Source organism: Tympanuchus pallidicinctus, unplaced genomic scaffold (assembly GCF_026119805.1).
Source record: "Tympanuchus pallidicinctus isolate F22 unplaced genomic scaffold, pur_lepc_1.0 scaffold8, whole genome shotgun sequence".
NCBI lineage: Eukaryota > Metazoa > Chordata > Aves > Galliformes > Phasianidae > Tympanuchus > Tympanuchus pallidicinctus.
The window spans coordinates 21071780-21143868 of record NW_026294802.1 but is presented as its reverse complement, the minus strand read 5'-3'; the positions used below and the strand labels follow the sequence as shown (position 1 = coordinate 21143868).

Below are 72089 nucleotides of genomic sequence, written 5' to 3'. Positions count from 1 at the left end.
TGCTGATTCATAACTTCCTACATACGTGGGGGGGGGGGGGGGGGGGGGGGAGGGAATTGTGGATTCTGCCCTGAGCTATAATCTGTAGGAAACCCGCCCTCCCATCACAAAGTGAGACACAAGTTTCGGAGCTGTAGGTGGACTTAACTTTAACTTCAACTCACAGAATTATGTTCCCGGGAAAAAAATTTAGAATAATGACATGAAAACATTACCCCAGACTACCAATTTCTACTTTCTCTGTTTTCACAGAAAAGTCCAAGAACAGCTAGATCTCAAACTTCTCAGTTTACCACCAGGTAAAACAAACATACTAATCAAACAAATGACAAAATAGAGTTGAATAGGAAAGCTACAAAAAACTGAATGTTTTAAGTGGTAGAAAACTGCTTTCCTTTTTCCATGCAAGAGCTGGCTCTGTTCTTTCCCTTGTGCCCCAAGAAGTTAAATATGACAATATAGGAGGAAGATTAACAAAAACTAGAAGTACAAGAACATGATAGATAAATAAATAAGATGAAAACAATTTCTTTTCAAAGGAACTTGAACATCTACTCATATCCAACCAGTATTGGATCCATCACTTATATCTTCATAAGGTTGCATGGAACCCGAAGTAGGAAGATTTGGGAAGGGAAATGGAGAAAACTGAAAAAATTCCAGTTCTCTCAAAATTAATTGAGCTTTGCAGATCATGTAGAACATGAGTAGCTTTGGATCTCTTATTCCTTCTTATTCCCTTAAAGTGACTGCACAGAGGACATACCCTGCTTAAGGCACTGCCTCAGCTGTATGCAAGATATCCCTGAGCTGGGATTAAGAACAAGACTGCCAATTTCTAGTACCATAGCCAAAAATCAGATACTGTACTTAATGTGTTACAGGCATTGCCACTTAAGATGAAGTCCTTTGTTAAAATTGGTGGGTTTGTGAAAATTTGTTCAAGAAGAGGTGATAATTGGAGAGACTTTGATATTCTGAAATCAGTTTCAGTCCTGTAATATCTCGCTAGTAGGAGCAGGGAAATTTAAACTTAGACTGTTTTAAGTAAGTGCTGAGAAATTATGTTATCTTTTTTCATGACTGTTACATTCACAGGTATGAGGTTTCTTTTACTTCAGGTTTAGGTCAGAATGAAGATCAGAAAAGGCAAACAATGACAACAATGAGAGAAAGAGTTGTGTTGAAGAAGTTCAGATGCTGAAGAAACTGTGTGTGGCTTGTGCTGCCAAATCAAGCAATTATTACATAATAATAATTATGTACATAATCAAGCAGAATCATCCTTGACTAGGCTTAACTCCGTCACACAATAATGTGAACAGTGGAAAAAGTTGATGCTGGAGGAATTATTGAAACGAAAAAACAGAATTTGGTTTGAACTGTTTAAATATAGTGTTTCCACGGCAAGTGATTACACACAGGTAGAGTGCAGACAACAGTCAAATTCACAGTCTTCTCTCATATCTGTTTATTTTTCTCAGAAAATACTGTTGCTCCAACAGTCCTTCTTGACAAGCTTTGCTGGCATCTAGAGAGTAAACAAACCAAATCAAGTACAGAAGAGTCTTGGGTCAAATTCTGGTTTTAATTGCATCTGTGTAGAACTGTTACTCATGAGCTCTGCCTGCAAGCTAAGTGAATCAGAAGGTCATGTTTGGCTTCTGGGAACAGGAATTTTTAGAGTCATTTTCATCCCACTGGAAGATTACTGCAAAGCTTGCCACAAGTTCTGCTATCCCCAAAGAACTGCCTTTTTTTCTGAGATCCTGATAGAGACTTGGCCCCTATCCTGTCTTAAGGAGCAATCCCTTTCCTTATATAATGACTCTTGGAGCAGCTGAAATAGAGACTTTGTTAACTGGTGTGAATACCTTTGTGGCTGAACTTAGTGAGAGAGGTCTGTTGTGCTACTTATCCCAGGTTTCTCAGGACTGTGTTGTCCTTTTCAAAGGTGAAAGTTCTAAGGCAAAATGCAAGGTATGGGTCAGGTTTGCATCTTACCACAGTATTTGAGATTGTTCAAAGATGAGATTTGCTGTCAGGCTTCTCTAGATAAGGAATTATCTTGTTTATTTTCATCACACCAGATGCCACCAGAGTAATTTTGATGTTCAGTGGCTAACATAAAAGATTTATGGCGTAAAGCTGTGCTGGCAAAACATTTGAAGAGTACAAGGGCTGCTTTAAAAATAAATAAATAAACAAAACAGATCAATAGCAGCAGAATTCATTAAGATAGCAACTTATTTATTATGTTAGGAAAAGGCATGATAGTTTCATTAGTAATAAAGGAAAAACTCAGAGTTTAAAGCTTACTGTATTAAATTCTATACTGCTTGTAAAGACTTGATATTTAGGCCTCCTTCTTGGCCTTATCCGAGTTTCTAGGTAACAGAGATATCTGTGACATGCTAATCTTTAAGACTTGAGATGTAAGAAAATTGCACCCCACAAAGATATGTGTGAATGATTACTCTTTTTTCAACCCCACTCTAGGAAAAGAGATGCCAGGAGAATGCACTTTTAATAATTCCTAGAAAAATCTTGTCAAGGTTACAGAGACATATCAGCTTCCCTGCTATGAAGTCCTCACTTCACGTGGCCAGAAAAATAATTTTCTCATGTTCCCTGGATGAGACTGAAACCAGTACAGAGACGAATGACCATCCCATTTGCTCTCCTGTGGCAGGTGTTGGGCACCTGGTTCTCCCAGATACCTTTTGAACCCCAAGCACCCAGTTTCATCCACTCACAGCAGTGCCTGTGGGTTTGGTCCTGCCAACCCTTGACCATGGAGCAGAAGATGCTGTGACCAGGGAGGAAACTTCAGTTTCATTCCATGGTATGCAGTTCAGCACTGAGATTTACAGTGAGGCAGGCTGCTGTGGGTTTTCCCTTCTCCCACACTCCCTGGTTGGCTGTCAGTCACCTGTCAAAGCAGCCCAAACAGAAGCAGGTTTTAGCATCATCAAACACAAGTCATTAGCCTTAACTAGACAAGAGGAACAACCTTCAGGGATCTGTTCTTATCTCCAAAGGAGAAGGAGGAAATGAAAATGTGATGCATCTCTGTGGGGTCTATAGATCTGAGTTCATTTCGTTTTAGTGCATTAGCAATGGAAGACAGGCGAATTTCAGCTTTTAGTGCTTTACTACTAAGATTAATGTTTTATAGCATTCATAACAGTTATATTTTCCCTCTAACATTAAGAGTTATTACCTGTTGTTTTTTGCACTGTGCTTCCCTTTTGCTCAGAGCTTTTCTGCATGTCACACACCTCCTTGTCTGCAGCAAGGATAATGAATGGTTTACCTGACAAATTCCAACTTTCTGCTGGCAAAGAGGAAATGACTTTCTCAGATAAAGGAATTATCACAGCATTGTGAAGACTAGCTCTTCTTTTGTTAGTTGCTGGTTATGCTCTTTTTCATGTTGTTTACAAAGGTTCCCACCAGTAACACAGAAAAAAGTATATGGAATTGATTTCACCAGACAGCTTGCAAAGAGTCATCGGTAAAGGCAGCAGATTAAGGACATCTTCAAACAGTTTGTTGAAAATACTGAAATATTAACTCTATTGTCTCTTTGTAATTGGTTGCAGAATTCATGTGTATCATTTCTGTTCCACAGGCATGGCAGTGTAACTCTGATTTATACCACCATTGCAGAGGTTTTAGAATTTAGAAAAAATATATATACATATTGACTATTATTTTCTGAACGTGGGTCATGAACCTTTGGAACATCCTGTATATGAAGATTCATACCCATTTACAAGTAAACAAAGGAAATGGGGAAGGCAGGACTGAAGCCAGATCATTTATATGTTTATTTATAAAAATATTTTCTTGTTAGCAGTGAGCCCTAGCTAAATATTTACAGGATGTAACTCCAGCCCAGAAAGACAACTGTATCCTGGGCTGCATCAAAAGAAGTGTGGTCAGCAAATCAAGGAAGGTGAGGACTATATGAAGAAGGGGACAGACTCTTTAGCAGGGTCTGTTATGATAGGACAAGGGGAAATGGTTTCAAACTAAAAGAGGGAAGGTTTAGATTGGAGATTAGGAAAATGTGTTTTACAATGAGGGTGGTGAAGCACTGGAACAAGTTGCCCAGAGAAGTGGTGGAAGCCCTGTCCTTGAAGATATTCAAGGGTTGGATGGGGCTCTGAGCAACCTGATATAGCTGTAGGTGTACCTGTTCAATGCAGGGGAGTTGGACTAGACGACCTTTAAAGATCCCCTTCCAACTCAAACAATTCTATTATTTGGAGATTCTATGATAAAGTGTTGGGGTACATTAATCCAGATCCTTTTTCTCCTCCAATTCATCCCCAAAACTTCTTTTAAAACATGAGAACAGCTGCTCTGCTTGTGCTCTCTAGGGCTGTACCTCCCAGGCCTGGGTGGTCCAGCTGCATGAGACAAAAATCAGACACAGAGAGGCTCCTGCCAAGACCACCAGCGACAAGTCTGTGGGGACAAAGGGGTCCTCCAAGGCACAAAACCTGAGGGATTTGCCCTCAGTAACTTTAAGTTGTAACCCAGGTCATTTGATCTCCACCCAGTAAAATGGAGTTTTAATTAACATCCTCCTACACTCCAAACAAAAACAGCGTAATCTATGAGTCTGGCTCTTTGTTTTCATCTAAGAAGTACAACTGGAAGGTATGGGTGGATTAATTTGGGTTGCCATAAAAGCCAGGTAGTTCAAGGTATCTGGAATACATCTTTTCTGTTCTCCAGAGCAGGCTTAAAAACAGAAAATCATCTCAGTTTATAAAAAAAAATGTTGCTAATTTTTCATTTCTTCACAGCTCAATGTAAAAGGAAACTCAGTATGAAATCTCTTACATGCACCTTTCTATATTGCACTGTTTAAAAAGTCTGAGCATATTCTACTGTATTTGACTTATACTACATTTTGATGCAGATATTGTCCAAGCAAATAGATAATAAACATACACAGGGTGAATCATACATGCATAGGGCACTACTTTTTTTTCTAGTAAAAAATATATCTTCTTGTCAAGACATCAAGACTTTAGTTCTCTGTTATATAAAGCTAATTAAAAAAAAAAAAAATCTTTAGGTAATCAGAATGACATGGAGTGAAATCCTCAATGATTTAACAAAACGCATAGAGCCATTCAGTCTGATTCTCCATTGTAAATTACAAGCAATGTAAAATGAAGGTGATTGAAACTGTACCCTGAGTAATTCATGGTTGACTTGCATGGAATGTGAAAGTGAAAAGTAGAAGACATCAAGTTGGCAGAATGAGGAATAGAGAAAGGATTTTGCCCATTATGCCCAAGAGTTGGTAAACACACAGAGTTTCCCAGCTCTGTTGCTGACTGGACAAGGGTTGCAATAAATAACTATGTCATTTTGTATTATCTGGATGTTCAAGAAATTGACCATTTAAGGGTCTGGCTTTTTTAATATAGACTAGGAGGCATATTCCTGTAATGTGCTTTAAAAGAAGACTTATATACTAAATTTCTCTTGAGTCAGTGATGATCTCCCATTTTGATCTGCAATACATTTGAGTAATACAGTCACTGTGAGCCATTAAATTTATAAATATGTATGTACCTATCCTTTTGTCCTATATATAGCAGACATATTTAAACATGTCAATTTATCTAGAAGTACCTATCTTTTCATGAATAGGTATCCATAGTATTTAAAGTATGGTGTGCAGATCTGTCAAGTCGCCAGGCAGACTTCAACCACTTACATCCATTCAGAGTAAACATCAGAATCTGCCTATCCTGGAATCTATGGAAACAATTGTCATTTCAAGTTCACCATGCTACCAAAACTTACTTTTCATTTGAAATAATTTATTTCGTCACAAAATATTTTTCGCTTTTTAACAACAGATGTAACACAATTGCATTACTGTTATAAAAAAATATTCATACTGGTGCAAACACAGAGTGTTGCTAACTACAGACTGGCCTGCTTACATCCTACCTTCATCCTGCAACAAAGACTGGGCATTTCTTATCCTAAATAATCTGATTCCATCTTTGTCACAGACTTATGGGAGCCAAGTAGTATTAGCCAATGGTATCATTCTAAGGGTTTACTGAACAAAATTATTTAAACCTTCATTCACAGTAGTTACTGTTCAAAAGACAATAATTCAGCTTTCCAGAATCTCAGAACTCCAAAATGGCTGAGGCTGGCAGGGACGTGTGGAAGTCGTCTGTCCAACCTCACTCTCATGCAGGGCCACCCAAAGCAGGCTGCCCAGGGCCACGTCCTCCTGGCTTTTGAAGATCTACATGGATGTAAATAAAATCATAGAATCATAGAAAGGTTTGAGTAAAGGGACCTTAAAGAGCATCTAGTTCCAAAATTCTTGTTGGGGGCAGGGCTCCCACTCATTAGATCAGGCTGCCCAGAGCCCTGTCCAACCTGGCCTTGAACGCCTCCAGGGATGGGGAATCCACAGCTCCTCTGGATAACCTGTTCTAGTGCCTCACTGCCCTCTGAGTAAAAAATTTTCTTCCAGTACCTGATCTAAATCTCTGATCTAAATTCTCTTTCAGTTTTAAACCCTTTCCCCTTGTCCTATCACTATCTGCCCATGTAAAAAGTCAGTCTCCCTCCTGTATATAAGCTTCACTTAAGTGCTGAAAGGCCACAATGAGGTCTTGAAGTTTTCTCTTCTCCAGACAGGACAAGCCCAACTTCCTCAACCTTTCCTGATAGCAGAAGTGCCCCAGCTCTCTGATCACTTTCATGTCCCTCCTCTGGACCTGCTCTGACAGCTTCATGTCTTTCTTGTGCTGGGAGCCCCAGGACTGGACACAGTACTCCAGATGGGGACTCAGAAGGGCAGAGGGAGACAATCACCTTCTCTTCCTACTAGCCACCCTTCTTTTGATGCAGGTCAAGATGCAGTTGGCCTTCAGGGCTGCAAACACAGACTACTGGCTCACATCCCAAAACCCATAAGTTTTTATCCACAGGACTGTTTTCAATTAATTTTTCTTCCAGTTAGTACACACATGTGGGATTGCAGAAAGAATTTTCTCCCACATCCGAATATGATGTGGGACCATATCAAAAGCCTTGCAGAAGCCCAGGAAATATCCAAGTTTCTTTCAGAAAGAACAAGAGAACTTCTTTTTCCTGGGTCTACATTTTGTTTTCTAATTTTGCAATTTCATGAGTATTGAATATTTGTTCTCATTTTTCCTCTATGAAAACAACAACAACAACAAAAACTGATAAATTGGCTTTAAGTTCTTAAAATCTCCTCTTTCTGGTCCCACAGAGGTCCCAGTGTACCTTAGCCTGTCATGGTAGACTTACAGAAAGGACCTGAGGGAAATAAAGTCATTTTATGGAAGTATATTCATTTCAAAGCATCACAGAAGTCAGTGGGTGAGCACCACACTGACCACTATGCTGAGCCATATTCATCCCAGAGGATCTCCCTTAGGCACACTTTGTTCCTGCACTGACGATTAGTGGATCATAGCAGAAACTAGAGGTGATACATTCTAATTGATGCCAATAATTTACTTAAGCTTTAAATGACTAGATTTTCTCCTGAATTAATTGGGAAAAAACTTTTGCTGTGGTCTGAAATGTTTTCATGCAACTAAAACCAACCTTCATTACCTAGAAACAGTCTCTGTTATACAGGTTTTTCAGAAGATGGAGTCATTCATAGTGCTCTCTGTACAGCCAAAAACACAAAATGAATCCTGAGGGGCCAACTGCATGTCAAAACATGACATGCACAGTGCCTTGAGTGTAAACTAGAAATTTGTATCCATTTTCACGGATATCTTTTATTGATAATCACTGATCAAGAGTGTAGTCTGACAGTCACCTACTCCCCCATTCACAGTCAAGCTCTCCTTCAGCTCTCAGGATATTAGTTGGAAAGAAAAGAGAGCAAAGAAATTCAGTTTTGTTTATGTGACTGTAGCCAGAAGGATTAGAAATAACTTTATTTTGCAGGCATCACTTATAAGTAGATGTTCTAGTGGTCTCAAAAGACAGGGCTGTAGCATAGACATCATATGACTGCATAACATAACATCAGATCTTGGAAGAAAAAGACAACTGCCATGTAAATGGAAGAAAAAAATAAATAAGACCTTCTCAAAAATCCTTTTGGAAGCACAGAACTTAGAGCTACAATATAGATCATCACAAAAAAAATCACACTATGCCATGGACTAAAGCAAGACCAGGTTCATGCTTGTCAGATGTTCCTTCTCTTCATATAACCTTTCTACCTGCAATCACCTTTTCCTAATCTGATTCTTGAGGGTTTCCCTCCGGTTTCTCTTCCCAATTTCAACTTTAATGCAATTTTCTTTAATACTTAATTTCCCCTTCTGGTTCACCCAAAAATAGCAAACAGAGACACCAGGCTAGTAGAGATGTGCAGAGCACTGTATACCTGCTCTGCTAATCTTTTTAAAGCAGACTGAGATGGTGATACTAATAAGGATTTGAACATATGAAGATTTGAAGCTGTGCATAATTTGGTGTTCAGATCTGGAGAAAGAGGAAGAGAATTGCAGGGTAATGTCCTGACATGCACATTTGTACCCACACATCACACAACCCATCGGTCTACTTTCAGATTAGAGATTTAAAGGGCAGTCTCAAGCTTGAGGGATACATAACTGTCCTCTATTTCTAGTACCTGTACAAGGTATTGCAAAAATGGATCAGTGTAATTGGGATGGAGGAGGATTTCCCCTAAGGGAAGATAACCTTTGTTATTGTTTTTCTATGATTAATGACAAAACTGTCAGGTTGACTTCCTAAGCAAGAAGACTTAATTAACACCTTGCTCCCTAGAACACTGCCATTATTTGTCACACAGGAGTAATCTTCCACCCAGAAATGTTTGTACAGTCTATTGGTGGAAGTTCAGGGGCAGACACCCAGACCTGCATCTGCAGGCAGTTTTCACAGCAAGTGTCGGTGTGAGTTCCCTGTGACATTTAAATGTACCACCCAGTGGAGTAACAAATACAAGTTAGATCCCAGTGGAGAGAAATTTCTAACTTGATGGAAGATAAATATCATAAACCCAAGATAATCTGATCCTGGATATGTCTCTATAATATGCTTGTGAGGCTTTTAATGCAGGTTAAAATTTTCTGAGGAAGAATGAGGAAGTTCTCACTCTCGGAAGTGTGAATTATAAATTGATTCTTGCACTTAAGTAATTCTGCAAATAGTTTTAACTCTTTGAATTTTAGAAGTTTACACCCAGTAATGTATTTGACACTGATTTTGACTAGCCAGTTCAAACCTGGAATAGTCAAAAGCTTTAGCCTCTGGAGTGGCGGAATACTGCATTTATAAGAACTGCATATGAAGTCTGTGTAATACATTGTTCTAGTTACCATGGCTACCTCTAATAAATGTTTGTATACCTCAGCAATGTCTACATCCAGTTACAAACCCTTTATTGACATTCACTTCCTGCTGTATTTGGCACAATAAACTGAAGTCAGGAACAATTATCATTTTAAAGGAAACAGATATGGTGTGTTCACGCTTTCAAGCTCTTTATTTTTTTTCTCAAAATCCCAGGTGGTTAGAGTAGTACATACACAATTACAGCACTCACAGTGACTTCAGTCCTTTATGGAGCAGCCGGTAGGAGGGCTAATGCCTGGGTTGTGCCTACAAACACATGCTCAGGCAAGGTCTAGCACCCGACTTGCCTTGGTAGTGTTAGTTCTGCTACAGTACAGATTCCAATGCAACCTGAGGCGCAAAAGGTTTAGATAAGTCCAACTTCATGCTTATTTGTTTTTCTTGACAACATCACAGGCACTGGACACAAGTCAGTGAGGGACATTAGGAAAGATTTCTTCACAAGAAGGGCTGCCCTGGAGCAGGCTGCCCATAGGGAAGATGGAATCTCCGTATCTGAAGGTTTTCAGGACTCAGCTAGACAAAACCATGGCTGACCTGATTGGTGTTGGCAAAGGTGCTAGCAATGGACAGCCATTCTGTTTGAGAGGTAGTCCTTCACCATCTCCAAAGTTCCTTCCAAATATTTTTCTCATTTCTATCTCTTGTTAAAGCTAAGAGATCCTATTATATGAACTGGACGCTGTAAGTTTAATATCCCTATACATTCACATACACGTATGCTCACACACACGAATGACAAGTTGACAAGTGCCAGGAAAAGAGGTACTGGGCACAAAACTGAAACACAGCAAGTTCCATCTGAACACCAGGAAGAATACTGTGGAGATCATTAATCACCGAAACAGGCTGTCCAGAATTTTTGTGAGGTGACCCTCCATGATGGAGACTGTCAAAGTGCGTCTGGTCATGGTCTTAGGCAATCTGCTCTGGGTGTCCCTCCTTGAGCAACGGAGTTGACCAGATGACTTCTAGAGGTCCCTTCCAACCTCAGCCATTATGTGATTCAATGATTTTGTGAACCTGTACTTTAAAGAACACTAAATGTACCTGCATTTTTATTTACATTTTGCAGACAACTAAGATCCAAAATATGGCTTCTGTTTGATCTATGGATCTGTTATGGATCTGTTTGATCTATGTGTAGGTATTATTCTCATCCAAACTAGGGGCTATGGCCCCCAATGGGGGTTGACAGGATAATTCAGGGGAGGGAGAGTTGCAGCCATCAGCAGCAGCTCACGTCCTCCAGGGTGGAGGCATGAATGCTTGCAGCTGCTGCAGTCATTTGAACTGGTTTATACATTCCTGCTTATAAGGAACTGAATGGATGCTCTGGAGATGCACAAAGATCAGATAGAAGTGTATTACATTTTGTAGGATTTTGAGAAGTACTGATGTTATTTGTCTCTTGCAATGCAACAATTCAGAGATTTAAGGTTAGATGTGTTGGATAGGGTCATTAGCCCTGCACTGCAAGCCTCCATAATGGTAAGCTGGTTTTGGTGACTAGACAAGGCTATGAATAAAGCAAACTCAAAGAGAAACAGCAGCTTCAATAAATCTCTGGGTATCTGGAATGCAATGAGAAAAGGAGGACGCCTCTGTGGAACAAAGCCAACCTTCCATTAACTAATTTCTGCTGTGCTGGACTTATCCTAATTTGCAGTGTACATTTTGATGGGAAGAAACCATCATTTTAATTGAATGGTCAGTTTCATTCTAAGTCTCTCAGGCGCTGCAATGCCACTTGCAGAAAAAATAACCTTTGGGCCACAACTTCTAGTTCCTTATTCCAAAGAAAACACTTCCAGAAGATTTGGCAAAATCTACTTTAACAAGGCATTTTCTTTGTTTTCAGAAATATTTACTAGTCTCAGAAGACACTGAAATCATATATTTAATCATATATGTAGAAAGCTTACAAAAAAGGAAACAGATCCTGCAGATCTGATATGATTAGCATACTCACTACCCACAAGGCTGATGGCCAATGTTTCCCTTTAAGGATCTGATTTAAGGTCTCCTTGTGTAGAAGGAAATCTTCCAGCAGAAAAGAAATTGGCAGTGGCAATGCAGCACAGAAATTATTCAAACACGGTCTAGAATTTTGTTCTTATGACTGAACTGCAGCACTGGATAGAAAATAAACTTCTAATAGATTTTAGAATTAAAATGTACTTAGCACTAGGTTCCTTGTTTCAAGTACGCTTTGCTCCCTCTCTAAATCCTTCCTCTCAAATGCTTCTGTTTCCTGTTCTCTATTCTCAGCCAAGACAAGACACCCCTTACAAAAGTAAGGCTCTCCATGGCTCACTTTGCCTCTCTGGTACACACCAGACCATACACTTCTTCTTTCACCTCTCCTTGATCCCGGTACTTCTGGCTCAGTGTATGTTTTTCTTCTTCTCAAGCTTCACTTTTTCACTACGTCCTACCTACCTCTGCATGTTCTTGGCTTACAGAGGTCAGTGCGAACTGGCAGCTGGTAAGGAGCAGCTCCAGCAGATGTGTAGGGCAGGGAAGGAAGGAAATTCTGCAACTAATGGTGCAGATGGAGCCTGACTCTATTGTGTTCACTTGGCCCTGCCATTCAATGGACAAGTCCTTCCCTTAGCCCTGAGCAGCTCTTTCTGTATCTGCTGCAAACCCAAGGCTGGTCAACAACTCGTTACACTACTGAGCACTAAGAATTTGCTTTCTTAAATATCAGACTTGGAATGGGGTTAAACTGTCATGAGAAACAATAGCTTCTGCATGTATGAAGTAATCCTTAGAAACAGAAAAATAATGAGAAATTACTATGAGTTGTTTAAAAAAAGATGTTAGGTAAGAAACATTCCAGATGAAAATGCCCTAACATCATTACTTTTGATAAACACAGCTACCTTATTGTCTCAGATTCCTGGCAAGCACAGGGCACAAGCTTGTATTACACGTAATAGGCAACAAGCTGTGCTTGAGAGAAAGCCGTGAAGTATAAAACCAATCTCAAAAAAAAATCAGAGACTTTTGTATTACATTGTTGTGTCACCTTCCCATAGAATTCCCTTGAATTTATTAAATTATGTTGTTTTTTATAAAGGTTCAGCTTTAACGTACAAATTCCTGTTTACTTGGAATTGTAGTATGAGGTTATTTTCTGCCATTTTTTCCTTCCTTCCTTCCTTCCTTCCTTCCTTCCTTCCTTCCTTCCTTCCTTCCTTCCTTCCTTCCTTCCTTCCTTCCTTCCTTCCTTCCTTCCTTCCTTCCTTCCTTCCTTCCTTCCTTCCTTCCTTCCTTCCTTCCTTCCTTCCCTCCTTCCCTCCTTCCCTCCTTCCTTCCTTCCTTCCTTCCTTCCTTCCTTCCTTCCTTCCTTCCTTCCTTCCTTCCTTCCTTCCTTCCTTCCTTCCTTCCTTCCTTCCTTCCTTCCTTCCTTCCTTCCTTCCTTCCTTCCTTCCTTCCTTCCTTCCTTCCTTCCTTCCTTTTCTTCTTCACAAATTGTTTCAATAACTAGTAAAAGCTGATGGGGAAGTTCATTCCAAGAATGAAGTTAATGAAGGAAGCAGATTTTGATTCCTTACAGAATTAGAAAACTGTGTCCATGGAAACAAAAAGAGAAGTAAAACCTGAGATTCCCCTCTTCTTCTCTACTGTATGACGTGACAAGAAATAATCAGTGTAGTGATATCTGAGGACAAATATTTTGTTGTAGCAACTCCAATAAATGAAGTGCCAGGAAACAAGCATCAGACAAGCTCCAAACGATGACACATGCTAAAAGGTAACACCTGCTATTTTCCCAACTACTGTGACTTGGCATGCAGTGCTGCAATGAGAATCCCAAAGCTACAGATCTGCAGATTTATATAGGTTTTCTCTCTACTTGTACTTTTGTATTAAAAAAAGAAACTAGTTTTGATTCTGGCTTGATAAAATGAAACACAATAGCTCATTAAACTATGCATTATCATAGGTGATGCATTACCATGGTTTTCCTGTTGAAAAACAGGAAAGCCATGGTTTGTTGGTCTCAAATTTGGTTTGTGAAATTATTTCTCCCACACAAATATTTATACTTTACTTCTTACTGTAATCAAGATGTGTCAGAAATCCTGATCTGGAGTGAGATTTTTCTCCTACTTTTTTCTATTCAGAATTGTATGCATATACTGGTTTTCTCCCTCGGAAGGACACTACATTCTCAGTACACATATTTAACGTTGTTATTTAAAAATAATAATTTTTATGAGATAACTCTCTCCTCTGATTTCTCTCTCACATGACTTTCGACAGTCTTGCAACATCTTCCTTACTCTTCATTTAGAAATGCTGAACTCCCACACTTCTATTTTTCCAGGGAGTATAGACCTGCTTTCCCTACTTCTTTGGACAAATCAGCTTTCCCAGACAGAAAAGAACTCTCATACCTCATACAGTTCAGTGAATCTTTTCTGTTGCAACAAATATACCTTAACTGACCCTATTTTAATAACTTGTGGCAGCTCTTTCATTTTAAACCTCTGTTATATAGCCATTTGGGAAATTTGAAGAAAGGATTTAGCAAACATAGTCACAGCTACGAAATATGAGTCACATTGGGGCAAACAACTACACACGCCCCACACACACACACAGATGCATACTAGTCATAATCAGTGCAGTTACTGATTTAATGGATCAGAATGACCAAAAACTACAGCTCATAACCTACTTCAGATAGAGATTTATTACCAAACTCTTCAGTTCTTCCAGATTAGGACCACAGGAACAAGACACCCAAACTCTGTTTTGACCAGAGTCAAGAAACTACATGCACAAGTCCCCAGGGCATAGTTTGAGAGCTACTGTTTTCTCTTTACTTTTTCAGCTACTTAAAACAATCCAGTTTTCCTTCCTTCATTCATTCACCTTGATACCTCATATAATACCAACACTTCTTGTTTAAAGTGCAGAGTTTGTCTTTTCTGCTATACTCCCTCATCTCCAGACTGGCAGTACTTTAAAGCTTTGCTCCACCTCAGAATAACCTGGGTTACTGGTTGAAGTACCAGCCCAGCAACAAATTAGCATAGGAATATCAATAAAGTCTTCTCTGACTAAGAAATCAGTCTTTTCGCATTCATTAGGCAAACTAACTAGAAGCGAGCAAGACTGGGTGAGTTACAGCACAAGTGATGGTACTTTTCCATTTAATTATTCTTGTGCTAACTTAGTTGGAAAAATGCCCTGTTACTTCATCTCAGTCTAAAAAAAATCCTTAAATCTGACTGTAGAACTGGCAAGGCTTCAGAAGTATCTTCTAAGTGCAAACACACACAAAAGTCTACCGGGTGGCAATGATTAGTTTCCTTTGCATAGACTTCAGCATGCGTCTTCTCCTGAGAGAAACAAATGAGATGAATGCTTGCGCATCACTAAGAGTGTATCTGACTAAAATCACCTCATAACCATATCTCTTTCAGCTCTGAGCAACTTCACCTTTCATCTGGGGGTATTCTCTCTGAGGTTAATATGTATGCTTTAAAGGAGAATATCCAAATTTATCACTTCTTGAACATATTCTATTTCTAACCTCAGCTGTTTATTGCTTTCATTACATTGTCAGAGCGGTACCCCAGTGAGTATGAAACAATACATCTCCTGAACTGGAAGTCTCATGAGAGTTAACCAACCCCAGTGCACGGGCCAAGCACTGTGCTAACATCTGTGCTGCTGCCAAGCCCCAAATAACTAGCTCACATACCTGCATAGTCTAGATAGATCTGTAGTCTTATTTTCAAACATGCTCCCCAAAAAACTTTTCAGAAGTTCAGGATCACAGAATCACAGAATCACAGAATTGTAGGGGTTGGAAGGGACCTCCAGAGATCATCGAGTCCAGGATTATGAGTCCTTGGCTTCCCTTTAAAATTCTTTCTGGCAATTCCTACAATTAGTCATACATGACTTTATATTTAATAGCTGTAATTAAATCATAGTTTATCTAGTGCTTCAACTGTGATCTACATGAACAACTTTGCTTTTCTAATAGTTACTCAAGTCAATAGTTTCTTAGCCATTCCATAGAAGCGACTCAAATGGTAAAAGTGAGATTGACTTTGGGGGACTGCTGAAACATCCCTCATTCCAAAGAAGTTAAAGTATTTGAATTCATATTTTTGCCTGGGAACAGTAACAAAAAGCCCTTCTGGCGTAAGAGTGCTATTATTCTTCCTAGTTTTTTATTGATGTTGGTTTGGGTTTTTTTTCAGCTTGCTTCTGGTAACATCTCAACTTCTTTGAGTAATAAATACTCCTTCCTACAGAAAAAAAACTCTTTCCTCCATAAGCTCCTTTTCTTTACCTTATATGGTGAAAATAACTGTAATGTTTTAGCAATGTCTTTACAAAGAAATTGCCACCTTTTGGAAGTCTGATAATCTCAGATGTTTCCTATTTTCCTACAGTAAAAGTGACTGTTGTGTTATTGATTTCCGTGCTGTTTCTGTTAGTACCACTCGTCTTACAGCTGAGCCATAGTTTCACTGTAGAGGTGACATTCTTCTTAAGCCAACTGCTGGAAGGAAAGACTGCTCTTTAGTCAAGAAGTCTGCGAAGATCACACACACAAACACTACAAACTTGACTGTGACTATTCAGGGTAGTCAGACACAAGGAGAGAGTGTAGATGTCTCAAAGTACGTCCAATACCTTAACCCATAGATCATCCTTTCATTATGCTATTGCTTTTCTTTCCTTCTTTCTGTCTTTAAGGTCATTCCAGGAAAGTCTCAAATGCTTCCTTTTGTCCTTTGACATGTAGGCTCTGAAACACAATTAAAGTAATCCAAAAAACAACTTTCAATTTATCATTAATAAATTATCAGCAAGGATACCAAGCACATAGAGAAGGGACAAAAAGAAGTAGTGGAGGAAGGGGGAAGGGAGGGGAGGGAACAGGAGGGAAGGGATTCTTTAGCTTTATTCTTACCATTGTTTTTCTTTGTCAGTTTTTTCTCTTTACCTCAAATTACTTATCCTTCCCTCTTCTTGGTTGCTGAAAATGGATCCTTTTTTTATCTTTCTGCCCTCCCCATCTAGTGCTGCTGCTTTTAGAATCCTTTTTCATCTTTCTTTTTCTATCCTTGAATAAAAGAGTAAATACATTATGTTAAAGATTTGCATAGACATGATTATCCACTGTAACCTGAGTCTTTTGGGACACACTTGATGAAGGACCAAATTTTAGCATTTCTGTTCCCAAATGTTTCTTTATCCATCTAAGCCTTTATCAGAAACTTATCACAATGAACAGTGCATCAGTTCCAGTGGCACATGTTTCCTAGTTTGTCATACTTTACTTTGAGACTGTGCTTCTTCCAGCTGATATTTTGACATTTTTTCTGACATTTTTTCTAAATTTTCCTTCCATCTATTAAAAAACAGCAACAACAACAAAACATTATCTAGTTGAAATTCTTTCTTAGCCAGACAAGGAGTGGAAAATACAAATGTAAGAACTGATATACTTGGGTAGATAAAAAGTCCATCTAGCCGTATCTGCCCATTTTGATAACAGATAGCAAAAGTTGCTTGAGGAGCATCAGAAGCATATGCAATTAATTCAGTGATCTTTCCCTGAGATATTCAACCTGCATCTGAAAGATAGTCAGCTTACAAACCTCCTGAGCCAAAATTCACATACAAAAAAGCTGGCAAGAGAAGTTCTTGCATCACTTTGTCTGAATCCTTAAAGCCATGCAAACTTCTGGCTTCCAAAATATCCTGTGACAATCAGTTTTGCTATGTGTGTATGTGTTGTGAAAACAATTCCTTTTTTGTGCGTGTTTTGAATCGAACCACTTCAGCGGTAATGCTTTACATTTCGCTTTGCTAGAAATCATCTTTCCTATCTAGAAGGAAGATAATTTCCAAAAGGTGTCCAGGAACACTTCAGGCAGACACTGAATACTTGGGGATCAATACTCAAATCCCAAGCAGAGCCTATCCACTGTAAAACAGGCGATGATGCTCTCTGTTACTCTACAGACATCTATGCAAACTCACTTTTGGACATACTAAAATGTTCTTACAGTCTGAGAAGTGTGGGATTTCTTTGCTGCTTACTCTGTTAGAGGAGATTTAGGGCAATAAACTGTGCATCAGAGTCATTGTGCCAAAATTCGCAGGAGAGCACAAGATCACACAGCATGGCAGGTTCCTTCAGATCCAGCACATGTGGACCTAAAGTGATCTTTAGGGATGTGCATGTGAGCAGCCAGTTTAGTAGCACCCATTTAGTACTCAGCCATCTCTCTGTTACCACATTGCTTAAGCAAAAATGCGTAATTACTCCAGCAAGCAGTTTTACATGATATGTAGGCAGACTGTCTGTGCTACACTTTAACAGCCTCTAGCTATAAATAACATTATTAGGAAAGCACATTGCCTTAGATGGAGAGAACAGAGATAATCACCTTTCTGACTGTCTAGAAATATATTTAGATTTCATGTTTAAAGATTAAAAATAGACTCAACAAATGCACTCTGTTTTTGACATTAAGTTAAGCTGCTTACCCAAATGATACAATTGACACAATAATGCCAACTGTTTATTAAAAGTTTTAAAAATCATAAAAAGCTGGTCAAAAATCTTAGACCTTAAAAAGGCTCTGTAACTGGAAGGTGAAAAGTAGGGCTGTGTCATATTCATCCCAGAAGACACAGTGCAGGTGGCTGACACAGCCGTGCGTGTACACTTCCCTCCTGATGGACACTGCTGCCTTGGACAGCTGACACACCACAGACTTCAGCCTAGATTTCCAGCCAGTATTGGAGCTGGTTGATGGAAAATCCTAGCCTGCATATTCTAGATGATTTTGGCTGGGATATTCTGTGTTCCTCCTTGACACGTCAGAGACGTTAGGGGCTAAAGCCATGTACTTATTGTACTTGTACCAGATGATGATGTATCCCTCATTACTCCCTCTTCATGCCTGCTGCCTATTCCTCCCTTGTTCTTCACACCTTCAACTTCTCCTTCTTTACTTTGTGGGAAGAAAGTCGCTGAACCCCATATCTCTTCTTTTGTGCTCCCACACTCAAGAACTATTGGCCCATAGGCAAAATGGCCAGGTGAAAGGGCCAAGTGTCCCATGTGGCAGAGACTGACCCAGAAATTCTGAGAGCCGCCATGCAAAGAGCAGCTCCCCAGGAAGCTGTGGCTACACAAAATGCACCTTCCTATAGGTACCCCATTTCTACACGCTGCCCCAAGGAGGTGGATACAGCCCTGTGACCTGTTTTCACTGAAGCCACATTAATCCAGTGATTCTGGTCTCTTGCACTGCACAGATGCAGATGACATAGCTTTCATGAGCCCTGTTAAGATGCATAGAACAGTGTGCACTGGATGCCTACATCATCATACATCCCTTTACATTATTTCCTTCAATTTAGTCCATGAAATGACCTAGCATTTTTGCTCCAAAGCGTACCAGCCTGGCCTGTGACCAGCTGTAACCAGCAGTGGGCTACCGTGGGGTACCATGTAGTATTTCAGCAGGCAGATATATATATCTCTGTGGAAAATATTAATTGACCAGTCTTATCGAACTAGTGAACTACATATCAAATTACTCTGGTTAGGTTGGACTTCCACTTTTTATTTGTAGAAATACAAATAAATATGTGGATACACAGAACCACACTGCCTTAGCAAACAAAGAGCAAAAGGGAGGACGTAATTGGCCTGCAGCCTATACAGGATGTTCATTCATACATGGTGCCTGCTCTGAACATTCCTTTTTATAAATTTCAGTTTGGTTGTTTTCCTGACAGAATGGCAATCCCACACCCAGACACTCCCCATATGTTCTCAGAAAGGTTGTAAAACGAGCTCTCTGACTCAGGAGTTACGCACTGTGGGTAAATACAACCGATAACAGCCCACAGGCCCGTGGTATCAGGTATGGGACTTTGTTGGCATACATGGCCAAATCCAGGTGAAATCTCCAATGTGGGAGAATTGTTACAGCTTATGAAGAGTATAAACAAGGGTTTTTTTGTGTTGTTTTTGTTTAGTTTAGTTTAGTTTTGTTTTTAAAGCTGTATTTTTGTCTTCACCATTTGGTTCATTTACAATTGAATTTCTGTTATTACATATTTACCTCTGCTCGTCATTCGTTCACAGAGATAGAATGATTTGTCCTTGATCTTCGTGTCTTTCCAAATCTCAAAGCAGCTGGCTCTTGTTATGGTTCCTCATCTCCACTATTGCTCTTGAAAGAGAAATGCCCACTAATAGAAATGTGTCTAAATACAGGAAATGAATAAATAAATAGACAAATTAATTAATTCCTTTGTATTAATGGTTATATCATATGATTAAAATACTGAGTAGCTGAGAACACAAGTGACATCCAAGTTAAAAACAAACTTTCATCATAAGCCTGGCAGTAAGTATACAGCTAGTTTCTAAAGGATGTTCTACTTCCTTCTGCTTTCCACATATGCAATGTTTATTTTAAATGTGAGTAGGCTTATGCAAACTGGACAGCTCTACAAACTTCTGATTACATTGTTTAACTTTCTGGTGAATGTGCGGCACAAATCCCTCTTTATGACAAAATCCAGAAGACAAACATATTATGGACTTTTGCTGTAGAGATTAATCTCTAATTCAGACTGTTGCATCTGAAGGTCTGATGTGATAGTGAAGAAAGAACCACGATCCTTGCTTTCATACAGCACGCAGCCAATTGATCATTTTTGCTATGTACAACTTTTGTTTGTTTAATTCTCAAAGCATCCACTTTGTGATTGCTAAACAGGAAATGAGAAGCCTTGTAATAAGATCTTTCTTTAGTTAAACCAATTTCTCCCCAGAGGATGAGGCCATTACTGCACACTTTGATCAAACACAGTGTTTCTGAAACAAGGTGAGACTATGCAGTCTTTTTGCATAAGCATTTCTTATGGATTATTTTTAGATCAGTTTTAGTTGTTATTAATTCCCATGGATATATTCCTGAGCTAATCTGCTTTTTCACCAGGGTTATGACCCAGCTCTCAGCAAAATAGATGGGAACCTTTCTATTAATTTCAGTGGGAACTAAAGTGATCCCTAAAGATCAATTAGCTGATTGTTGTTTAGTTACGTACAAAGCCCTACTAGGGGTAGATTTTACAACTATTTTGCAAAAGGAAAAGGAAATCCAGAAACTAGAAGTTTTTTTTTACATTTAGTCTTAAAGTTCACAGTAATTCATAGCCCCATCCAGAATAATACTCCCCATAGAGTAATGCATAGAAAACATTATGAGTGCAAATGTAAGCATCAATATATAAACAAATATTTACTCTCTGCCACTAGGGCTTTTGAAAAGAACACCCCATCAATTCTTAATGATAAACACCTAAATTAGGTGTCATTGAGAGACACACTGGATCCGAGCAGGGAAAAAAAAAACAGTATTACGTTCTGAGATCTTTTTAGTACTGCTTAATTATTACACCTGAGGAGGATACTGTTCTCTGTCCTCTTTTTTGAAAAAACCGTATTTCTAATAGTGGCATTTACATAGATTGTAAAAGAAAGTCTCCTGACTGGAGTAGATGTGGGGAAATCAATTCAGGGAAAAGGTTGTCTCACTGTTTTGTGCTGCCTTCCAGCCTAGAGAGCTAAAACCAGTTTCCAATTTCCAGATGAAACGCTTGAGTCCAGAAGTAAATGTTATGAGTCCTTGGTTTTACTGAGTGTTATTGCTGTTAATGTTAGCAATGTTAGAGGAATGAAGAATCCAAATAATTTACCATGTGATTTTACCAGGTTAGGCCATCTAGGTATCTTTCTTTGATAACTGCCTTATAAGATGAATGAAAGACCTCCAACTTGTTCAGTACTGCTATCAAAGAATTTGCCACAGAGACAGAAATGAGGTAATGAAAGCAGGTGACAGTTCTTTTTCTTACATGAAAGTATTTTTCATCGTAATGTGGGACTAGGCAATTTTAAAGGAAGAACTGGATAACTTTGAGGTCTACAGTAATAGAAATAGCACAAAACACAACATTATGATTGCAATATATTCCAATTGCTAATAAGATTTTTTTTCCAGAACATGCTGGCTAGAGATAAATGGAGAAATAACTGGGAATATCAGTTACTCACAAGATGATTATGAACATTCAATGTGATCTGACTGTGAAAAAGGCAAGTGCAATCCCTATAAATCCATTTTTTTTAGGAGAGATAAGAAACTCTTAATGTCATTGTACTTGTGAAACCTCCTCGGTGTATAGTTCTGATTGCATCTGTTCAAGAAAGATGAATGCAAGCTGAAAGAAATATAGTGAGCAAAGTAATGACAAGAAAACTGAAAGCACTTAACTTGTCTAGCAAAACAAGACCTGTGAGGTGATGCTTGCTACACCCCAGATGTAAAAAGAGAGAAGGGAACAAAAATAGTAGAACTGGTAGGTGATATCAGGGTGATTAATGCTGAGTGCACACTGCCCATGGGTGAACATAGCACAGAAATTAAGAAAAGCCTTGTAACCAGGAATAAACTGGAATAGCTTTTCTCATACAAGAATGGGACAAGTATACAGCCACCCAAGATAGGAAAAGATCTGTGCCTCTAAACTAGAGGATCACTTTCAAGTGAAAGTTTTATATAAACTGATTTAACTCTACACTTGAAACCTCCTGGAGTGTTTTTGATGAGTAGATAGGTGAATCTGGGTCACTCAAGGGCCTAACTAGTTTTGCCAGAAGCCCTGGAGGCTGATGACTGGTTGCAGCAAGTTCGCAAACACATTAGCAATCAGATTACGAGCCAGAGGTAGGATGGATGCAACTTTTGCCAGAATATTTTCCCCTGCTGTGGCATCACACAGTATGTAGTGCACTGAAGAAACAGAACAAACTGTTTTCTCATTCCTTTCCCCTTCAGCCCATATTTACATTCATAAACAAGGCTCATCACATTGCCTCAAACATAAGTATTCCCTAAGCAGAGAAGCAGCATAATTCATATTCTTGACCTATTCCAGGTAACATTTAAACCTAAGATTATTTTCTGGGAACATTAAAATAGCTTTCCACAAATAGATAGCACAGTGGTAGCATGTTTTCTTCAATAACTTTGCTGTTATAACCAAGATTTCTCTTCAGATCTATAGTTCTGCCAGGCATCTGCTTGGTTTAATTGTAAAAGCAAGAACTGTTGCAAGTTGTTGGGAGGGCTAAGATACCAGCAGTAATTTTTATATGATCTACTTTTGTTAGTAGTCTTCTCTTTTGCTGAGGCACTTTCGTGTGATAACCCTCATGTTGTGGTGGTACGTGAAGCACTATTACCTTCACTGTACTCATGGAGACTGTATGACTCATGTGGGGAAAAAGAAATATAGAAGTACTGTGAAGAGATCTCTATCAAGACGTTTCCACTGAGTAACTCCTCTCTTCCACCCTAACAAACTTCAGGTCAGGCTACTAGGGGTTCCTGCCTATAAAAGGCCAATAGGATTCATGTGTGGAATAGTGAGGCCACATATATTTCTAGTGTTTACAGCTGAAATGACAAACAAACAGTCATCAATACTTCCTACAGCACAGAAGAGATGTGGCTACAGAAGGACTCTTGGCACTCAAGCCCGCTAATTTTGGCTTTCTGAATAAAGGGTTGTTCTGTCCTGCAAAAAAAAAAAAAGCATTCTTTTTCTATTGTAACAGAGGACGTGTGAAAACAGAGGCAGGCAAATACACAAGACAGCTTAAAGAAGGAAACCTCTGACGCACTAATGTTTCAGATCTTTATCATTGATTTAACTTGTCCATGGCAAGGAGCTGTTGTTTATAGACCTCACCTTCCTCTGATGAGTGATTTGTGCTACATTGATTTATAGAGTGAATGAAATTACTGTGTTTTTGAGCTATCTGCTTTGCCTACTTACCCTGTAGAAGCCACCAAGTTAATCTGCTGAGATACCCTCTATGGCTTCTCACATTTTGTCTTATATCCTCTGTTCAGGCTAAATGACATACATCAAAGCTATTAGAAAAATGAGATTAAAGAACACGAGTCTTTGTCAAACCACTGAAGATCCAGTACTATGAGTAGCTACAGTTTATACCTCAGACAGATGGCCTGAACAGCCACTAACTGAGGCAATTATTAATTGATCAATAAGAAACAATGAGATTAGGGTTGTGTTAGAAATCACCTTTTTTTGAATATTAAAGTCTCTGAGTCAGCTGGCCCCTTACAGGGGACCTCTGCAATGGTGTTGTTACTTAGAGACTTCTGTCCTTGCTCATTGCTTGTCCTTGACACAACAGTTGAAACAGGTGGGTCTTCCCAGGAGTTGGGTTTGAAATTCTGAGAGGGGCTCTAGATCTTCTGGAACAGAAATTCAAGCTGTTACCAAAAAAAAAAAAAAAAAGTGAAAAAAAAGTGAAAAAAAAGTAAAAATAAACACTTCCCAAACTCCCATCATTTCAAAAGAAAACAGTCAAACAGTCAGTACTGCTTTTTCTGAAAGGCCTTATGCTATTGACATGAATTCAAATTCCTCTGAGCATGGGACATATCTCCCAGGGGACTTAGATGGTGGAAATGCAGGTTTTAGTCCTTTTGCTCTGAAGAGATCTCTGTGAATATGTACACGGTATAAATCTATGTACTGTGAAAACGTAGGGTTAAAGATGTAAGCACATCATGAGCCTAGCTGATTTTTCTGCCAACGGATTTTTCTATCACACTTTTGGCTTTAGCCTCCCAGAAATACTTTGGTCCTACTTTAGGATCAAAATCCTCCACTATAAAACAGCACATACTTCAGATGTAAAGTTCAGAAGCAAAACTAAGCAAAATGTTATCTACACAAAAGCAAAAATGCAAAAGGTCTCAGGAGACCGATACTTTGGATATGTACTGTGTCAGTTTGAATCCTGCTGACTTCAGAGATCTTGCATTGCATGCAATTTAGAACAGATCTCCACCACCAATGTCTAAATGTCTTTGCTTTAGATGCATAATCACTGGCTAACTCACCTTAGATGTAAGAGAAACTAAAATGGTAAAAGTTAACAAAACAAGGTTGCATATTCAAAAAGCCTCTGTTCATTGGTAGAGGTGACACTGAGGTATCAGTGTCTGCCAGGCACGGCAGTGGCATTCCTTGAGAATATTCTGATGCTGGTGTGTAAAAAAAGGCATAAAGTAACCACATTTAGAGGAACTTCCTTTTCAACCTGGTCATACCAGGTTTTGAGAAAAAGTGTCAGGAACCAGCTCTGAAGCACAGCTTTGCCGTGCTTGGCAGCTACATTCTCTGTGCCAGCTGCCAACAGAGCTCCGAGGTGATCTCATTGTCACCTTCTCTTCATCCTCATTTCCTGAGAAACTTGAGCTTTTCCATTGCCACTGTCTCTCCGTTTGTATCTTGGTTTGTCTGTCATTCACCTCCTACTCTGATAGCTCTTTGAATCTGACAGCTGTTGACAATCAAGCCTGACTGAAAGAGGCAAATTCTGATGGAGTTTCCACAAATCTCATGAAAATCAGCAGATGAATGCAGGAAATTGAGTGATGCAGATCAATTTCACCATGATTTCCACAAGACCTAGTGAGTGGACAGGAATCATGCATTTGCCTGCTCCCTGATCAGCATGCACATGAGCCACAGCATCTGCAGCACTGCGCTCAGCTGAGGGGTGTGGGGGTGAAATAAGATGAGGAAAAACATGGGGAATGAGTTGACATACAAGTAAATTAGGATTGATGGGAGGATTGTAGCAGTATGAGTGGAATGGAAATCTATGGGACTGGGGAAGTCTTATGGACTTCAGGGAGAAACAGTGATCCTCATTGGCCAGGTCAGATGAAAATCCATAGGAAGCTGGGCTTCCTTGTTATGCTTCTTGTGAAACAGGGTGGGTGACTTATATAGAACTACACAAAATGAAGGAAGAGTGGCAAAAAATGCAGGCCTTCAGAGTACAGCCATCCGTGTTACAGTTTCTTTAGGTACTCTCTTCATTCCAGACTGGGACAAATTTGAGACCAGATGCAGCTGTGTCTGTGCAGTAACCATTTTCAAAGTGAAAAGGGACTTGTAGCTAAGCTTTCAATGCAGGCTCTTGCTGAGTAAATGAGTATCTGCATTTAAACTAAGAAATCTGTCTGCCTCAAGTTGTGAATGTGGGTTTTTTTCAAGCACAAATGCTGCCCTTGACATAGATGAAGCAGGCCCCCTGTCAAAGATCAAACAGAAGTCTCCGTCACATACTTTCAGACTCCTGTTTGCTGCCAGCATCTGATCCTCTCATCATTCATGCTGCATATATGCTTGCTCAATCCCAGGCTCCCTTCTGAAGTGAAACAACCAGTTTCCTTGGAGAGGAAGCCTGGACACAGTTGACAGAATAGTTTGCTCCAGGCTGTGCTCCAGACAAACAAAATGGACTTGGATTGCAAGACGTTTAACTCCATCAGCTCGTGGCAGCCATCTGATGTTACTCCAACAGGCCTTGTGTCCTTAAATCCCCCGAGTGCTGTCATGGCAATCCTCAAGCAGGCAATACATACTTCGAATTAGTTAATCGCGCACAAGTGACAATAATCTCTGAGGGCCATACAGGGTCAGAGGAGACTGGCACAAGCTCCATCCTGAGTCCTGCCATGTTGCCCTGAGAGCTACTCCTGAGCACTGTGAACAGGAATCATCTTCCACCATTGGGCCTGTGGTCACAGGCTGCCCCTGGAGCTGCCTTTATACCACAGATGTAGCCATGGAGAAAGCAGGGCAGATGCCAGAATTCCCAACAGAACAACTTTGCTGGACTCGTTCTGGGCTTAGGACTGGAATTTGAACTATTCACACTGATAGGTGCAACCCCTCCCCAGTAACTTTCACTTGAGATGCTCACATGCCACCTCCAGTCCTTCTTAGAGGCCGCTTTAAGTATTCTCTCAAAATAGATAATGAGGTAATAATTTTATTTTCCTAGTTGCTTAAGAAGAGTGTTAGAAGAGTTAATCCAGGGATCAAAGGTCTTTGTTAGCAGAGTCTTTTGAATCCCATGTGTACTGGTCACAAAAATAACACAGAAAATGTGCAGATCTGAAAATGACAGCCAGGATGGAAACCAAATCATCTGCTGTCACTTAACAGCATTTGATGTGTTTTACATGCTTGGGTCAAGTTTTATTTTGTGGGGGGTTTTTTTGTGTGTGTGTAATTAGCATTGTAGGATTTAGCCGGCTGCTCAATTTTTTGTGAAAAGAAAACTTTACAAAAGGGCCTTAAACTCCAGTCACAAGTACAGATATTTGTATGTTAACTGCAGCTTCTATTTATAGGATGATAAAGATATCTTCCAATTCTTAGTAATTCTCTAAGAAATGGGCATTTCATAAAAACAGATTGCAAAACAAACAAACAAACAAAGAAGCAGACATGGCTTAGGTTAACAAACCACTGATATTCCAAACTCTTGTTGTAACCTTTATACTTAAGGCATTGCTAAATTCAGACAGCAAATCCATTCACATACAAACCAAGGATAAGGAATTCGGGTATTCAGGGAAAAGGAATATTAACAGATCCTGTAGGGATTGAACACAAAAATAAGTGGAGATTTTCCATGACTCCCATAAAATTATATTAATTGCCTTCTGCAATACCCAGTTGAGCTTGTATGAAGGCACTTAATAGAGGTGTATGTGTTTTTAAAGAGTGTTGATTTAAGACCTGATTTGTTTGAAGATTGACTTGAAAGAATTTCAAAGGATGTAGCTTAATTAAAAATATTCCAAACTTTGCATTCCTCGCAAAACCTTTTGACCTCTAGTGACATTTAATGCTTGAAGGTGAGGAGTTGACTGACTGCTTCTCACTTCACCAAAGGGACTCCTGTTCCTTCCCCGATGCAACAGTCATCATTAATTGTTGATAGGTGCTCATTACACCAGTCTAAAATAAGCGCCTGAAGAAGTGGCAGATTAGCATGTTGCAGGCATCCCGTGCACCGGGGATTACTTTTTCCAGCTGTGCATCAGACCTGACTCACTCCTTCCAAAATCCCAAGAACAGAGCATGCATGTAAAGGTTCGCGTGCTGCAGCCATCACAAGGTCTGGCATTCCCACCGACAGAGAAATCAAATGGAGTCATCCATTAATAGGCCAGTGAGGAGCCATTAGGGGGACTCTCCCACCCCCTGCGGCTCCCTGTGACTGATGGCCTGCTGTCACTGCCTCTGTCGGGGCCTCTCTCAATGCAGGCTGTTTGCATTCAGTCAACACTTTGCTTTTATAGGCCTGTGGAGCCAAAGATTGCTAGACTTTTGAACCCCAGGCTAACTTCTGTCTGGCTGCAGCCTCATTTTCTGGAGCCAAAATCGTTTTTAATAACTACACAATAACAAGTAATAAGGGTAAAGTCTGCTAATCTTCTCTTTTGGGCCTGGAGGTTATGTATTCAGAATCAGTTGAGGTGAAGGTAGAATTACTGCCATCAAAGGCCGAGGTTACTTTGTAAAAGAGGTTGAACTCCAGGTCAAGGAAATGTTAACTGGACAAAGAGAGATCAGGGCAGATAGTGTTAAAATTAAAACTGTCCTACTGAGATAATGCAGATTTGACTGCTTTGGCTCTAGGAGCTAACTGATTGCAAGACGTGAAAGAAGGAGAAGACATTTCTTTCAAAAGGTGAAAGCACGGTGAGCAGTAAAAGATCTATCGACTTGCTTTCATTTGGGAATGTATTTTTAGTCTCTTCATTCATTAAGACAAAAGCAAAAGATCTTATTTTTGATGGCACCTTCTATTTGGGCCACGCTGTTTCTGAAAGCTGTTTGATTTACTAAATTAAATAATCTGCCTTAAATCTCTCTCCCCAGAGCCCTGGTACAAAATTCATTAGAAAAGGAGAGATGCCCTCCCTTGACTTAAAAGAGACGGGGACAAAAGGGACTTTTTTCCCCTTTAGCTGTGTGGCCGGGAGGATGGACAAGTCCGGACTGATGCGTGCAGTGAAGGAAGTGTACTCCAGAGCACAGCAGTATCCTGCATACAGCACAAGGCTGGGTTTTGTGCCTCAGCTGCTCAGGCATAAGTACAAGTTGAGGAAAGGGTCCCGTTTCTCAAGAGATCAGAGCCTGACCACCAAAAACTTCTCCACATTCAAAATAAAATCACAGGTTGCGTGTGGAAATCCATCACAGAGCAGGGCAGCCCTCATCCCACAGTGTGGAGTCACTCCAAGATTAATTCTACTTGCTGCCATCAAAGATAACAAATATGCCATTGCTGGTATCAAAGCTGACAGCTCTGACAGCATCGGTGGCACTTGGTTCTCCTGTGGCTGTAAGCGGGCCCTCCCTGCTGCTGCCAGGGGGTGTTGAGCCCCTGTATGGGAGTGGGAGAGAAAAAGTGCTGAGGCCAGCTATTTCACATGTCACGTCCTGCTGAGCTCTGCCACGGCACCCTGGCCACCTCCTGAGCTTTCAGGAAACAGATAGAAATACTTGGACTTGTGCAAGCAAGAGATCTTTGGAAATCCTCAGTACATGGTGGCAATTAGCACAGCAGCAGAATTACCTCGCAGTTCAATTCTTGGGGCAAAGATACATTTAATGGTGCTGCATTTGCCAGCTGGATTAAGCCAAGCATGTTAAAACAGATATGGCTTTTTGTTTTCAAGCTGACCTACCTCTAGAAAGGATCCTCTCATGAGTCCTTTGCTCACAGAAAAGCTTGCACAACTGTTGGCAGAAAAAATGGTTTTGTAAAAGACCGGTGGTAGAAAAACATCTCTCAGCTCAGTGATGGAATGCTTGAGGGCACAGGGAAGGATATTTCCAGCTCCACATCTCCCTCTCAAGGAGCTGGCATCCAAGAAGCCTCTCCTGGGCTGTGGACAGGAAAGTTTCTGGCCTTTGCAGAAGCAGAAGAAATAAAAGAAAATAATAATAATAATAAAGCAATAGCAAGCTTGTTCAGTTGTCTGTCTTTTTGTTGGCATTTCCCAGGTTTTTTAGGAGCCCCAGACTAACATCACCTACATGCAAATATAAACTTCCTCCATACATGAACTGAGTGAAACAGGTCTCATCAGTCATCACTTTCTTCTGTGATATGTAGGCTTTGTTACACTGGAGTAAAGTAAATTATTGGCAATGACTAATCACAGGCACAATGCGTGTTGTGTTTTATTTTGCTTTTGAAGCATTCTTCTGGCATGGAGATAGAAAATAAATAGTGCATTTTTATGCTAATTATGGCTGTGTGAATTACTCCAGATAGATGGCACAACAACATTAAATTTCACCCAAATAAGGAACGCACAATTTTTTTCCAAAATGTAGCATGTGAATAGTGCCCAAGGTACGATTCAAGCTCAGAAGTAACCATTGTCTGCTATATTACCAACAACAAATCTCCATCTGCCTGATTTAAACATGGCACAAGCAATAGTAACCGTTATGACAGTACCATAAAGCAGCAATATATTTCTGTGAATATGACAAACTGATCTTTAGTCAGATATTCTCAAAATGAAATGCAAACCTGTCTTCTAATTCAAATGCCTCCATTCATGCTTCTTTCCTCCTTTGCTCCTCAAAATGCCATTTTGCTTTTGTAAATGAAAACTCACCAGCAGAACATCACAATAATTCTTCACATAGGACAGCTTTTTATTTTACAATTTAATTTATAAGCACACTGTGACTGTTACACAAAGGTTTGTTCAGAATTGGAAGAAAAAGTATATATAAAATAATGCTTCAGAATAAAAACTGGCCACCTTCCATAAGGAACTTGCCATTTTGAATGCGGAATTTATCTGTTACCCAGCTAATGAGACAGTATGGGAGTCTTGAAGGTTTCATAGAATGGTAGAATCACAGAATGGTCTGGGTTGGAAAAGACATTAAAGACTATCTTATTCCTATCCCTCTGCCATGGGCAGGGAAACTCCCCACTAGATTTAGTTGCTCAAAGCCCCATCCAGCCTGGCCCTGAATACCTCCAGGGATGGGGCTTCTCTGGTTAACCTGTTCCATTGCCTCCTCACCTTCATAGTGAATAATTTCTTTCCTATATTTAACCTAAATTTTCCCTTTTTTTTTTTTTCTTAAAGCCATTACTCCTTCTCCTATTATTACTTGCATCTGTAAAAGGTCCCTCTCCAGCTGTCATTTAGGCTCTCTTTTAAGAAGAGCCTCTATAGCTTCCCTGGAGCCTTCTCCAAGTGTAACAAGCCCATCTCCCTTCATAGGTTTTTCTTCATAGGAAAGGTGTTCCAGACCTCTGAACATCCTTGTGGCCTCCCCTGGACCTGCTCCAACTGCTCCTTGTCTTTTTTGTGCCCCAGACTTGGAAGCAGTATTCCAAACAGGGCTTTACAAGGGCAGAGCAAAAGGGAACAATCATCTCCCTCATCCTAGTGGCTACCCTTCTTTTGTCTCAGTCCAGGATATGGTTGCTTTTCAGGGCTGCGAGCACACATTGCAGGAGACAGATTGCCTTTTCAGTGGGGTCTGATCACCTGATTGTCTGGTCTGGCATCAGTCAGTACATTGCACCCATCACTCTGGCTCTCTGCTCCATCTCAAAGTAATGACCAGAAGTGCTTCCCTTATAGTCTGGTGACTTTTTGTTTTCTGTCCAAACAACAGCTTGCCCATCATATTCTTGTTATTGCATGCACAAATCAAGCAGTGTGGTACTGTTCAAGCTTTGTCATGCACTCCTTGCCTTGGGCCATACCCATGTCTGCTTTCTACCATCACTGTACAAAGGAGCATTTATTAAATGCTCTGGTACTGAGTATGAAAGAAGTAAACCCCGTGTCTTTAACCAGGTCTGTGATTACCAGCAGATCAAAGACATGTCTGACAACAATTGTGACTTCTAGTCTGACACCCAAATACAAAAACAGGGAATGACTTCTACAGAGAGTGAATCAATCCTCATCATAACCATACGGAGACCTGAGGAACAGGATCGTCTGGCTTTCGCTTTGAAACAATGCATGTTCTTTCAACATTCTTTAAATAATAGCAACTTACCTTTACAAGAACACATTAGAACACATCTGTTTTTTCCTTTTTACCAAAGTAATGGCAGTCGCATGTACAGTTCCTGGGTCTGATTGACCACTGTATTAATTCAGCCTTGTTTTAGGGATATGATTTATAGTGCTGCACTGACATGAACTATGAGCCCTCTCTGTGGTGCTCTCAGAATCCAGAGAGGAGGACAGACTTTTCCAAATTGGCTCAGGATTTGTGATCAACTTGACCAAGTTCCTGGTTCAGTGATCCTTTGAGAGACTAGCTTCCCAGGGTGCGAGTGTTCTGCACCTTCCAAAATGCTTCCTCCTTCCATATGCTTCTAGCCAAAACACAAGGGCATTTAGATCATTAATTAATTCAGAAAATTCTAGCATTGTGGGAAACTGTCCTGCCCAAAGATTCCTCACTTCTTCAATCATTAGCCAATACTATTGATTATTACATGGCCTACACTCTGCAGAGTACTTTCACAGCCAAAAGAATCAGTTCCTGATTCTGCCAATAACTAAGTATGCTAAGTACTTTCCTGACAGGAATAACCTCACTGAAGTCTGTAATGAGACTCAGTCATTCAAAGATGTAGGCAAGAGCTATCATTCCAGAATATAGCAACATGCACATAGTTGAGCTAAATGCTGTACCTGGCTGTGCAGGACTCAGAAAAAAAAAAAGAAAAAAAAAAAAGGAATGTTTCTTTTGACCTTGGTTAATTATCATCTTTATTATTAACATCACAATAATGCCCCATAGCTCTAACCAGCTCTCATTAGCCAAGGTATTGTATAAACTTATCTGATGACTGAAATCTGTGCCAAAGGAAGCTTACGTACACTTTGAAGCATAGAAAATGAGAATCCCGTTAATTTTATTCCACCATAATTGGTAGGGTCTTTTGAAACCTTAATACCATAATAACAAACTGAGGGCTCAAGTGTGATCTCAGTTACTCTTGAGCAAAGCCATAGGAATGCTGTTCATTTAGATCTCATCGGAGAGGCTGTGATATGTATTGCTGCATGAAGAAAAAACTCTTATCAGAAGGATGTTGTTAAGATTACAGAAGTCCCACACCTAGCTGCCACATGGGATACCTCCAAGTGTACAATTTTTAAATGTTGTTGAAACCCTGAAACTGCCACAGACTCACTTCTTGCCTTTCCGGAAGTAATGTCACCAAAGCACATTGCTTCCTGTCAAATGATGTTCATTTTCTTCTCTGTCAAAGCCCCAAAATGTAAATGAGTGGTTCATATCACCCATATTTTCCCCTGGGAGAACAGAGAGGTGAGAAATATTCAAACTGCACAATGCAAAGACATGCAAGCTAGCTGCTCAGGTACAGACAACACGGCTCTCCCCAGGCACTGTGCTATCAGAGACCTCACCATCACTGCACCAGAAGCCCACTCAGCTACCTTTTATTGCTGCTAACTTACCAACAAAGCTTTGCCTGGCATGTGCAATGTGCCACCTCCCAGGTGCTCAGACCCTGGGCACAGGGTGCCCTACGGGGAGGCAGTGGCAGCATGCAGCCACAGGCTCTGGCCAAGCTCACCGCCCTTCCTCCAGGCACCAGCACTGGGGCTGTTCAAGGAAACAGTCAGGGATTTTGTTACACAGACAAGAAAACAAGGCATCTTCCTTAGAAAAAGGAGCCAAGCCTTCTCAGATGACATTTTCAGAGGGATATTCATTTCTTTTTATCTTTATAGATCAGCCCGAGGCATTTATAATCGAGTCCAAACAAAGTCTGGCAAAGTTGTAAACATCTGAAAAGAAAGTCCTCTTACAAGCAGAAGCATTGGTCCACCTTAATTACAGACATTGCTGCTTGCACTGACAGTAATTTGCAAATATAAAAAAGCTTTTGTTTACATACAGCAGCTTGCAAAACGTCAATTAAAACCAAAACCTGAGTGAGGGATTGTAAAGGCATGTGTGAAGATTAATCTGTTGTTCCCGTTTTGTTTTTCCAGAAATCAGACACATTTTGTCTGTGTTTACAACAAAAACATCCTGCAGTCTGTGTGTTACCCAGTTACCTATGATTAGATGAAGTTAGTTCAGTGGTTCTGCTTGGATGAGAAGTACTGAGCAGTGTGTCCTCAGAGGGCAGGGCAGGCCTAGAAACCCCTCAGACAAATGATTGTGATGGAAACACTGACATAGAAAATGGAGTTTAGATCACTGATAGCACAGGAAATCCTCACTGGTCAAGCAGTAGCTGAACTCTCACTGATGCTGAACTTTTCTTAATGTGCTGATAGGTCCCCCAGACACTAAAACATCATTTTTAAAAATAAGGAGCTACTGAGATATTTTAACCTTCTTGCCTTATGTCTCATTCAGAACTGTATGCAGGAAAAAGATCACTCGTATTCACAATGGCCTCTATATAGAGGCAGGTAGCAGCACTGAGATGTTCAAGGTTGTAATGTCCATATGTCAGTGGCAGAATCTCAGCTGTTATGCTTATTTACACCACTGGAGTGTTCAATGCACCAAGTGTACATGTTCTCACAAATTGTAAATATCCCAGTTTGCTTCCTGTCTGTTTCTGTAAAGACATCATCTCCCAGAAAGTGGAAGAAATGCCACCTTTAAAACCACAGTGAACTTTTGCCCTAAGTAAGGCCAGTGTAAGCCATCAATCTGTTTCTCAGATGGCTTCACTTGCAGATGGGAATTTATTTCCCGTGGAGTCAGCAGGAAAGAAAGAGACTTCCACAATGCCCCGAAACATGACTTCAACAGAAAAACAGAGAAATTAATTAAAATGGAAGTCTTGGAGTTAAGCATTGCCCATTTGGAAAGGCAGAAGAACTGGGCAGCAGGACTCCTCAGCATACTTGTGCCTCTGGCGAGATGAGCAGGGTGCCTCACCACGGCCTGCTCTTTGGGGTGAGCAGACCTCCCACATAGGGCCATTTTGTGTCACTGGGATCTGCAGTGCTGGAGCAACCCGGGGGTGGGAGAGCGCCAGCGTTTCTGCTTCCTGCGTCCTGGGGATCGCAGCTGTGAAGCAGAGCAGGGCGCACTTTCCGATGCATCTCAAATATAGTCCTGAATGCAGCTTCTGTCATGAAGAGATATTTCCTAAACAGACTCCATACCCCCACTTTCCATCTGATAATCATCTCCTTGTGCTTGTGGTAAGTCAACATCCTTCATCTTTGCCTTATGAGGGAAAGCTAAGGCTGTGAGCACTCCAGAATTCCCTCAGCACTTGCAGATTCCTATGATAACAAACAACAGAAAGCATCTAACGTGTTTTTTTCCTTTCCTTACAGAGACACGCACTTTACTTAAAAGACAGCAGCTCCCATACCAGCTCTCTGTGCTATCTATCGAGTACAGTGTATGCTTATCTCTCCAATTTAGCAATGAAGGAAGGAGAAACATGATGAAGAACTATCCATTTCCGGCTAGTGGGGGAGGCAAGGACACACACCCTGCACACAACTGACCCCACGTGCCACAAGGAAACATCAGTGGGCATTGCCCTTGAGCTATGAGCTGCTTGGGGAAGACCCAGATGCCTTGTCTGTAGGCAGCACCTTGATGCAGTCCCGCGGTTACTGCTGTAGGATGGGGTCTGTCGCACTATTTTTTGGACATGGTTTTCAGAATGCAAAAGGAGCTGAAAAAACACTCTCCAGATACACAACCAGTCCATCCAGCTTCAGTTCTGCCAGCACAGACGCCCTGGGTGGCCACATGCTGGGCCTTTCCCCACTTTCCTTCTATAACTGACCCTCTGGGAATCCTGAGGAGCCAAATGCTCTGGGGAAAGATGATGAGAAAAAAACTAATCTCCTGGAAGCTGGTAAGAGGACAACAGCAGTATTTTCTTACCTCTTCCTCTCAAATACACTTTTCCTGTCAGTCGTGAAAACTGAGTCTGTGAGACTTATCCTGTCCTTCCCTGTGAAAAGAAAGAGAAGGGAGGCTTAAAGCTGGGAGAAAGTGGAGCTGAAATACAAAGAGAACAGGAAGAGTATAACAGGAAGAGGGTGAGAAAATGAAAGAAAGGTAAAAAACATCCAGGAGCTTAGGGTAACATTTGTGTAAGAACAGAAGGTGATGGGAGAAAGGACAAGAAAGAGAATGGGGAAAGAGAAAATGACAGATACAATAACAAAAACAGAAGGAGGTGGAAGCCATTTTGAAGACGGTCATTGAGTGGTTTGAAAGGGCATGAATGGGAAAGTGGAAATGTGAGAAATGGACAGGGCACTATGAATTACACAACATTCCTGCACAGAGAATGCAAAGCCAAGTGCTAATCCACACCCAAATGACAAGGCGAACCCTGGCCTTGCAGGAGAAAAGGGGATGTTGGTGCCATGGGACACAATTTTACCCTTTGTGCTAAAGGCACAGATGGGCCATGTGAGAAAGCTTTGGCTCTGAGGGATTCATTCCTGGTGACACGTTTCCTTCTTGACATCTCCACAGCTTCTGAAGTAACTCAGTATCTTACACTCCTCCACTATAATATGAAACATGTTGATTTTTGAGCTACAAAGGGGGAATATTCCCCCCTCTTCCTTACAGACATTGGGCCTGTCTCTTCAGGCACAAAGGATTTATTCTTCCCTTTACAAATTACTTTACCAGCCAAGGAACTGCTATAGCTGCCAAATGCCCCAGCAGCCTGAGACCTCTGCCCCATCCCCGCGAGACCTAGAACAAGGGAGGGCAGAGACCATGAGTTATTGGGAAACAAGTGCTGGGGGCGGCTGCAGGGCAAACAGATCCCAGCCTCAGGAAAGCCAGCGAGGGCTTGCGTGGCCATGCCATTGCTTTCACACTGCTGGGGCACAAGCAAGTGGGAGTGAGCAGTGCTGGGGAACGCCCTCTCCTCTTTTCCCTCCAAACCGCCTGTAATTCAGAGCTGGTACATGAGAAAGTGTGAAGAACCCCAGCAAAATCAGGAGTCAAAGCAGGTGTTGTATGATTGGATTTGGTACAGCTGTGGTTGGTCTGCCTTCACCCAAAATTGTTCTCGTTTGGTCCTGTTTCACCTTTAGCTGCAGTTTCTGTCCAACAGCCCTGGTCCAGGGCCTGTTTGAGGAGAAATTATGGCAGAAGCCAGTTCTCTGCCTGGCCGCCACAGGATGTGTGAGCAAGGCTGGTTTCCCTTGCTTGCTTGTCCTGAAAAATGATGAATTGCAGAACTACCCCTTGGCGTTAGTCACTCGGCAAAGCAGGAAGGAAGCAAGAAGCCCTTGTGAGCACTAACTTTTCAAAGCAGCTTGCAAAGAAAGCAAAGACCCTCCCCTCAGCTGCCTCATTATGCACTGCTATTTACCTCCTCACCTTAGAGGCTACCTAGTCACAATTAACATTTGCAATCCATTAGCCGGAAATATTTGCTGGGCACAAACAGCTGAGGCATTGCGAGCTGATCCGAACAGGGAGGGAGTGCAGGGAGCCTGACACTTGCTGAATGAGAGAGGCCCGGCTGCGCTCAACAGGTTCAGCTCACAGGGTGACCCTGCCCGGCTTCCTGCTATTCAGATGTGTTACTTCCCCTTTGTGGTAATGGCCTGTGGCAGCTGGCCAGAAAACACTATTAATTTCAGAAGTGGCCTGACAACAAACCCACAGCGAAGCGAAAGGAAGTGGCGGCGAGGCCATCTGTTGACTTCAGCAGAACAGTAGGGACGCAGCTATGTAGGTTTCTACAAGGAAAGCAGATTAATAATCCACAAAGAGGAAACTGGCTAAAATTATCCGCAGACCATATTAAAAAAAAAAAAAAAAAAAAAAAAACAGAGTCACTTGAGCTGCAGCTGGACAGGAAATTGCTAGAGCTGCTTGCAAATCTCCACTTTGAACAGAGCAGCACAGGGAATGCCAAGAACGGAAACCGTTCAAAACTGGATTAGCACAAGCCAAGTTTAACTGCAACCCACTTCTACTTTCACAGTTTATGCACTCAATCTAGGCCACTACTGCATGAGACACTGACTCACTTTTTTCCCATGTTTTGATGCCTTTCATTTCACACACTCACAGTTGCTAAAATTACATGGGATATGCTCCGGCTGCCCAGAACCGTGCAGAACTTTCAGCTGTGGCCCAGCCCCAGGGCCTTCCATCTCCCCTGCCCCACATGTGGACCCTGGCACCTTGGGGCACTGGTCCTGGGGGTCAACGAGTCACTACAGGACGTTTTGCAACTGCAGTTAGCCCCTCTTTTCCCTCCCACAGACAGGGCTGCTCAGAGGGGCCAAAGAGGATATGAGGTGACCATGGGTATATAGGGATGCTTCCTCCATGCCTTCACCTGCTAAGCTGCAGCAGTCTGACACAGACAAATAAACATGGACTGACAGCAGACATTGATGGGGCTCTGGAAATGAATTTCTGCCATACAGATAAAGGGATGGCAGTCCCACCTCCTGTCATCTGCAATGGAGCTGCCCTCACTTGTAAATAAATGGAAGAAACAAGCTGCTGTAAAAAAAAACACCAGCTCCTTGTTCTAAAAGTGATCCCTGTGCCCTAGGGCCAGGTGCATCTCCGGGGCAGCAGAGAGGTGTTGGGATGTTTTGATTAACCTAAAGGCCTCCAGAAGCCTTCACCAAAAGGAGGCAAGGACCGAGCCCATGCACTTTGTTCATTTAGGGACTGGAGGACTGAATGGCAAAGCAAGGCCTTATTGTCTCAGGAGCTGTACAAAAGCTGAAAACAATTACCTTTAAGCAGAACCATATGTGCATGTGCCATTCAACCCCACCCACACAGAGGGACCAGGGAGAACAAACCAGCTCGGTTCTCAATAGCCAAAAATAGTTATTTATTTATTAATAATTTAAGGTTTTACATTCTTACAATAAATTCCATCTTAAAACTTTTACACCATGAATTAGACTCTCCCTTATTGGCAACCGTGTGCAGGTTCACTGTGCGTACACACAGGTACAAATGCTCGCACATACTTCCAGTTTTATACAAAAAAAAAGACGCAAATATTGCATTTGAGGTGAAGCTCCCTGAAGAATTTGTACAGAGGTAATGCACTGTTTAGTACATCTGAAAGTTCTAAAAAGTGATCAAAAATCTTTCGCATTCAAAGACAAATCTCCTCCCAGATGATCTATTTACAAAAGGTAAGGCAAAAAACAAAATTAATTTAATTTAAAATATATATATACCATGTGGAAACTACATCAAGAATGTGAAGGAAAAAAAAATCACCACAAGAAAAATATATGAAGGAAGAGATTGTACTTGTTCACTAACATGACTTGCAAACTTCGCAAACTTCTCACCATTGCCATTTCTCCCCATGGAAAGCTTGTCTCAACTGAACAGTAAGATTGAGCTTGCTGCAAATATGTTCTTTGCCATAATTAAAACAAACAAACAAACAAAGCAGAATTTATGAAGAGAACAAAAACTTAGGCGTCCCTTGGATTGATTTCTTGAATACATATGAATTTAAAAAAGAAAACAAACAAACAAACAAACAAAAACAAAACAAAAAAAAAAAAACAAAAAAAAACCTGAAAATCGACTTAAGATTAAATATTTACATTGATCAAGTAGAACACTACCGAGCTCCTGGCAAACAAATACTCCAAGTACACTATGCTGAAATCTCTTTCTTTGGCTCCTCTAAATTAAAAAGTGACAAACAAAACATAACCAGTCTTCACTGAAGACAGAACCTATGTCACAGATCCAGAAGCACAGAGGGAAGCGGGGCAGTCCCAGTCCCGGGAAACACGTGCACGGCCCATCCAGCCCCACTGTTCCCCTCTGCAGTCCTTGGGGCTGGCCAGCGGGACGTGGCCACCTGCACCCAGCCTCCATGGCCTCCCAGAGCTCCTCGCCTTCCCTCCCGCCGCAATAGCCGGTTCCGTGCTGCGTGACCCTTTCTAGCCTGCGCCGGCTGCTGCTCTGCAGTGCCACAGGCCAGAAAATAGAGAAAGCTGTGTTTTCTTTCTTCACTGCCAAAGAGAAACCAGTGAGGAATGATCCCATGGAACGGACAGGAGAAGGGAAGCTGCAAGAGCTCACGTGGACTGCAGGGAGTCCACCTGGAAGACATTCTGGTTGGCAGGGGTGGTGAAGTAGAGCTGCTGGTTGGGCACTCGGTTGTCACAGGGGCTGCTCAGCCCCAGGGTCCGCTCAAAGTCCAGCAGCTGACCCATGAAGTTGAAGTTGGGTGAAATGTTGGACTTCTTCATCTTGACGATGTCGTAGGCATCGTTCATGGACAGGTTGAGCTTCTGCATGAGGTAGGCCACCGTCACCGTGACTGAGCGGCTGATCCCCGCTAAGCAGTGCACCAGGACTCCACAATTCTTCCCCCGCGCTTCATCTGTGCACAAAGAGGCAGAGAAGGACACATCAGACAGGGGCTCGGAAAACGATCTCACAACACAAATAAGATTAGCATCGGGTAAACAGAAAAGGCCGTTCTGATCTCAACGGCAGTACCACGCAAGAGTTAACTTCACCGGCTTAAAACCAGGACAAGAGGCGAATCCCCCCCAAGTGCATGTAGAGGAGCCCAAAAGCTGAGGAAACGAAGAATGAGACAAAGGGAGTACGCCACATGACACTGCTTTAAAGTCGGCTTTAAAAGACACTCTTGCGCTTGGAGATTTGCTTTAAATTCCTAGTCCCCTTGCCCCAGCATGGAAATCCTGCAATATGTCACTGAATGCCTTTTATACAGACCAGCAGACTGCAAAGGTCTATTAAATTATTCCCCAACTGTTGTGCAGCTAACAATGGAGGTATTCAGGCATTTTAAAAGAATGAGGGAAGTCACAGGGGACAGCCCATTAGGAGGAACAGGATGTCAACATTGGTTGAAAATGGGTTCCTTTGTAATAGGAAATGCATTACAATGCCTGGAGATTAGTTTCTTTGTGGCTTCCAGCCCACATTTCTTCCTGCTGGGCTCAGATTACCTACATTCTCCACTATTACCGGTATCATTCAACCGGATTACAGCACAGCTTCCCAACAGATAATGTGGTGCTCACCCCACCGCACCCCGATGTCAGCCCTCCCCCAGCAGAGGGGGAGGCGAACGCGACGCCTCGAGCCCACGGGAACGCGTTCCCAGAGCCAGCGGATAGCGGCACACGGCCGGGGCACCGCGCCCGAGAGGTAGATCATTATTACCGTGGGATTTAATTAAAGCCCTGACTATACATTTGCCAGGGATGCCGGTTATGAGTAACTTGCATTTAAAAGCTAAAGTTAGCTCCCCAGAACGTTTCTTTTCATTATGCTGCTCTCCAGTAACCTCAAGAAAGGAAAAAAAAAAAAAAGGAAAAAAAAAAAAAAAACCAACAAAAGACGCATAAGCCACCACTAGCTCGGGGCTCATTTGCCTTATCCCTCTCCCCTAAGAGGAGATTTAAAAATAACCCCATCCTGCATATTGCTCAGTCCCCAGCTTCACTCAGTGAGGAATTCCCAGCACCAGGCCAGGTATGCAGCTGCAGCCTGCACATGGCACACTTCTCCTCAATAAACCTTCACCCCTTAAGCCGGCTTTAAATAAATAAATAAATAAACAAAAATTAAAAGATCAGAAAGTGGAGCATCATCCCCCAGAGACTGCGAGAAACGCTGCTACCGCTTCTCACCCGAAATCTGTTTGATTTCTGAGAAAGAAATGGGGGTTCTGCTGCTCGCCACGGAGCTGCTGGCCAAGAGCGGGGTCTCACCTATGAAGGAGATGGCCTCGGGGAAGAACTGAGACAGGTTTTGGCTCCAGTGGTCTGAGATGGGGATCTGCTTGTACTTGAACTCGCCGGCGTTTTCAAAGAGATTGGGCAGGTTGGGGGTAACATTCAAGATGTATTTTATGCCAAACTCTTCTAAAACGTCCAGATTCGTGGAGTCCTTGGCACAGCCCAAGTAGAGGTAGGGTAAGATCTCCACGGGGAAGGAAGGCTGGTTGGTGGAGAGCGGACTGCCATCCGAGTCGGTGGCACTATTCGGGTCTCTGTCAATGTCAGACTCGATGTCCGATGAGGAATCGGAGCTGATTCGGAGGCCTCCCAAGCCCAGGACGGGGAGAGGAGGGGAGCTGCTGCTACACGAGCTATCTAGGTTCGTTTCGCAGTGCAGGGCAAACTCGGCCTGGAACTTGCTGAAGCCACCTAGGAGGAAAGCAAGGGGGAAAAAAATCGCAACCTGATTGATATATATATCACGGCAAGCCTGGGAGAGCTCAGTCTGCAAAGGGACATCTGTTTCCCCACCTCCTCGAGTCTCGGGAAAAAAAAGGAAAACGCCACACTGTCGGCAGACGGACTGACCCAAATGAAGGTTTAGCGAAATCTCCCGCTGCTGCGCGGGGCTCAGAGCGCCCGGGATTACAGCCCGGAGCCGCTCCGCGCTGCGGGGCGCTGTGCGGACGGTAGTCCTCTTGTCCGCCCGTCCGACCTTCTCGCTCCCCGTCGCAGCCCTCCAGCCCCCGGGGCCCCTTTAAACAAAGCGGGGAGAGGGAAAAGCCCCTGCCCGGGCTGCCAGCGCGCAGTGCCCGGGCCCTCCCGGTCCCTTCTGATAGAACCGTAGAATCTCGCTCACCTTCCAGATAGAACGCCTTGCAGCCCTCGTCTTTGAGCCGCTTGAGCAGCAGCCCCAGCACGGACTCGCCGCCCGTGTTCTCGTTCCAGTCGCGGCTGTGCTCGTCGTACAGAACCACCGTATCGGTGCCGCACCGGCGGGCGAAGCGCTCCCGGTCCTCCTCGCTGCTGGCGACCAGGGCGCGCAGGGGCAGGTTGCCCTTCTGCAGACGCCGCAGCATGATGCCGGGGATGGCCACGTTGATGGCCGACTCGATGTGGGACGACTCGTACAACTCCTGAGGTCGGCAGTCCATCAGCAGCAGCCGGTCGTTGCCCATCTCCAGCTGTTCGTTCAGCCACGCCACGGATTTACTAATCGCCATTTCCGACGCGAAAGGGACGGGTCTGAACGTATCTAGCATGAGGAAGGACGGGGTGCGCGGAGCGGGCTTGGGAAGCGCCCCTCTCTCTCACAGGGGCGTGCGGCCGGGCTGCGGCCCCGCAACTCCGCACAACTTATCTCCCCCCGCCCCGGGGAAGTGAATCACGCAGCCCCCCCGCGCCTCCCCCGCGCCGGGCGGCGGAGCCACGGGAGGGAGCAGCGGCTGCGTGTGTGTGTGTGTGTGTGTGTGTGTGTGTGTGCGCGCGGCTCCGCGTGCGTGCACCGCTGCCTGCTGCCCGCTCTCCTCTTTTTCTTTTTTTTTTTTGTCAATGAATCCCTGAATGAACCTGCCTAATCGCCGCTGCAGCCCGAGCCCTCAGGCTTTTCCTCCGCCCCGAGTGAATGAAATCCAATTAGCGTGCCTCCGAGCAGGGCTGCCCGGCTCGGCGCAGCGCGGGGCCGCTCCCTCCCTCCCGCCCGCCCCGGTGCCGGCGCTGCCCGGAGCGCTCTCCTCTCACCCAGCGGCTCTCAATGGGCACGGTCGCGCCGCGCTCAATGGAGACATTCTGCGGCGCAGCCAATGGGGGCGCGCGGAAGGGGTTGTTGCCGCGGCGACGGGCCGGCTGGAACAGGTTGTGTTGATGAATTGTTAATGAGTTTGTCATTCACAAAAACGGAAAGGAATTTCCGCTCCGGATAAGCCGAGTGCAAACAAGCGGCTGCCGCGGCGGGTGGGGGCGGCGGGGGCAGGTGAGGGGGCGCGGCCCGGTGCGGCTCTGCCGCTGCTCCGCGGGGCTCCGGCGGCACCTTCCTGGCCCCCCCCCCCGCGCCCCTTCCGTCAGCCTCACGTCCCCCCCCCAACCGCCGCTCCGAGCCGGGGCGCTGGGAGGAGGGGGGGGGGGGATTCCGTTGTCACGAGGGGCGGGCTGCCGGCCCTGTCCTCAGCTGATCCCCGCGCAGGATGAGCTCCCGGCTCCCTCCCGGCTTCCGCGGCCCCGTCCCCGCGCCGTGCCGCCCCTCGGCCGTCCGCGGACGCGGTCCCGGCGCCCCCCAGCCCGCCGCAGCCAGCGGAAGGACGCGGGGGCACGGCGGAGCGGCGCCGGGGGCTGAGCGGGGCGGGGTGCGCCCGGGAGCGGCGCGGGGGTAAGTGAAAAACCAGCAGCGAAAATAACCTGGGAGAAGCCCGGCTTGGACGCTAATCCCGCTGCCGGCGTCTGCGCGGGGGTAACGTCGTTCCGCGGGGGCTGATCCCGCTCGCTCGGCGGCCCCGCGCTGCCGGCACGCATGATGCTGATGGGACGTGGCACCCAGGTGGCCCTGCAGCGGGGCTGTGACAGGGCCCGGATGAAAGGCTGGAAAGCGTTCTGTAAAGCTTGTCCTGCTCCTGAGAGCTGTCGGTGTATCAGAGCAAAGTAGAACTCTGCTTTCGTTATTATTATCTTTATTATTATTATTCCCCCTTTCTGCTATGTTTTGGCCTTCTCACCCACGTAAGGGCTAGGGCATGATGGCCAACTCTTTGGAGCTGGCATGGTAAAAATTATAGGTCTATCTAGAAAACAAACAGGAGTGATACCAAGTGATGGCCCTGGAGATGGAGGTGGAGGCAGTTTTAGTATAATACTGTGGCAAGTCCCAGCAAGCTTAATGCAATGATAAAATACAATTTGCTCTTTGTCGTCCATGTTGTTATTAATTGACGTTGTTCCCTGGGCTTACAGTGTGCATTGATTCCTTTTTTTTTTAAAAAAAAAAACACAGACAAGATTATTCGCATTTCAGAGTTTGGATTTGAAAACAGTGGAAAAAGAAACAAATTATCATCTCAATTAAAACATACATATATATGTATTTCTATGAAATGCTTCCATGTTCATATAAGGTAAACTTGCATCTTTGACGACTAAAATATTTTAGGAGGAAAATATGTTGTGATTGTCATCTTCAGGGCATTTTCAGTGACGTTTTATGGCAGTAGTTTAAAATAAAATTCTTAGTCATTCAGCATTTTTAACTGAAAGATATGTGTTATGCAAGCAGTTTATCAAACTCATTGAGCTACCTGCCTAGTAGTAATGCAGCAATAAATAGTGATAGCGTTTAAGGCCATTTTCATCATTACTACTGTCAGATCTGATTGAAATACTATGAATGTTAAGGTTAAATATATGAAGGCAATAAATATTGATATGAAGGATGCTCAAGAGAGTTGTGTTTCCCAAATGGATCTGGGGGCAGACTTGTTATGATGATGGCTACTGCCAGCTCATTGCATGGCAACAGTTTGAGGGTGGCATTTGCAGAGCTGGGAGCCAGACAGGAGATTCTGCGCCGCGCTGGAGTTGAACACGTGCAATAAAAGGGACACCCTCTGTGCCAGGACCTCCCTCAGCACCCACCAGCTGAACATGATTGGGGGAGAGTGAAAGCTATATTGTGCTTTGCTATCTTTGTGTTCACATGCATGCATGCCCTTGCTTTTTCTGTCTGAACCACTTTATCCTGTCAGTTGCTGAGGATGTGCAGGAGTGGACCATGCCACCATGTGGTGCTTTATTAAGGACCAGATCTATGGCCCAAGCATCACCAGGTCACTTATCTTTCAGCTTCCAGAAGGTTTTATAGCGTACCTCAGCAGTAAGAAGAGCTTGTTCCTGTTCACCATTGTTATTCCAGTTAAGGCAGAGGCAGCTTTTGAACCCTGCGATGTTCATCTCTGGCTAGTTCAGGTTTGTTTGCTTGTTTTTTCTTTTTATACCTCCCTGGCTGTGAATGAAACCTCCTCATCCCAGTTCAAAGCATTTTCATTACAAAAGGCCTATCTGGCTGACCTTTTGACTGTAGATGGTGCAGAAGAGAGTAGAAAATGGAGTTCAGCATTGCTTAGCTGGTTCCTCATGTTCTTCCCTGTAACAAGAACCCCTGAGTTTGGCAGATGGACTTTCTACACAGTGTAATAGGAGAGAGAAGCACCAAAAAAAGGCAGATACCTAAGACATTTTGAAACTGGGCCAACTGGGCCACTGCGAGCCACTTCACAACTTGGGGCACTGAGATAGTGAGGCAGAGGTATCTTCAGGGGGCTTAGTGCTGGTGAGGTTTCTTCTTGAACTGGGAAGAAAGGATAGGAAAGTGTTTTCATAAGTGCTTTCTTCCTCTAAAGATGCAGGTTCACAGCTCTTTTCCACTTGACCTGGAACAGAATTTGACTGTAGCCTGTCTTTTTATGAGGGGGAAAAAAAAAAAAAAGGGAGGAAAAAGAAACGGGAAAGGCTTTTCTGTTCCTTTGATCCAACCTTTCCCATGTGGCAGAAATAAGTATTTATGAAAGCAGGAGCCCCAGCCTTGGTTTTCCACCTTCCCACTGATGGTCTGAATCAAAGTGGCAGGTAGGGAACCTCTGTCTCAGAGCTGTTTTATGTTGGTGAAGTAAATGCAGAGGTTGCCCAATGGAGGAGGCCAAGGAGCATGAAACGTGCTGGCATCAGGGCTTTGGTTGAGATGGAACTCAGCTCAGTGCTGGTGCGCAGGTGCTTGGGAAGTGTAATGGGAACATATTTCTCCACTGACAGCTCAAAGTTAGCCATGAATTTTGAGGATCACGACTGTCAGCCTTGACTGAACAGGCCTCTGTGATGGCAGGCATTCAGCTTTTGATGCTAAAAGCTAGACATCCACTCATCAACTAGTTCTTTCTCTTAATGGGTCTTAGAGCCTGTGAGCCTCACCTCTGGGTTTAGATGTGAATCCTTCTCTCAGTTCCTTTTAATTTCAGTAGAAGTGAGAATTAACTGTCTGTGTTGGTTTGTGTGAATTATCTATTTGGAAATAGAAACACACCAATCATCCCAGACGAAACCCACCATAAAATGCAGCATGTATGGTGTCAGTACTTTCTGTGCAGGGTGCTGTAAAGGGAGAACAAAGTGCCCTGTGAAGCATGTTGCTGTCTTATGTAAAGCACAAACAATTTATGGAAATAGTATTTCACCAATAATTCAATGTCCAATTATTCACATCTAGAGTAATTCCTGAAAGTCAGAGAAATAAAACACTGAATGGCTCCATTTAGGAAATCCTTTTGACTCAAGTGCTTTCCTTGAAACAGCAAATAGCTGGATGACCTCAAGCCCATATTTAATTGTGCCTCGTAATAAAGTAATATAATTAGCAATTACTTTGGAATGACTTTAATATACTTAACAGCTACTATGGAAATGCATTTATTCGGGCGGCTTTGTTTTCTCTTGACTTCTGTTAGTACAAAATAGACTCTTGTCTTAATGGAGCTCATACCTGAGTTCCCCAAATTTTTCCTCAGGGCACTCAGAGTGAACAGGCTTGTTTCACAGCAGATCTATAATAGCTATAAGACTCTCTGTTCTTAGAGAATGTAACTAAGCCTACAGGAGGGCAAGAAAGGCAACACAGAGCACGCATGCAGTGTGTTGGCTGGGCACACAGGCCAGCACTCTGCTCATTTTTTTCTTTTTTTTTTTCCTCTTTTTTTTTTTTTTTTTTTTTTTTTTTCCCAGTACTACTTGCTAGCACCAGTTTTGGTGGTATTCACCTGTGTGTCACTTGTAGTCATTCACATTCTGCTGGCAACAGAAATGTGGAACAGGTGGGCAGCTCTGTCTTAAAAATAATAGACTTGAACAGAAGGCTGTATGGGCATACTTTCCTTACAAATAATTACATGTTAATTGGAAAGCTTTCAAATAAAAAATGAACTGTACAAAGGAAGCGAAAAGGAGAAGCAGACTAAGCTTCAAGAGGAGTAATAGAACAGTGATTGAATGAAAAGACTGATATTCCCTTAAGTTTAGTGGCAGAGAATAAATCAATAAATTAGCTTGCATGTTGGAAACCAGATTTGTATAATTCTGTTACCTCTGATGAGGAAAACAGCAATCCCTTTTCATAATTCCCAGTCTGTGGTGCAGGAATATCATGTGGTTTGCATAGAGACAACTATGTGCTTATTTTATTTCCCTGCCAGTGCCAAAGAGCTCGGCCGTGTCCAAAGTCTGTTCCCTGGCTTTGCATTCTGGTGTCTGTATCTCTGACACTGCCTGCTATTCAGGCAATGCTATACCAGGCACGCGCATCACCACAGATGAGGTGGCTGAGAAAATGCTGTAATCTTTTTAGTGAAGCCCATTTTGATGTGCTCAGAAGGGCTTATGAGGCAGTAGCACGTGGGCTTACCTGGGGAGGAAATAGTGCCATCGCTGGAGCATGTCACTGCACTAACCCTGTCCCATTTTCCTCCAGTTCACTCATCCCGCAGGGAACCAAACCTGACAGTGTGAGGCAAGTGTAGAAAGCAACTCTGTTCCCAATGCTGCACATTTATTTTCCTCTGCACTTGCAAGGTCCCCTGATCCCACATCCTTCTCTAGTTACTCACTTTAACCACGGGAATAAAACCTGCCCCTGGGATAGCTGAAGGCTTGCTCTAGGCTGTGGAAGGCATCATCAAGCTGTGTCTCTGTACGGTGCAGTTTAAATCAGCTGTGCAAGGAGCAGAGCAAGGGCAGCAAATTATGTAAGAAAAAAAAGATCTTCATCCTGGCACAGGCATATTCAGGAAAAGAATTGTAGCACAGCTATCTCATGTTCTGGTTCCAAAGAGAGGCAATTAGGAATCTAACCCAGGCATGAACAATTCAATTTCTGCTGCCTGGTTTTTATATGGTCCCTGGAAAGTGTTCTGGGGATCTGCTGGAGCCGAGCATGCAGTTTGGCTCCAGGATATCACAGGAGTAGGGAAGTGGACAGACACATGTCCTGGTACCTGCAGCACCCGCTTAGCACGACTGCTTTGCTCTTCCATGGTGTAACCCCCGTGGGGACCTCTCATGGACCTGCACCAAGTGCAGAAAATGTACTGACCAAACTTACTGTCTGACCTAGATGCTAAAATGTTCTACTCAGTTAAAAAAAAGAGATCAAATCACACACTGAATTTGAAGCATAACTTCAATCACTAGTGGGAACAGTCATGCTTTCTGGTTCAGTTGGTTCAGTTTGATACACTTTGCCATGCTCCCAAACCATACATATAAACAGGTAGTGGGAGATGAAAGGAAAACTGCCAAATTACAGTGATTTCAAGGAGACACCACACCTCCTAATTCTCTATTTAATTTATTTTCTGGAAGCTTGAGAGACCTTTGTTGGTGCAAGAAGGAAACCCACAGAAATAGTTTGGTGTGTATAGAACAAATGGGGAAAGGCTAATGCCCTAACCACAGAACAGCATTTAACATGTCTGGGATAGTATTGAGTTGTGCGTGTTAGTAGAAAAATACATATTTAAGGCGTACTATCCTTTTAAAAGGCATATATCTCAAAGTATGGGTGTAGTTGGGCATAGTAGTTATTTCTGCATCTTTGATTCAGTGCTTAAGAGCTTTGCAGTACACAACACAGCCTGGGTGCGTACAAGTGTAATTTCTGCCAGTGTTGACTTGAGAATTTGCTGTTGTTTATCCTGGCTTTACTATGCTTAGATATTTATGAGGTCTCTACGGTAGAACTGTCCAACCTAAACACCAGGTTGTCACTTGGTATGCCGTGGCGTGATGATCACAGTGCTTTTTGTGGTCACAGTTTATGTTACTCATTTGGTGCAGTGGTGTCATCAGCATACCACAAAGGTAAATTAGATTCAGTTATTACTTACTCCGAGTTGTTTTGTAGTATAGCTGTGAAGTACCATTTTCCCAAAGTTTCCTATTCTGGCTAGAGTGTGCAGATAAATCTCTCTTTGAGTGTTGACAAGAGGTTGGTGTAGAGATGTCCATACCTCTGTGCTTTCCAGGGATGTGTTGAAGCCTCTCTGCTTTCTCATAGTGCTTTTCTTCAGAATCTTTTATAAAAGTTAGTTACTTCTTTCGTTTTCTTTCAGTTCCATTTTCCACCAATCTGCTTCATTTCATGTAGCAACCGTATCAGATTGAAGAAGTCAAGCATTTCTGGATCACATCAGAATTGTAATGGGCGAGATACCAAATACGATTGAAGCATACAGAAAACAAGGATGAAGATTCATCAGTAGCCTGCTTCCATTCCAGTTGGCCCCACAGCATTGCCCTTCTTGGCTGCTTCCTCCATGATGGGTGGCCAGGATCCCAAAGAAGGAGATGATCCCTTTTTTTCCCCAAGCGAACTGTAACTTTACTGAATCAGGGAAATCACATTAGAATTACGCTGGGGATGATGTATCTTAGGTGGTTGGGTCCTCAGATACGTAGAGGAACACTCAGTGAGTCAGCCCTGCAATTTTTGGTGGAGTAGGTCTATTCCGGTGTGTGGGTGTTCGCAGAACAATTACGTAAGTGCCAGGGTAGCAAGGAACTTTTGACATTTCTGGCAGCTTAACTGAGTTCTTTTCAGTCAAAAATATTCTAATTGTTGCTCTCTTGCATTAAACACACATCATTGCCTTAAATGGATTTGGAGGGGTTGGGGCATTTTTTGAAGCATCAGTTGTCAGGGCAAGATATTGGAGCGGTTTTATTCTTGAGAAAACAGGAGATTTTTCACAGTTACAGTGAGACGAACATTTGTGAGAACCGTTTTAAATCATATAAGAGGGTGCGAAAGTTGCCATGCCATATGCCTGGAATTTACTATCTTAGAGCTAATTGCTGCCATCGAATGTAAGGGCCTGTCAGCTTTTTCATCATCACACCCACCTCAACACCTTTTTTTTACATTTTATTTTAAGGGTGGGTTTTTTTGTTTTGTTTTGTTTTTTTTTAACTTTTTTGCCTGCATAGTTTTTGGGCCGCAGAATGATAGTGCAACCTCCATGCTACCTCCTGACATATCTTACATCCTATATTCAAGGTGAATAGGTTAGGCAAGGTTAGGCACCCCACTGACATGTGGCAGATTAAGTTTCAAGGCAACTGCTCTTCTAAATATATTACACAGGGAAACAAGGAAAACTGGTTTGTCTCCCAAGAGCAAGATACCTAAATTAGTCAGGCTAAATCAGTGTCCAAGTGACATTTTCAGGGAAGATTTCTCTTGAAAGATCAAGTAGGAAAGAAACAAAACCTGTATAACTGTAATTTTAACTTTATCTTGATCCAAGCTGTGCCTTTATGACCAAAAACCTCCCATAAAACCAGCCAATTAATTTTTTTTTTTTCTTGGTTAAGTATTAAATCTTTCAAGTGATCATGACCTTGAAACACTGTCTGTTCTTCTACATGATACCATAACGAGGCAAGTCATAAATCTGAATGGTACTGGGCATCCAGCTGACATGCCTGAGTGATCAACCAGGAAAACAACATCAGTCTGTGGCTGCTAGTCAAGAAAAGAACTGTAGGAAGTTTTTCACCTGAAAAAGTAGATTTCCTGGAGTCAGCCCCAGAGAAGGGCTATGTTACTTGCTCTTTGGGAATGGAGGCAGAACAGGATCCATGTGTAGGTGCTTGCATACACTGGCATTGTTAGCAAATCCTTACGTAGATTGGAAGACAGTGAGATGAGTGAGGAATCACTGAGGTAACCTGTGTTCCTTGAGTTCCAACTAATTTATTTTTGGACAGCAATTTTCCCAATTAGTGAGGACAACTTAAGTGTGGATTTCTAGCTTACTAATGCATACTTCACGCCAGCTCAGACTCTTAGCATAAGGTGGTTCATATTATCACTTGCCTCTGATATTAGCAGACTCGAAGTTTGAATCTGCTATTGCTGCAATTGTCCAACTGCTTCTCCAAAAATTGGAAAATCTGGAGATCTGCAGTGTGAATCTGTAGCCTTATATCGTTCACAGCCTGGTGGACTGAAGGGATTCATTGTTCTGATGTGGGCAGGAGGAACTGCTTAAATCCAATGAGCAAAAACAAAGGGACTTTCAGTGCCTCATATTTCCTCTCCAGGATCTGTGCAAAGTAAATAAAGGAACTAAGTCTTCTGCAGTGAGTGCTCAGGATGAGAGCAATCTTCACTACAGTCCAGTGCTTTCAACTGCCACCCGTGTCAATTCACGTAGTTACTCAGAGAAAATTGGAGGCAAATAAACATGAGTTCTTGCATACCATAGCTCTCTGCTGAGAGAGCTCACTGATAAAATTTGTCTCTCTTAGGTTCAGATGTAGACTAATTATTTTAAAATAATTGCTCCCACTCCTTTGAGACTCATTGAGAACGCACGCAATGCCTCTGCTACATCAGGTGGGCACAAACTCTTACTCTGCACAGGGGGAGGTCACCTACCTGCATTGCTCAGCTTCTAAGCACTGACAGCCAGGGCAGGGCACCTCAGTGTACAACAGGACACTTTCTTTGAAGGATTTTGTTAGCTGGACTTTTTTTTTTTTTCTCTGAAAATCCTCAAAAATAAATGTGTGAAGGCTACGTTATTAATCATTAAAGCTTAGAGATATACTGGTATGGGAGAACGCTGATTACAATCTTCTAATTGTCAGATGCAAATCTGCCACTCTCCACTGAGGAAGTATCACTCGATTCAATCACTTGGCTGCTCTTTGTCTCAGCTGAGTAAGATGATCAGTATTCTCAAGCTACCAACTGGACTGGAAACAAATAGAGCAGCAGATATTCCGGTTCTAGTTGGTAGACAATTGTAGGCAAATTGACCCAATTCTCTTCATTTATATGTTCCATAATAAATAACAACTGTAACATTAAAGTAGTAGCAAGGAACAATAGCAAAATTCACAATTAGAATAACAGCGGTCTGTGCAGCAAAACCCATTTTAAATGGCAGCGCCTCACCTCCCCATGACTGGTATTAAAGCAGTTTTTTTTAAGATCAGCTGACATAATAAGGGCATCAGCAGTGCCTGGGATAGGACCCAGGATGTTGATTGTCTATTTTCTTTTATAAGCATAGTTCACATTGATTTTGCAACTGAGTCACTGCAAAAATATATTGCTTTAGAAGGCAGATGAGGCCAAAATTACAGAGAAATTAACCAAAAGCTTTTTATTCTCAGGGCTTGGAATCGATCAGGGGCGCTGATAATCCATTAAGCTGCATTCAGTGCATCTCTTTTAGAAAGATGGAGAAAATGAACTTCTGACCATAGAGAACAGAGATGAGATGGGGAAGACATGCTGGGAGGATCAGATCCAGCTCTGGCACAGTGAGGCCCAAGCAGGGGTTACAAGGTGACCCCAACACTTTCCCTACGTCAGCCTCTGTCATGTAGGTCTGTGCAGCTCCAGCCCTGTGCCTCTTATCCGACTCTTTCAGAGATTTCCTCCAAGGGTTTTCTTAGCATAAGATTCGTGTTCTTCTGAAATTTCTCATATGTTTTCAGGGTTTTCATAAGAACATGTGGCCAGTATTTTCTATGGAGTGGCCCTCGGGCCAGGGTGAATTTTACCTTCCAAGAATTGGGGGTTTTAACTGACACAATCCAAAGATCATGTCAAAGAACTTTTTTTTTTTTGCCCTGCTGTCAGTGACATTTGTGAGTGATGAAAAACTATCCATATGGCTAAACAGACTAACTCCACTCCCCCACAAGTAGTGACTTAGAGGAAGAAAGAAATATGCATCCTGATCATCTGTTTTGTAACAGGATATTTATCTCAAGCTTTCAAGAATTTCATTATTATTGGGGAGGAGGGGAATGGGCACTAAGGCAGAATCTGTAATAGATTATTGATGCTGGGATGTGAGGAAGTTGTAGGGCAGGAAACCTGCCTGAGCCCTGCTGTTACCCACAGAGAGGGGCTGTGGGCCCATGATAACACAGGGAAGAGGAAGAGGAAGAAGAGGCATTCTTACCATAGTCAGTTTGGAGTCCAAGAAGAATAAATGAGTTTTGAAAAAGTCTGAGGTTCCTAAGAAAAGGAGGGAGGGGAACATCTCTAATGCGTAGGAAGAGAGGACTGTTTAGGATGGAGACCAGGGACAAGGCTGTAAATCCATTTCTGCAGACACATCTGGGAAAGTTCACTCTGTTGTGCTGCATAGAGATTGAGTCTCAGCTCTGTGCCTCTAGTCCAGTTAAAGCAAACGGCTTAACTGACCCGCACCATCCCAGTGTCTGTGGCCATCTGGAAATAACCTCATTTGAACTTCGGTTCTGAACTAAGGTACATTAAAATTACAAAGCTCTTTGCTTCCAGTCTGGACTTCCAGGGTTGGTATTAATAGCTTTGGTGAACTGTAGTCCATTGATTTAAAGCACCTGTGCTTCTGCAAGTCAGGACTTCATCAGTTTTTTTATCACTTACACAGGAAGAGTGCTGGGCTTAATGCTATTTATCCAGCTGGACATATTGACTTTGACTTAGGAGATCAAAGCATTTGGGTTAGGGATTGTGTAACATCTTCGTATAAGAACTGTCAGGGGTAAATTTACCAAAGACTGAAGCTTTGATTGATGATCATTTTGCAGGAGTGTTCAGCATAAGGAAGTACATAATAGACTGTTTCTCTTGATGGACCTGCAAGCCACAACACCTTTAAATATACATATTTTGAAACACATTTCATCACCTCCTGGAACATAACAGCACACGAAAGAACTCTGGAAGGCACCTTTGAAAGTAAGTTTTCCTGATGTGAATAGATGGCCCCAGAGAGGTGGCCCAAGACCCCTTAGGATGTGGGAGCCAGGAGAATGGAGAATGCATTAGTTGTCTTTTTTTATTATTTGCTGTTTGTAATAGCAGTACTCCCCAGCGGATAGGAGGCTGGAAAATGCGAGCTCCAGAGCTCACTCTTTTTTCAGTTCTCTGTTTCTCAGTTCTCTGCTCCAGAGCAGCAACACAAGCTGGCATACAGAGTGAGACCTTCCTTTTGGGAGAGGTGAAAGAGACTGGACTTCTAGTCCCAGCTTAGGGAAAGGCATGCCACCTTCTGTGGAATTATTTTCCCCATCTATTAATACATGAAGGGTATGAAATATGCTTGTTAAACACTCAAGTATTTTTTTATCACCAATCATTGTTTATTTACATCTAACTCTTAAAATGCATGTTACTGGCCACCAGCTTGGAAGTGGGACTAGCTAAGAGGTGCTAGCTGCCCTCCCATGATCAAGAATATTTTCTACCAAAAGGCTAATTTTCTATCTCTGTTTCAAAGTAAGCCATGCAGGATACCTGTCACAGCCTTACTGTAACTTAAAAAACAGCAATCCCCTCATCACAGGAGGTGTTGGCTACATGGATGCACTCTTGTTAGTTGCCCTTGCTACAGTTATAGGAAGCATGTACAGAATTAAAACAAATGGAATATGGCAGAGAATTGTCTGAGCTTTTCTCTCAGCATTAAATTTAAAGCCAACAAGCTATATAGAATTAGACTAGCATTATTACTGTCCATTCATGGGTTTTAGAGCCACATAGAACACTGTCTCCATCCCTGGAGGTATTCAAGAAATGTTTAGATGTTATACTGAGGAACATAGTTAAGTGGGAAATATTGGTGATAGGTAAATGGTTGGACTGGATGATCTTGGAGGTCTTTTCCAGCCTTGGTGATTCAGTGATTGTATGATTGTTGCCATGTGCTTCTTTCAGCAAGGTGCTCTGAGTGCAGACCCTGCCCAGCAGCACTGTTCTGGCTGGTCCCCTCCCAACATCTGCAGCCAGTCTGCTCCCACCCGCAGAGGAAAGGGCACTGTCAACGGTGGAAAAGGGGCTGGCTGCTGCCGCCACTCTGTCTGCAACTCATTGCCTGAGTGTGCCACAGTGGCTTTTCCTTTCTTTACTTTCTTCCTCTTTTTTTTTTTTTTTTTTAGCTGCAAACAAACAAACACAACCTACATAAATGGGGTGCGGACTACGTGGCTCAAGGACTCAGGATGATTAAAAGCAGGAGCCATACGGAGACATCCAGAAATGATTGTTTTTAACAAGACAGGAACTTTGTCTGAAAACAGGATGACCTGCTACAAAAGACGCCAACAAATCCCCGTAGAGCTTTAGAAAAAACAAGCAGGCGCCTGAGTGTGCTTTAAAAAAAAAAAAATCCTGCCTGGTAATAAAAGGCATGCAAGGGTAAACAGGAAAAGAGCACTCCACACTGCAAGCAGCCCAGAGGAGGAAAGGCTGGGAAGAGCGCTGATCTGAAAACCTGATATGGAAACTGAAGGGAACAATTTCTTCATATCCCTGGTATAAACTCCCTGTGCAAACACAATGTTGGGGCAGCTGTGAGCAGCGCTTCCCTACTGGTTTCACTGTGCCTTCCTTCCAGTCCTTTCCAGTGAAGGCTGTGGGACAGCAACAGGCGCTCCACAGGTGGTGTCGGTTTGCTTCAGTGGCCTCAAAGCAATGTCATTTCAGACTTCCACGAAAGACCTTTTTCCTAGTGCAAAACTTTATTTCCTGAAGGTAAAATGACTGCAGTTCAGCCCACCTGTGCTTCATTCACACAGCTCTCTCTCCCAGTTTTAGCATGAATCTCTTGACATCTGTTGTGTTTTCCGCTAAACGTTGGCTCCGTAAGTCTTGCTGAATTTTAAAATCAAATGCTGATTTGAAGAATTAGGATACTGATAGACTTCATCATGCTGACAACCCCTGCTTGTTGGCAGAATCTGCAGACTCAGCTCCTAATCAGTTTTCCCATCACAGCCTGCCTGCCACCAGCTAGGGACCCATGACAGCAGCCATCATGGTACATACTGGGAACTCCTGTGCAGCAGCGATCCCCTTTGTTGTGCTCCAAAATCAAGCACTGCCTCAGCCCTGAAATTACAGCCTGTCACAGCCTATGCTAACATGTGGCCAGAAGCAGCTTCTGCAGCAGCCGTACAACCCACGACTGGAAAAGGTCCAGCCCTCAGACACAAAAGGGCAGACCAGCGGTGTGGCTTCCTGCCGCTGCGTGGCGGCAGTTGGCCCTGAGGTGGCTCCTCCGGAAGGAGGGTCCTGAAGAAATGCTGCAGTCCCAACGACTTCCAGAGCCTCACAGGAATCAACGTGAGTTTCAGAGAAGCTTCTGGATCCCTTTCCTCAGGAGCAGCCCTAAATTCCTGGCAACACGTGTCATGTGCTGCCTTTGTCTCCTGTGGGGCCCTCTGTCCTTCAGTGTGTGGCTGCCACTGGTGCCAGGCGGTGCCCAGAGGGGCACTGGTGCTCCTAGGAGGGGAAGAGGGGAGGAAGACTAATGTGCATGAGCTCTTCAGATGATGGAAAAGATGTAAGCCTCCACCCTTTTCTGGGAATTGCCCGAAGACTGAGGAGGAGCTGCTTGTCCTTAGCCATGGCCAGCTGCTCCAGAGCTCCCAGCCTGCTGGTGGCTTCTGAGGAAGATGAGATGTGGCTGTGTGGGTCAGGTATCTCCATTTAGTGTACTCCAGATCAGAGTCCATTTTCCCTAAGTAAGCAAGGAAAAGACAGAAACCTGTACTTTCCCTTTCTGAAGATGTCAGCATGTCTCTGCCCCAAGGCTCTGTCCCCTGTAGGAGTAATGCCTTCTGCGCATGGGACCTCTCATAGTCACACTGCGCAGGGCACCCCCTGTCCCAGGGGAGAGCTGGGTTCAAGCTTTCTCAGGTAGCTCCATACTCTGGGCATGGGTTTCTATAGTCACTGCTTCAGTATAAAATAGACTTGCATTTTCTTCTTTCCTGTATTATCAGTGAAGGGTGATTCACCACTCTTAATGTACGTGATTTCCCATAGAACGTATTACTGATCATTTTCCGTGGCCTGCAGCACCTTTCAGCACTGTACTACTTAACAATAATAATTATATAATCGATACAATGATTGGGGAAATTTCCAATTTCCATGAAGTGAAATTAAAACTAAATGAATTTTTATTATACTCAAGATGGATAGCAATGTCAGCTGCTTTGTCCATTGGTTTCATAATGATCAGTCTCACATGCATGATCAATAGAATGTGACGCTAGTATCTAAAGCAGCATGCTTTGTTTTGCATATATATCTTCCAAACTACCCATGCATGTAGAACACAAAACCTCTTTGCTAGTGTGTATGTGAACATTCCTATGAAAGGATCCAGAGAACTTTATTCTTACAAGATGTCTGTGTCTTCTTTGGACAAGGAAAAACATAATTTTATAGAATCATAGAATCATAAGGTTGGAAACGACCTGGAAGATCATTTAGTCCAACCGTCTTCTCATTACCACTGCTACCACAAAGCTACTAAACCATATCTCACAGCTCCTCATCCAGATGCCTCTTGAACACTGCCAGGCACATCAACTCCACAACCTCTCTGGGCAGGCCATTCCAGTGCCTGACCACTCCCTGAGAGAAAAAGTTTTTTCTCATGTCTAAACGTGCATTGGTCTAAAAAAATGTAATTCTAAGTAAACATGTCAAGGTGGTGATGACTTGATTTTAAGAAGATCGTAAAGTAAGTGCAGACGATATGTAAATATATCACTGGAGGGGAAAAGAAATTCACTGAAATGAATTCAAATTGGGTGAGATATCTCAGGTCTCCAATTCATCTCACAAATTGCCAAATGAGCAGAATAGAAACAGCATCACTGAGGATCTAGCATGGAAGAAAACACTGCATTTATGTTTTAAAAATGGCAAGTTTAGGGCAGTTGCTTATATTTCTGCAATGTTTTTTTCCCCCATCACTTTATAAAGAATAAAAGGTATTAGCTTCTGTTTGTTACTTTTTATTAGAATGGTAGAACCTATGAGCCTTTTTGTGTATGTGTTAGTGGACATTTAACTCCCGTCAATTACTCTTTCACCCCAGACTCTCGTGAAGGAGTCATGGAGGATTGATGCCCGTAGTGCAGGACAACTTATTCTTTAATAATGGGTGATGAGGTCATGTGCTATTTTGGTTCTGCCTAGCGGGATCTCTAGCTTGGCCAAGCACTGCTCCCTCAGCAGCTGCCATCTCTGTGCCCTGCACATGCCTGGAAACACACACTTTCTTCACAGACAAAAAAGGCCATTCATATCAGCTGTTTTGCTGTAAAAAGCTCCTTGTTCGGAGCAGTAGAGGCATGGCCTCTTTGCAATGCCACTAGCTCTTCAGGGAGATACTGTCATCCATTATGGCCTGCACAGGACATGGAAAGGTCCAGCCTGGTGCTGGCATGGAGGGAAAATGCTTGTCTTAACAAATTTGTTCTTTTTTCAGTAATCATCCAGTCACTCAATTGAAAGAAGATACTGGAACATTAGTAGGATAGCTATTGTGTTCTGCAGAGGGACTTCAAGCCAGACAGCACAGGACTAGTTTGATTTTACGCCAGTCGCTTTTGGTGGAGAAAAAAATGCATCTGGGATCCTGCATCTTTAGCTGTCAGTAGTGCAGAAGCAAACCGTAGCAGAGCTTGTGCCAAACGCGTGCTGAGGAGCTCTGAGTTAGGAGGGATGATGTTCCAAAGAGATTGTTTCAATGAAGCTCTTCTTTGTATTTCAAATTGTCACAGATTTTTTTTCTTTTTTTTTTTGTTTCTTATTTCAGCTATTATTTTGCATCATCCTTGCCATATGGAAGAAAAGAATGATGCTGTTCTGATCTGCTGCCATAAAGATATGAAATGTTATTTGTGTGATCTTCAGAGCAGATTAGAACTGGAAATTTCCACTTTAGTGGGATTTTTAACATGTTGAAATTAGTTTTCTTTTCAATATAGACAAGCTACAGTAGTGTCAAGTTCTTCTAAATTTAAGAGATTCTCTCCCAGTCAGATTTGTAAAATACATACAGGTTTCATTAAACTCTACAAACAGTGCTTTGGAGGAAGGTGTTCTACCATCTAAATTCTTAAAATATTCTGTGGCAGAGGACTCTCAGAGACCATCAGCACCGGTCTTCTTCTCCCTCTTGATCGCTGACATTTGGGAATAGAACATAAAAAAGTGCTTTCGGCCAATCCAATATTAAAGCACACTAGTGCATTGAATTAAAAAAAAGAAATACTGTGAAGGTGTTAGCTACAGAGAAAGGGTTAGCATCTCTCCAGTGATACGTGTCATCTCTGATCTGCTTTTCTGGAGCAGCAATACATGACAATGGAACAGTCAATGTACAGGTTACTACACTAAGTGTCTGTTTTCCTAACATTACAAGATAACATATGGATTTCCTTTACAGGAGGCTGGATACTCATGGTGATGGAAATATTAGAGACAGCGCAGGTGCAACTGCTTCTGATTTTCACAGTGGGTTTAGGTATGGCTGCATTACCCTCCCAGCATGCTGGCTGCAGAGGGGACACACACATTGTGATAGCATTAGTGCTGTAGGGCTCGGAGAAGAGCCAGTCAAGGTGTAGGGCTGAGGCACCAACAGACATCTGTAGATAGCCTGGGTTTCACTGTTCTGTTGCAGGCACTTTCACTGTCAGGAGAGATTCACATCCCAGTCAGTTCTACATAGAGCTGATGGTGTTGGGCTCAGCTTTGAAGCCATTCTGCTTCATGACTTGACCATCTCTGGTGACAGCACAAGCGTATTTGCATGGTGCTTCCTCCCAGCTAGCCAGTCCTGCTGGGCTGGAGTGAGCTGCAGGAACCATTGTCCCCAGGGCACTGTTTGACCCCTTCACACAGCAACAGCCCAGACCCCAGGATGAGAAACAGCCTCAGTGAGAGCAGCTGGCAGCATTACACCTCTGTAAGAATTAGGCAGACGAGTCTGTTGCTCTTACAAGGGTGCTTCTTCTTTTTATTTTTTTTTTTAGAGGGGGGGTTGGATTTTGTATTAAGGAGTTTATGTACTGTGGCTTGGAGTGTGCCGAGTGTGCCAGCCCAGTTCCTAATGGGGGCAGCTTCTTGCCCTCTTCCTTCTTCATTCCTTAATCTGACATCAGCAGTACCAGATGGAAAGATGCAAAGCAGACTGTGAGAAGATTTATTAGACTACAAAAACAATGCACCAAAAGCAAAAACAACAAGCAGCTAGCATAGGATTGCATGCACTTGCGTTTTGAGTGCTTACAGTTTCACAAAACCAGTTTCTGAGGCATTTGATATGCAAAATGCACCTTATGGCCTTTCCTGGTATGAAAATCAGAACATTTTCTAAATTTCTTGGCTCCGTAGATGGTAAGTTGCTGTTAACTAGACAAAGTGATGTCATAAGTGGGAAGTGATAAATGAGGAGACAATGACAGCGCTTGGGCATGTAGATGGATGGATGTTTCCACTACAGAGAAGGGTCAAATGTATCTTGTTCAGTCCAAAATGGCACCTAAGTTGTTGCTGTCCAATATCACCACTGTGTAAAATAAAGCTCAGCTGACTACTAGTACAAAGTCTGCAGCCTTCTTCCCATAGTCTGAATCTATACATTGCAGCTCTGGGCTAAATCATACATATCAGCAGCAAGTGTAAAATTGCAACAGAGCTCAGGAGTGCAAATGACTGGGGAATCATGTGGTAAGGAGATACAAAATGTATTTTTCTTCCCAAACACAAAGGGACTATTTGAATTGGAGAGTTTTCCCTGGTGTAAAGACTGTTTCTGACTTCTTTTTCTCATTGCTTTTTAGCATCCTTCCAGTCAGTCTACTAGGAAGAAGGCCGAATCAGCCATGGATGGCATAAGAACAACTGGGGAAGAGGATGAGAAAACTGTGAAAGAGTTGCTGAGGGGACGCCTGGGGACACTGGCAGTGTTTCGAGCCAGCTTCTGAAGAAAATCTGGAAAAGTCTGACTGAAGCTGAAGTTGCTGCAGAGGGGTAGAAGGAAACAAGAGTGCATCCTTTTCCTCACAATGATGCCATGGTAAAAGATGACCAATAACCATAAGGAGAAAGAACATGCAAGAGACAAGCAGAGAAAGTGCTTAGTAAGGGATCGAAAATGCCAGGCCTTCATATGGTCCACTGACAACCTGGCCAAGCTGTGTCCTGCAGGTGATGTACAGCCCTGAGCAGGGAACAGCCAGGGCATGCATTTCAAGATCTGGGTATACGAAGCAGTACTTCACCTGCAGGCCTCAATCGGGACACAGAGCAGAGACAATGTCATGATGGCATGTAGCAGGCACAGACACGATTTTTCATCATGCTTGTTTACAGCGTGGCAGCTCAACTGGACTTGCTTATTTATGTTGTATTGCAGTGTGCAAGCACTCAGCAAAGAGGAAGGTATCCAAAACCAAGGTGATAGTACAGGCTGCAGATCAAGAGCATGGTGAACTAAACAGGCTTTAATATTGCACTGCAGGACAGTAACTCCCACGCTAAATGAAAAAAAGGGTTAAATTTGTAGGCGGCTGGCTTTATATACTCTAGGTAGGCCCACCACCTAGGACATTTATAAACTCTCTCAGTGGGTGACTGAGAGCAGATCTGGGCCTGCCAAGGGCAGACTAGCTCTCCAGCAATGCACTGGGGTGCGGTTACTGAGCTCAGTTTGGGTCACCCAGCAGCAGCCCAAACCCAGCCAGCCTTGCTGGGCATAGCTCTACATGCCTGTTCTGAATGAAGTGTTCCATTAGACCTGCCGGAGCCTGGGCAGCCTCCACTAGTTGTGGATAATACACAATAAAAAGAATGGGGTAGGCAGGGCATGCAAGGAGAGATTTTATTCTCTTACATAAAGAATCCAGACGACAGCTAAGCGTCTGGAAACATGCTCCTTGGGATCTAAGTGTTGCATCTAAAATGCTATGCTATGACCGAGAGAAGTAGAAAACAAGATCAGTGACTTTGCAGATGAATGACCAAAGTACTAACATGACAAAATGAACTTTTAGGTTGCCAAAATGGCATTATCTAAGCTTTCAAGGGTTGATCAATAAGAATGCAAAATCTCTTTCAACTGATGAGAAGGAGGGGTACTCATCAGGATTAAAGAACAGCTTTTGCTGGACTGGTGTTCCTGGCAGGTTACACCTGCTTCCCACTCCGTGCCTTGCTGCCACTCTGTCTGGAGCAACGTGCTTCTAACAATAGCTGGTGGCTGGAAGGTACAGAGTGTGCTACACAGCTCGCTTCCTCTTCCTCCAGCCTGATTGTTATTGCAGAGCTCCCAGCAAGAAGGGCTCTTTAACGCCATTAAGTCACAAGAAACTGTGGCTTTGATAGTCAGAGTCTGATTTAATGCAATACCAAATCATAGAAAAACATTTAAAGAGAGAAGATGCCTTTCTCTGAGTGCTTTGTACTGTAAAGCTTCTGTATATACACATACACTCGCATGCACACACTTCCTGGAGGTGTGTGTCCAGGGGGGAAATCCTGCCTGCATCGAAGTTAGTGACAAATGCTCCCACTGACCTTGACAGGGCAGGGTTTCAGGCACTGTCTGTGTATGTGGGGGATATTGTGAAAGTGTTCAGGCATGATACGTCTGTATTTACTTGCTGTGAAGGACTGTGGGAGCCTGAGCATACCAGCAACACACCAAAATACAAATGGAGAGCAAGAGATTGTCCCTGAGGCAAGCCCCAGGAGTGCTGCCATGCGTTCCTGCACCACGTGTTATCTCCTGCAGCTTTGTCTATCTGCAGGCTGTAGGAGCACCCTATACAGTGACCTTACTCACCACCTAAGTCTTGGTGGAGTCTTGGTTTGCTTGCTTGTTTTTGGCTTGGTGATTTTTTTGTGTGTGATGCTTTCTTGTTTGTCTTTTTAACGTATATTGGGGTTAGTCTAAAAATTGCACAACTGCCTTCATTACTCTGCTCTCAAAGTAGATAGGATAATTTCTGAGGGCCAATTAGAAGGTCAGCTGACCCTTGAATAAGTAATCATTCAATGATTTCACTCTGCTTGATTTTACCTTCAGCTACGTTTTTAGTGTGGCAGAAGGTCAAGAAACCTACTTTAAAAGTAATTCAGTGGTTATGATCTTCAAAACTCCCATCACCACTAAGCATCATTCAGTGATATTATAGGTGGAAACATAAGATCCCAGAATAATGAACATAAATCTTGTTCTCTTGGAATCCTTTCGTAGATCTACTAAAGGTAATTTACAGACTCACAGTTTAAAGACCTGCTTAGTTTTTGTAGCTGTAATGTGCCAAACTTGAGTGGCTAATTTCGCATCAGTCACAAAATGCAGTAGGCCAGCCATGTGACTTCCTTAATGTAAAATGCGTTTTGTATTTATGGGTTCTTCCTGTTTGTAACTATCATTTTGTAACAGCTGCATTCTCAGTTTTGCTGCCCTGTGGCACAGCAAACACCACAAAGCAGATCCCCATGTCTGAAAGGCGCTTCCTTCCCCCTTCATCTTGACGGCACACATCTGAGCCAAGGTTCCTCTGTGCAGAATGGGGTTTGGTCCGAATATCGGGGCTCTCACTCCTGCTGGAAAGCACTGCACATCCGTGGCTGGGATCAGATTTGGGGCAATATGCCAAGTTCTTTTGAGAATTTGGGCCTGGCTGTAAATGTCACAGCTGGTGGCTTCCCACTGCTGAAAATCTGCTGCAATATTATGGATGATGAGCATTTGGAAAATCCGGTGCTGAACACCAGTAGTCAATAGGGTGATGTAAAGGAGAGTGGGACAGGGCCCAGAGCTTCAGCACAGGGAAGCAGGAATACATTCAATGTCATAGACAGTGTCTGTGCAGGATTCCAAAAAGAGCTCAAAGCCAGAGCCTTCCAGTAACACCGGACAAATGCATTCTCACTCCCATGCAGAGCGGTGGCTGCTTGGACATGTTCCATGCTTCACTGAAGAGCTGGCAATATTGCAAATTCCCAAAGAAGAAAAGCTGCTGAACCGCTTTAAAATCATTTTAAAGATGTGTACAAACTCCTTTCAGAAAGTTATGATCATCTATTTTGTGTGTGTGTGTGTGAATCTTCCCATTTACTCTTCTTTACATACACTTTTCCTTCTCCCTTTGGAACACCATTGTATATGGAAACCTGCATAGCACAGCAATAAACAGCTGTGGAAAGCAGTCTATAAAGACGTAAGGAGCAGTTGTTGTCACTGTACTAGCAAAGCAGTTTCTATCAAATTTACCTTCAAAACAGGCTCTCAGCTGCTCCCAAGCATATCGAGATGATCCCTGCATGTGTTAGCAATATGCTACAATGACATACATGTGTTCCTATGTAGCCTATTCCAGCACAGGTTTCTTTGTTCAGAATCACATTATGCATGTGTTTGTTATTCATGTTTCTGCTTCCACAACTTTCCTTTGATGTAAATGTAACACAACTTTTTCATCATTATTTGAAACAGAAACGTTGGGACAAAAGGAGCATCAAATATAGGAAGTACTCAATTACATTTAGCCAATGGTTTATACCTTTTCTGTATGTTAAAGCCATCAATAATGTTTTTTCAGAAGAAAAATGAATGACTTGACTTTTGTTCAGACTACAGGCTTAGTGTAAGGGTCAGGCTGTGATGCTGTGACACAGTGACTGCTCAAAGTCTGCCACAGAGGGTTTGTGTCAGGGGCAGGAGCAGATTCACATTGTCTTTTAGCAGTGCCAGACATATTTTTTTTTAAGAGAACTTTAGCTTTTAAGTGTCCTGCAAATGCAAGTCCTCTGAAAAATAAATACACATCTTTGGAAAGTGACTGGAAAGATGCTTATGAGAGCTGGGAAAGATGCTCAGTATCAGTCTGTACTTTCCTCTTTAAGTGTTTCTGAGGCACATCTTCACCTGCAATTAACTCACATGGCACATGAAGATACACTCCTCTGTGCTTAACCTTTAAACAAAATTTCTGTGATTATTGGCCTTCATTCCCAGCGTGACTGTGAGAAATGAGCAGGGCAGATGGGAGCAGGCGTTCCCAGTTGATGCTACAGAACATTTCTGTGATGATTTAAATCCGTGTTAAACAATAGCTTGTTCACATTCAATTGCAGAGCATCCCAAGATGCCGTATGAGGCAGGGAAGAGAACCAAAATTGCTTTTGCGGAGATGCTAGGCGTAATTAAGGGCTCATGTCTGGATCTTACAGCTAACAAACTGCTGTACAACAAGGGAAGTGGCTCCCTAAGTAGCTTTCTACAAAACACTAAATATAGTGCCGTAACAATAAAACCTAACCATCCAGCTGCCAAATGTATTGTGCGCATGTGGTACCGTGGACATCATGTCTGCCCTCTCCCCTCAAATCCATCCCCTTCTGCTGTTGGAAAATAGCAAAAGTTCTGTCAAGAGCCACTGAGAAGTTGAATAAAAATAAATTGGAGCTGCTTAATCCACTTCTGCAATCTGGCTGCACTTATTCTGAAAATCAGGACCGCTCCTTCGGCAAAGTGCAGAGTGAAGTGAGAGGCTGTGAGGACAGCCTCGCAGAAGGGCAGAAAAAAGGCCTCTCACTGTCTCCCCTTTTGACATGACAGATAAAGGCAAATGTGTGAAGGTCTTAAAGCCCCACTGCAGAGCAGGAAGAGGAAAACAAATGGCACCGCACCATATGCCCATAATCCCAACTAAAAGGCATTCAAATTCATTTCTCCTCAGCTTCCCTTTTACACACCAGTGAACAAGCATGTTTGACAACACAGTGTGGGAGTTTCCAGTTCACTGAGCGGGTTTCCTTCACCTTCGCTCAGGCTTCCACCTGAACGTCCTGCTCCCAGCAACAAATGGATCCCAGGGGGGCAGGTGGAAATGGGAGCCCCCAGGCACTGCGCCTCACACAGGGGGCTCCGGGAGGAACAAACTGGAAAACTGGATGCAGGTTGAAGTGAAAGTGCTGGGCCTGGCAGGAAAGCAATGCCCTCAGGCCCCCTCTGCCACCATGCTGAGCTCGCTGCCTTTGCTGGGCCCAGAGCTTGCCATGTGTGAGGAATGCACCCAGGGAAGCGCCTTGCAAGTTAGTGGGACCAGTGGCCTTCGGTAGGCTGGAGCAGTTGGCCAGAGCAGCAGGCACAACAACTGAGGTGATGCCAACCGGTGCTGGAAGAAGGGGGCGAGAGTAAAGTGCTGCAGGATGCTTGGGAGACTGGAAAATGCCTCGGAGCCAGCGGGGCCATGAGCGTGTGAGTGGAAGGCAGCATGGGCTGCTCATTAGAGCCTGAGCGCATTGAGAGCGGGAGAGGATGCTCGCATGGCAAATCAATTTGCAGGCATCAAATTGATTTAAAAAAATGCAAAAGGATGCACTCACCATTATAAATCGAATAGGAAGAGCAGCGGATAAACATGGTCTATGGTTCATAAAACCACAGTTAGATAGAGAGTGGAACCTTTATCTCAGACAAGACAGCAGGCAGTGTGCCCTTATGCCTCATCTGCAGCTTTTCACATTTCTATTTTTCACATTTCCAACGCAGAACTAATTATTTTCCTCCAAAGGTCCTTTCCACTCCTCTTCATCCTTCTGTTGACGTAAAAGCTATTGACTGGACCTATAATCACAGCATTGCTTTTCAGTATTTGACTCTTGTTCAAATCCTTTTTTCTCCTTTGTAGCACCTCTGAGATCTCAACCAAGGATCCAAAACACTTGCTTATAACTTCAGTCTCCAGGTTTTGGGTTTCACATCCCCCTCCTTACCATCCTTTTCACACCTCCATCCTACTGCTTCCTACACAGAGTACAGCTGCCAGGTTGATGATACAGATGCAGAGATAAAATCCAATTCTCCAGAGCTGCCTTAGTAACACTATTTTAGCGCACAGTTCCAGATACTTTTCACTGTATGCATTTTCTCTGTGCTTTTAGGTTCACCACGTTGACTTTGCCTCTTAAGCAGGTGCAGCACCCAAGAGCTGTAGCAGGGTGTTATTCTCCACCCTCACTCACATCACAGGAGTGAGAGTACTCAGAGTGAGCACCAAACCAGGTGTTTGACAGATGTTAAGTCAAGCAAGATGTTACACTAAAAGTGATAGGAAATAGGCTGTCATGGACCAGGATCAGTTCTTTCATTACCCCCAAGCTTGACTTCTCCCTGCACTACAAATCTCCTTGACACTGTTTCTAACTCCTCAGTGTCTCATAGCATCCTCATGTGCTTTTCAGTGCTCAGATCTCTTCTGTGTCCTTACTCCACTCTGTGTCCATGCTGAGCCTCACTCCCACTGTGTCTGCTTTCTGTCCGACCTGGGCCATCCTCCCTGATGGCTTTCAGTGAGCTGAACAAGCATCTTCTGCACCAGTTCAATCCCATCAGATTTTCATTTCTTCTTATCATCTATTATCATCTATTCTTGATGATAAAAATCTGTAGGAAAGATCCAGAGAGGGTGTTGTTCTCTGAAAAAAAGCTGAAGATTTCCTGAAAATTTCATCCTGAAATGTGCACCAAGAATGGAAAAGTAACTTAAGGCATTTTAAGTTCAAGAAATTTATGGGAACCACTTCTTACAAAAAGAAATGTAGGAAGTAATGGCTACCACCCAGTCTGTGGTTTAAGTTTATTGTAGGAGTTCTTGCCTACTGTTTTCCTAACCAGGAGTAAGGCTCTCAAATGAGCTAATTCTCTATGTCAAGCCATACTAGTTCTGTATAAACTGCAATATTTACTTAAAATCCTCTTGCAGACAATGTAGTGATGCAAACTCTGTCCCACAGCGGCTGCTCTCAATGTCATTATTATACATCTCATTATCCCAAGACAGCTGGCAAAAATGAGCTGGGTAATTTACACACAACTTTGAAACTGTGCCTACATTTTGAGCAGTGTCAGCAGCCGTGACTTCTTCACAGCCTCTTGAATGGGCAGCTACCAAGCAGTGTGAGAGATAAAAAGGAGTGAGAGCCAGATCCATTCCCCCTATGCTGTGGTTGTGCTCCTTGCTGGTCACTTCTTGCTGTGTGCCTGTGCTGTGTGAGGTGATCCGCAGAGGAAGTGGGGATCTGCAGGGAGGCACCACATTCTGAGGTTGCCTTATGCTGCTCAGTTTGACAGGCCCATTGTTTGCACAACACTAATACCAAACTGATGCTTTTGGGAAACTCCACCCATGAGCGATCTGGAAAAGTTCCTTGTATGCCCAATGAGACTTCAGCCAAATGCACTAATTGTGGCTGCAAAATATTGTTTTAAAGGAAAAGGATGGGAGAGAAGAGAATGTGAAAACAGAGAGAGGAAGAGATAAGCAAAGAGGCGATGGGCTACAGCAGGACAGGCAATATGGGAAGGGGCAAAGCATTCGTGCAGAAGGAGGCAGAGGCTGTGGGTGCATCGGGAAGACTATTCAACCTAATTATCAGAGATGGTACAACAACAGAATGGGGTTCACGTTTGTCTTCTCCCTGTCTTTGGCCACATTCAGCATCTGTTGGCTTTGCCTCTTCCACTCAAACCCCAAACACTTTGAGCCTTTTTCGTAGAGGTTTTGGGGTCTGGCAGAGCTCACATCACCTTGAAAACTGCACTGCGACACACGGCTTTCTTTTTCCAGTTTTTCTACAGCTCCTGACCACCTCTGACAGGCTGGCACTGGTGGCTGCACTAGCCTTTGGGACAATCCAATTTCTAATGTAATGGGTTTCCTGATTGAGAAAATATCATTAAATCTGAGAGATCTGGGAAAATGAGATACTCTAATGAGTTCTAAAATGCTGCTTATAGACAGATTCTCCAGCATGGTAACACCAAAACTAAATTCCAGATTTCAACTCACCAGATCTTCTCAATTTTGACCAAATGCTTCTTCTTAGTCAGCTGCTTTCCAAGGCCAAGTTAACCCAAGTACACAGACACTGATAAAACTGATGGTCTGGCAGGAAAAAAAAAGAATAAAAAAAAACCTATAGGAGCTTGACAGAAAGAAGTGTTGAGCCTGGAGTACAAGGGCAGCTAAAGTAGATTGCCTGTAACCTGAGCTCAGAGGTAGAAGAGAATTTGCTTCATCTTTGAAGCCTAAGATCCTGGGCACACTTCTGCACAGGGTTCTGCTTGCGGATAACCACAGTGTAAAGAAAAACCTAAAACAACCACGGAGGGGGCACAGGCTGAAGTGCAAGGAAGTATCCCTGTCTCCAATAAAAATGGGGCAGATAAAGCAGGAAGCAGCAGCAGAGCTAATGCACAAGCAGCTGGCCACTGAGGTGGATTTCCAGAGCAAATCTGGTGCCTGAGGTCCCAGGAAACCACCTGTTGTCCACCATGATGACCAGCAGCTGCAAGTGTCCAGAAGCCATGTGGGGGGTAGATGCCGCCTCTGTATCAGAGACCAGGCTGGGAGAAGCAAGTGAGGGAGACAGTGCTGGAAGGCACTGCTGCTTCAGAGAGACTGTGATGCAATTAAGTGTTTCAGAAAATAGCGAGGAGGAGATTATACTGTCACCAGGAGTTCTCCAGGAAACACTCAGAAATGAAGCTCAACATGGCATGGAAACTATTTAACTTCCAGGGGCAGCTTAGCCTCCATCAGGGAGGAAAACTATTCCGGTCTCCTGTATAACAAACCAAGATGTGCTGTGCGATGTCATCATTATTAAAAACAACAGAAAGCTAATTCTGAACAATTGGAAAAAGGCACGCAGGGCTGGTTTATATTTCTTCCAAGACCTTTTCCCTCTAATTTCAAAAGAGAGGAAAAAAAGAAAAACAAGGAACCAGAAAGAATTCCAGGTTGAGTCCCGAGCCGTCCCGGAGCCGCGGAGCCTGGAGAGCAGCCAGGCAGGCTGGCAGGAAGTCAGGCAGGACAGTGATGGAAACCTGCCTGGCCTGCAGCGGAAGCTCACCCAAACAGATGTGCTTCTGTGAAATATTTTGCTTACGACAAATCAGCATCCTCTGACAAAAACCTGTTCTGTTGGAAATCTCCCAGCACTGTTTATTATGGCATTGCTCTTCCTCCAATAATAAATAAAATGAAAGTGGGTGTGCGATGGCTAATGCTAATGGGCCAAATTATGTATATTTTTGTCAGTGATTCTTTGTGTGGAACAAATCTTAAAAATCTGACCTCGGGCATTTCGGTCTGGTTCTGTTTTCACAGTGAGGGCTGAAGGCTCAGCTTTGTTATTCTACAAGTTAAACAAACATAAATGGAATTGTGAGACACTGGGTGAGAGTAGGGAGATCTTACTGCATCCATAATGTCTTCCACACCAACATTTTTCATATAGTGCAGATTGCTAGCTTTGTATTGTTCCCCATTCCTCCCAAATCCATTACACAGAAAAACATGGCAATTCCCTCCCCAGTATTCAGGTTATGTAACAAGGGCATAACGCTCCCTTTGAAATGATTAACTTGATCATTTAGAGAAGTGAGAGAGAAATGCGGGCAACATATACACAGCTTGGAATTAGCTGAGTGGCTGAAAGCATTTTTCTTTCTAAAAGAGAGGGGGAAAGACAAAATGAGTGATATTTCCTCTTTTATAATTTTGAATGACGCTGTAGACCTCTCTTGTTTTATCGACTCCTCAGAATGAGCATCCAGAAGGCTGCAGATAAGGTCTGTGTGCAAACTTAGCACTGGCCCCTCTTCATTTACCTCAGTTCCAGGGCCTATTTCAGAAAGCTGTACAACGAATAGCAAAGTACACCTTTAAATGAATCAGAAAGTCAGGTTTTCATGGCTACATTTGTTTTCCAGACAAAGTCAGAAAAAGTCAGCCTTTGGTTTCTTCCCAACCTTTCTTTCTCTTTCCCTCCGTTATGTGAATCCACATACAAGACTGCGATATTTTCAGCGTGTAACTTCAGGCATGTGAGAAGTCCCACTGATTTCAGCCGGAGACTTCCCATTGAGTCAGGACAGCACTGCTGCCTGCGTGTGACTTTGTGCTGATGAGTCACTCCCCGGTCGTGGCCATGCCGCCGGTCCAGCGCCCTGCAGGATGTCCCACGGCCCCGGCCCTGAGCACCCACCCTGGCAGCATCCGGGCTCTGCTGGCTGTGGCCGCCTGACCACAGGCTGCCGAGTGTCACGCTGCCGTCTGAGAGGAAACCCACGGGCACCGCAACCAGCGCAGTGCGCTTGGCGAAGCACAGCTAAGGGGGTGGTTTTAAACTACAAGAGGGGAGATTTAGGTCAAACGTCAGGAGGAAATTCTGTACTCAGAGGTTGGTGAGACATTCCAACAGGCTGCCCAGAAAAGATGAGGATGTCCCTCCATGGAAGTGTTCAGGTTGGATGGGGCCCTGGGCAGCCTGATCTGTAGGTGTCCCTACCCATAGCACTGGGGTTTCAATAGGTGATCTCTATGGTCCCTTCCAACCCAAACCATTCTGTTGGTTGCAGTGACACTGGCTTGCCTACACGGCAAATGCTTCGGCTTGGTGTCACCCACTTGCTTCAGCTTTTTGGGATCAGCACTGAGCGGCTGCCACAACTTCTCTAATGAAGCTCCTGCAGTCTCTCGATAATGTGACTATTTATAGGTCGGGTCAATACTGAATAGATTGCAGAAGCTGCACAAAAGCTCACCGTGTTACAGCAGTGAAGTGGTACAGGGGCACTGGTGCAGACTGAAACTCAGTATGGTTGTATACAATTAAATATTATAACCTATTATGCTTTGCCCTATTACACTCACTTCTAAACTGAAAAGATAAAGGTATCTAATTTATTACACTTAAAAAATTTCTCTTAGAAGCTAAGTTAGTCTTGTGAAGTACAGGAATTTTCAAGTCTCACAGACTAAGCCCTGCTTTTGCACGAGCATCACATTTTAGGCACAGTGTCATTTTATTTGTAATCACCAGAATTAACACAGTAATCAGTGCAGAACCTGCTGACAGCCAGATACCAACACTGTCTCTTCTTTCCCTTTCAAGTTGCTCTTTGTAGATTTTAGTAATATGTCCTGGGTTTTGTGCATCCAACATGTATCATAGGG

At 43.1% G+C, this 72089-nt stretch overlaps 1 protein-coding gene across 1 annotated transcript; it reads right to left on the bottom strand.

The window, feature by feature from the left end:
- Nucleotides 1-38272: 38272 nt before the first annotated feature.
- On the bottom strand, nt 38273-42907 carry DUSP6 (dual specificity phosphatase 6). The gene is made up of 3 exons (XM_052668551.1): nt 42061-42907; nt 41193-41630; nt 38273-39826 (listed from the first exon to the last, which is right to left on the bottom strand). Exons 1-3 carry the CDS (start codon nt 42461-42463, stop codon nt 39519-39521), a joined length of 1149 nt encoding a protein of 382 aa, XP_052524511.1. The 5' UTR covers nt 42464-42907; the 3' UTR covers nt 38273-39518.
- Between the last annotated feature and the right edge of the window lie 29182 nt (nt 42908-72089).

Excerpts from the sequence above, each read along its gene's own strand:
- DUSP6 (XM_052668551.1), bottom strand. The coding sequence starts at position 42,463 with ATGCTAGATACGTTCAGACCCGTCCCTTTCGCGTCGGAAATGGCGATT. Across the intron at positions 41,631-42,060 it reads CAAGGCGTTCTATCTGGAAG|GTGGCTTCAGCAAGTTCCAG; the intron begins GTGAGCGAGATT and ends CTTTCCTCCTAG. Across the intron at positions 39,827-41,192 it reads CGAGGCCATCTCCTTCATAG|ATGAAGCGCGGGGGAAGAAT; the intron begins GTGAGACCCCGC and ends CTTTGTGCACAG.